Source organism: Chamaea fasciata, unplaced genomic scaffold (assembly GCF_029207755.1).
Source record: "Chamaea fasciata isolate MVZ Bird 193981 ecotype frontalis unplaced genomic scaffold, bChaFas1.0.hap1 SCAF_149, whole genome shotgun sequence".
NCBI classification, from domain to species: Eukaryota; Metazoa; Chordata; class Aves; order Passeriformes; family Sylviidae; genus Chamaea; species Chamaea fasciata.
This window is the reverse complement of record NW_027094234.1, coordinates 80,069-151,710: the sequence shown is the minus strand read 5'-3', so window position 1 is coordinate 151,710 and position 71,642 is coordinate 80,069. Positions and strand designations below refer to the sequence as shown.

The 71,642-nt window shown below is 65.0% G+C and overlaps 3 long non-coding RNA genes across 3 annotated transcripts; all 3 read right to left on the bottom strand.

Moving 5' to 3' along the window:
• Positions 1–38,725: 38,725 nt before the first annotated feature.
• Positions 38,726–40,125, bottom strand: LOC136304719 (uncharacterized). The gene is made up of 3 exons (XR_010724755.1): positions 39,998–40,125; positions 39,118–39,185; positions 38,726–38,841 (listed from the first exon to the last, which is right to left on the bottom strand). It is a non-coding gene; the product is annotated as an uncharacterized lncRNA (long non-coding RNA).
• A 7,697-nt stretch (positions 40,126–47,822) lies between these two features.
• LOC136304716 (uncharacterized) lies at positions 47,823–49,794 on the bottom strand. Its single transcript, XR_010724752.1, has 4 exons — positions 49,516–49,794; positions 49,256–49,425; positions 49,099–49,177; positions 47,823–49,021 (listed from the first exon to the last, which is right to left on the bottom strand). It is a non-coding gene; the product is annotated as an uncharacterized lncRNA (long non-coding RNA).
• A 560-nt stretch (positions 49,795–50,354) lies between these two features.
• On the bottom strand, positions 50,355–53,630 carry LOC136304714 (uncharacterized). Its single transcript, XR_010724750.1, has 3 exons — positions 53,410–53,630; positions 53,022–53,197; positions 50,355–52,183 (listed from the first exon to the last, which is right to left on the bottom strand). It is a non-coding gene; the product is annotated as an uncharacterized lncRNA (long non-coding RNA).
• Positions 53,631–71,642: the final 18,012 nt, after the last annotated feature.

Below are 71,642 nucleotides of genomic sequence, written 5' to 3'. Positions count from 1 at the left end.
GGCAGCCCTGGGACACCTACGGGACAGCCAGGGCACCCCCAGGGCACCCCAGGGACACCCAGGGCACCCCCAGGGACACCCAGGGCACCCCCAGGGACACCGAGGAGACAGCCAGGGCCCCCCAGGGACACCTAGAAGACAGCCAGGGCACCACAGGAACAGCCAGGGCACCCCCGGGGACACCCAGGGGACCCCAGGGACACCTAGGGGACAGCCAGGGCACCCAGAGGGACACCCAGGGCACCCCCAGGGACACCTAGGGGACAGCCAGGGCACTCCCAGGGACACCTAGGGGACAGGCAGGGCACCCTTGGGACAGCCAGGCCTCCCCCAGGGACAACTAGGGGACAGCCAGGGACCCCCAGGGACACCTAGGTGACAGCCAGGGCACTCCCAGGGACACCTAGGGGACAGGCAGGGCACCCTAGGGTCAGCCAGGGCTCCCCCAGGGACAACTAGGGGACAGCCAGGGAACCCCCAGGGACACCTAGGGGACAGTCAGGGCACTCCAGGGACACCTAGGGGACAGCCAGAGCACCCCAAGGACAGCCAGGGCACCCCCAGGGACACCTCGGGGACAGGCAGGGCACCCCCAGGGACACATAAGGGACAGCCAGGGTACCCCAGGGACACCAAGGGGACAGCCAGGACACCCCCAGGGACACCTAGGGGACAGCTAGGGCACCCCAGGGACAGCCAGGGCCCCCCCAGGGATAGCCCCGGCATCCCCGGGGACACCTAGGGGACAGCCAGGGCACCCAAGGGACACCCAGGGCACCCCCAGGGACACCAAGGGGACAGCCAGGGCACCTCCAGGGACACCTATGGGACAGCCAGGGCACCCCCAGGGACACCAAGGGGACAGCCAGGGCACTTCCAGGGACACCTAGGGGACAGGGAGGTCACCCCCAGGGACACCAAGGGGACAGCCACGGCACCCCAGGGACACCTAGGGGACAGCCAGGGCACCCCAGGGACAGCCAGGGTACCCCCAGGGACCCCTAGGGGACAGCCTGGGCACCCCCAGGGACACCTAGGGGACAGCCAGGGCACCCCAGGGACACCCAGGGCACCCCCAGGGACAGCTAGGGGACAGCCAGGGCATCCCCAGGGACACCACAGCACCCCCAGGGACACTTAGGGGACAGCCAGGGCCCTCCCAGGGACACCAGGGTACACCCAGGGCCCCCCCAGGGACAGACAAGGCACCCCTAGGGACACCTATGGGACAGCCAGGGACCCCCAGGGACAGCCAGGGCACCCCCAGGGACACCTAGGGGACAGCCAGGGCACCCCATGGACGCCTTGGGGACAGCAAGGCACCCCAAGGACACCTAGGGGACAGCCAGGGCACCACAGGGACACTCAGGGCACCCCTGGGACACCTAGGGGACATCAAGGGCACCCCAGAGGCAGCCACGGCACCCCACAGATAGCCAGGGAACCCCCAGGGACACCTAAGGGACAGCCAGGGCACCCCCAGGGACACCTAAGGAACAGCCAGGGCACCCCCAGGGACACCTATGGGACAGCCAGGGCAGCCCTGGGACACCTAGGGGACAGCCAGGGCACTCCCAGGGACACCTATAGGAAAGCCTGGGCACCCCAGGGACAGCCAGGGCAGCCCAGGGACACCTAGGGGACAGCCAGGGCCCCCCAGGGACACCTAGAAGACAGCCAGGGCACCACAGGAACAGCCAGGGCACCCCCGGGGACACCCAGGGGACCCCAGGGACACCTAGGGGACAGCCAGGGCACCCAGAGGGACACCCAGGGCACCCCCAGGGACACCTAGGGGACAGCCAGGGCACTCCCAGGGACACCTAGGGGACAGGCAGGGCACCCTTGGGACAGCCAGGGCTCCCCCAGGGACAACTAGGGGACAGCCAGGGACCCCCAGGGACACCTAGGTGACAGCCAGGGCACTCCCAGGGACACCTAGGGGACAGGCAGGGCACCCTAGGGTCAGCCAGGGTTCCCCCAGGGACAACTAGGGGACAGCCAGGGAACCCCCAGGGACACCTAGGGGACAGTCAGGGCACTCCAGGGACACCTAGGGGACAGCCAGAGCACCCCAAGGACAGCCAGGGCACCCCCAGGGACACCTCGGGGAAAGGCAGGGCATCCCCAGGGACACCTAGGGGACAGCAAGGCACCCTAGGGACACCCTGGGCACCCCCAGGGACACCAAGGGGACAGCCAGGGCACCCCCAGGGACACCTAGGGGACAGCTAGGGCACCCCAGGGACAGCCAGGGCCCCCCCAGGGATAGCCAGGGCATCACCGGGGACACCTAGGGGAAAGCCAGGGCACCCCAGGGACACCCAGGGCACCCCCAGGGACACCAAGGGGACAGCCAGGGCACCTCCAGGGACACCTAGGGGACAGGCAGGTCACCCCCAGGGACACCTAGGGGACAGCCAGGGCACCCCAGGGACAGCCAGGGTACCCCCAGGGACCCCTAGGGGACAGCCAGGGTACCCCCAGGGACACGTAGGGGACAGCTAGGGCACACCAGGGACAGCCAGGGCACCCCAGGGACACCTAGGGGACAGCCAGGGCACCCCAGGGACACCCAGGGCACCCCCAGGGACACGTAGGGGACAGCTAGGGCACACCAGGGACAGCCAGGTCACCCCCAGGGACACCTAGGGGACAGCCAGGGTACCCCCAGGGACACCTAGGGGACAGCTAGGGCACACCAGGGACAGCCAGGGCCCCCCCAAGGACACCTAGGGGACAGCCAGGGCACCCCAGGGACACCCAGGGCACCCCCAGGGACACGTAGGGGACAGCTAGGGCACACCAGGGACAGCCAGGGCACCCCCAGGGACACCTAGGGGACAGCCAGGGCACCCCAGGGACACCCAGGGCACCCCCAGGGACACGTAGGGGACAGCTAGGGCACACCAGGGACAGCCAGGGCACCCCCAGGGACACCTAGGGGACAGCCAGGGCACCCCAGGGACACCCAGGGCACCCCCAGGGACACGTAGGGGACAGCCAGGGCCCTCCCAGGGACACCAGGGTACACCCAGGGTCCCCCCTGGGACAGACAAGGCACCCCTAGGGACACCTATGGGACAGCCAGGGACCCCCAGGGACAGCCAGGGCACCCCCAGGGACACCTAGGGGACAGCCAGGGCACCCCAGGGACGCCTTGGGGACAGCAAGGCACCCCAAGGACACCTAGGGGACAGCCAGGGCACCCCAGGGAAAGCCAGGGCACCCCAGGGACACCTAGGGGACAGCCAGGGACCCCCAGGGACAGCCAGGGCACCCCCAGGGACTCCAGGGCATCCCCAGGGACACCTAGGGGACAGGCAGGGCACCCCCAGGTACAGCCAGGGGACAGCCAGGGCCCCCCCAGAGGTTGAAGGGGCCCCCCCGCTCCAAACCCAGCACGGATGCCTGCGTTGCGGCCCCCCAAAAACCCATGGCCGCCCCTCGAGCTGATATCGACCCCCCCACAGCATCATTGATCCCCACCCGAGTGTCACTGACCCCCCCAATGTCATTGATGCCCCCCCAATATTCCATTGATCCTTCCTCAGCGTCGCTGACCCCCCCCAAAATTCCATTGATCCCCTCCACTTGATCCCGCCCTTTTTCTCCCCTCACGTTTCCCGCCCTTTTTCTCCCCTCACGTTTCCCGCCCTTTTTCTCCCCTCACGTTTCCCGCACTTTTTCGTGGGGAACGACCCCTGAGGGGTCCTGTGGAAGGATTCTGGAGGTCCGAGGGGTGAATTTGGGGTTTGAAGGGAGGTTTTGGGGGGTCCCAGGGATGGATTTGGGGGTTTTTGGGGGTCCAAGGGATGGATTTGGGGGGTCCCGGGGTGGATCTGGGGTCCTGGGGAGGTTTTGGGGGGTCCCAGGGGTGGATTTGGGGTTCATGGGGAGGGGTTTTGGGGGTTTTTTGGGGTCCCAGGGGTGAATTTGGGGTCTGGGGAGGGGTTTTTGGGGGTCCCTCACCTGCAGGGCGTCGCGGGTGTGGCAGGGGGAGGGGGCAGCGGGGGGGGCCCAGCGCCCACCCCCCCTTGGGCTTCAGGAGGGCGTCGATGAGACCGAAACAGCTCGGGGGCGGGGGGGTCAAAAACGGGGGGGGGTCACGGGCTGGAACCCCCCAGTGCCCCCCAAACCACCCCCAGGGACCCCCCGACCTCCAGGAGCCCGCAAAACCCTCCTCAGGTTCCTTTGATGCCTCAAATGGGCCGCCCAAACCTCCCGAAGATCCCCGAAAAACACCCACAGCAGCCCCTTGAGACTCCCCGCAGACCCCCCAAACCCCTCCAGGACAACTCGGGACCCCCAGGACCCCCCAAAATCCGCCCCCCCCTCCCCCTGAGGCCTCATTTGACCCGCTCCACGTTGCGGACAGGCACCAGCTGATCAAGCCACAAGCACCAGCACCTGCGGGACTGGGATGGACTGGGAGCACTGGGAGGGTGATCAGAGAGAACTGGGATGGACGGGGAGTGGACTGGGACGAACTGGCAGGCGTGTGGGGGTCCATGGTGGGCACACGGTGCCTTACTGGTCTGTACTGGGATGGGTCTAATGGCCCCAGGGGAGGGGGTATGGCCACACCGGTCCAGACTGGGAGGGGTGTCACCATGGCGCCGGAGGCGGAGTCGAGGATACGAGCGAGGCAGGGACACCTAGGGGACAGCCAGGGCACACCCAGGGACACCTAAAGGACAGCCAGGGCACCCCAGGGACACCTAGGGGACAGCCAGGGCACCCACAGGGACACTCAGGGCACCCCAGGGACACCTAGGGGACATCAAGGGCACCCCAGAGGCAGCCACGGCACCCCACAGATAGCCAGGGAACCCCCAGGGACACCTAAGGGACAGCCAGGGCACCCCCAGGGACACCTAAGGAACAGCCAGGGCACCCCCAGGGACACCTATGGGACAGCCAGGGCAGCCCTGGGACACCTACGGGACAGCCAGGGCACCCCCAGGGCACCCCAGGGACACCCAGGGCACCCCCAGGGACACCCAGGGCACCCCCAGGGACACCGAGGAGACAGCCAGGGCCCCCCAGGGACACCTAGAAGACAGCCAGGGCACCACAGGAACAGCCAGGGCACCCCCGGGGACACCCAGGGGACCCCAGGGACACCTAGGGGACAGCCAGGGCACCCAGAGGGACACCCAGGGCACCCCCAGGGACACCTAGGGGACAGCCAGGGCACTCCCAGGGACACCTAGGGGACAGGCAGGGCACCCTTGGGACAGCCAGGCCTCCCCCAGGGACAACTAGGGGACAGCCAGGGACCCCCAGGGACACCTAGGTGACAGCCAGGGCACTCCCAGGGACACCTAGGGGACAGGCAGGGCACCCTAGGGTCAGCCAGGGCTCCCCCAGGGACAACTAGGGGACAGCCAGGGAACCCCCAGGGACACCTAGGGGACAGTCAGGGCACTCCAGGGACACCTAGGGGACAGCCAGAGCACCCCAAGGACAGCCAGGGCACCCCCAGGGACACCTCGGGGACAGGCAGGGCACCCCCAGGGACACATAAGGGACAGCCAGGGTACCCCAGGGACACCAAGGGGACAGCCAGGACACCCCCAGGGACACCTAGGGGACAGCTAGGGCACCCCAGGGACAGCCAGGGCCCCCCCAGGGATAGCCCCGGCATCCCCGGGGACACCTAGGGGACAGCCAGGGCACCCAAGGGACACCCAGGGCACCCCCAGGGACACCAAGGGGACAGCCAGGGCACCTCCAGGGACACCTATGGGACAGCCAGGGCACCCCCAGGGACACCAAGGGGACAGCCAGGGCACTTCCAGGGACACCTAGGGGACAGGGAGGTCACCCCCAGGGACACCAAGGGGACAGCCACGGCACCCCAGGGACACCTAGGGGACAGCCAGGGCACCCCAGGGACAGCCAGGGTACCCCCAGGGACCCCTAGGGGACAGCCTGGGCACCCCCAGGGACACCTAGGGGACAGCCAGGGCACCCCAGGGACACCCAGGGCACCCCCAGGGACAGCTAGGGGACAGCCAGGGCATCCCCAGGGACACCACAGCACCCCCAGGGACACTTAGGGGACAGCCAGGGCCCTCCCAGGGACACCAGGGTACACCCAGGGCCCCCCCAGGGACAGACAAGGCACCCCTAGGGACACCTATGGGACAGCCAGGGACCCCCAGGGACAGCCAGGGCACCCCCAGGGACACCTAGGGGACAGCCAGGGCACCCCATGGACGCCTTGGGGACAGCAAGGCACCCCAAGGACACCTAGGGGACAGCCAGGGCACCACAGGGACACTCAGGGCACCCCTGGGACACCTAGGGGACATCAAGGGCACCCCAGAGGCAGCCACGGCACCCCACAGATAGCCAGGGAACCCCCAGGGACACCTAAGGGACAGCCAGGGCACCCCCAGGGACACCTAAGGAACAGCCAGGGCACCCCCAGGGACACCTATGGGACAGCCAGGGCAGCCCTGGGACACCTAGGGGACAGCCAGGGCACTCCCAGGGACACCTATAGGAAAGCCTGGGCACCCCAGGGACAGCCAGGGCAGCCCAGGGACACCTAGGGGACAGCCAGGGCCCCCCAGGGACACCTAGAAGACAGCCAGGGCACCACAGGAACAGCCAGGGCACCCCCGGGGACACCCAGGGGACCCCAGGGACACCTAGGGGACAGCCAGGGCACCCAGAGGGACACCCAGGGCACCCCCAGGGACACCTAGGGGACAGCCAGGGCACTCCCAGGGACACCTAGGGGACAGGCAGGGCACCCTTGGGACAGCCAGGGCTCCCCCAGGGACAACTAGGGGACAGCCAGGGACCCCCAGGGACACCTAGGTGACAGCCAGGGCACTCCCAGGGACACCTAGGGGACAGGCAGGGCACCCTAGGGTCAGCCAGGGTTCCCCCAGGGACAACTAGGGGACAGCCAGGGAACCCCCAGGGACACCTAGGGGACAGTCAGGGCACTCCAGGGACACCTAGGGGACAGCCAGAGCACCCCAAGGACAGCCAGGGCACCCCCAGGGACACCTCGGGGAAAGGCAGGGCATCCCCAGGGACACCTAGGGGACAGCAAGGCACCCTAGGGACACCCTGGGCACCCCCAGGGACACCAAGGGGACAGCCAGGGCACCCCCAGGGACACCTAGGGGACAGCTAGGGCACCCCAGGGACAGCCAGGGCCCCCCCAGGGATAGCCAGGGCATCACCGGGGACACCTAGGGGAAAGCCAGGGCACCCCAGGGACACCCAGGGCACCCCCAGGGACACCAAGGGGACAGCCAGGGCACCTCCAGGGACACCTAGGGGACAGGCAGGTCACCCCCAGGGACACCTAGGGGACAGCCAGGGCACCCCAGGGACAGCCAGGGTACCCCCAGGGACCCCTAGGGGACAGCCAGGGTACCCCCAGGGACACGTAGGGGACAGCTAGGGCACACCAGGGACAGCCAGGGCACCCCAGGGACACCTAGGGGACAGCCAGGGCACCCCAGGGACACCCAGGGCACCCCCAGGGACACGTAGGGGACAGCTAGGGCACACCAGGGACAGCCAGGTCACCCCCAGGGACACCTAGGGGACAGCCAGGGTACCCCCAGGGACACCTAGGGGACAGCTAGGGCACACCAGGGACAGCCAGGGCCCCCCCAAGGACACCTAGGGGACAGCCAGGGCACCCCAGGGACACCCAGGGCACCCCCAGGGACACGTAGGGGACAGCTAGGGCACACCAGGGACAGCCAGGGCACCCCCAGGGACACCTAGGGGACAGCCAGGGCACCCCAGGGACACCCAGGGCACCCCCAGGGACACGTAGGGGACAGCTAGGGCACACCAGGGACAGCCAGGGCACCCCCAGGGACACCTAGGGGACAGCCAGGGCACCCCAGGGACACCCAGGGCACCCCCAGGGACACGTAGGGGACAGCCAGGGCCCTCCCAGGGACACCAGGGTACACCCAGGGTCCCCCCTGGGACAGACAAGGCACCCCTAGGGACACCTATGGGACAGCCAGGGACCCCCAGGGACAGCCAGGGCACCCCCAGGGACACCTAGGGGACAGCCAGGGCACCCCAGGGACGCCTTGGGGACAGCAAGGCACCCCAAGGACACCTAGGGGACAGCCAGGGCACCCCAGGGAAAGCCAGGGCACCCCAGGGACACCTAGGGGACAGCCAGGGACCCCCAGGGACAGCCAGGGCACCCCCAGGGACTCCAGGGCATCCCCAGGGACACCTAGGGGACAGGCAGGGCACCCCCAGGTACAGCCAGGGGACAGCCAGGGCCCCCCCAGAGGTTGAAGGGGCCCCCCCGCTCCAAACCCAGCACGGATGCCTGCGTTGCGGCCCCCCAAAAACCCATGGCCGCCCCTCGAGCTGATATCGACCCCCCCACAGCATCATTGATCCCCACCCGAGTGTCACTGACCCCCCCAATGTCATTGATGCCCCCCCAATATTCCATTGATCCTTCCTCAGCGTCGCTGACCCCCCCCAAAATTCCATTGATCCCCTCCACTTGATCCCGCCCTTTTTCTCCCCTCACGTTTCCCGCCCTTTTTCTCCCCTCACGTTTCCCGCCCTTTTTCTCCCCTCACGTTTCCCGCACTTTTTCGTGGGGAACGACCCCTGAGGGGTCCTGTGGAAGGATTCTGGAGGTCCGAGGGGTGAATTTGGGGTTTGAAGGGAGGTTTTGGGGGGTCCCAGGGATGGATTTGGGGGTTTTTGGGGGTCCAAGGGATGGATTTGGGGGTCCCGGGGTGGATCTGGGGTCCTGGGGAGGTTTTGGGGGGTCCCAGGGGTGGATTTGGGGTTCATGGGGAGGGGTTTGGGGGTTTTTTGGGGTCCCAGGGGTGAATTTGGGGTCTGGGGAGGGGTTTTTGGGGGTCCCTCACCTGCAGGGCGTCGCGGGTGTGGCAGGGGGAGGGGGCAGCGGGGGGGGCCCAGCGCCCACCCCCCCTTGGGCTTCAGGAGGGCGTCGATGAGACCGAAACAGCTCGGGGGCGGGGGGGTCAAAAACGGGGGGGGGTCACGGGCTGGAACCCCCCAGTGCCCCCCAAACCACCCCCAGGGACCCCCCGACCTCCAGGAGCCCGCAAAACCCTCCTCAGGTTCCTTTGATGCCTCAAATGGGCCGCCCAAACCTCCCGAAGATCCCCGAAAAACACCCACAGCAGCCCCTTGAGACTCCCCGCAGACCCCCCAAACCCCTCCAGGACAACTCGGGACCCCCAGGACCCCCCAAAATCCGCCCCCCCCTCCCCCTGAGGCCTCATTTGACCCGCTCCACGTTGCGGACAGGCACCAGCTGATCAAGCCACAAGCACCAGCACCTGCGGGACTGGGATGGACTGGGAGCACTGGGAGGGTGATCAGAGAGAACTGGGATGGACGGGGAGTGGACTGGGACGAACTGGCAGGCGTGTGGGGGTCCATGGTGGGCACACGGTGCCTTACTGGTCTGTACTGGGATGGGTCTAATGGCCCCAGGGGAGGGGGTCTGGCCACACTGGTCCAGACTGGGAGGGGTGTCACCATGGCGCCGGAGGCGGAGTCGAGGATACGAGCGAGGCAGGGACACCTAGGGGACAGCCAGGGCACCCCCAGGGACACCTAAAGGACAGCCAGGGCACCCCAGGGACACCTAGGGGACAGCCAGGGCACCCACAGGGACACTCAGGGCACCCCAGGGACACCTAGGGGACATCAAGGGCACCCCAGAGGCAGCCACGGCACCCCACAGATAGCCAGGGAACCCCCAGGGACACCTAAGGGATAGCCAGGGCACCCCCAGGGACACCTAAGGAACAGCCAGGGCACCCCCAGGGACACCTATGGGACAGCCAGGGCAGCCCTGGGACACCTACGGGACAGCCAGGGCACCCCCGGGGCACCCCAGGGACACCCAGGGCACCCCCAGGGACACCCAGGGCACCCCCAGGGACACCGAGGAGACAGCCAGGGCCCCCCAGGGACACCTAGAAGACAGCCAGGGCACCACAGGAACAGCCAGGGCACCCCCGGGGACACCCAGGGGACCCCAGGGACACCTAGGGGACAGCCAGGGCACCCAGAGGGACACCCAGGGCACCCCCAGGGACACCTAGGGGACAGCCAGGGCACTCCCAGGGACACCTAGGGGACAGGCAGGGCACCCTTGGGACAGCCAGGCCTCCCCCAGGGACAACTAGGGGACAGCCAGGGACCCCCAGGGACACCTAGGTGACAGCCAGGGCACTCCCAGGGACACCTAGGGGACAGGCAGGGCACCCTAGGGTCAGCCAGGGCTCCCCCAGGGACACCTAGGGGACAGTCAGGGCACTCCAGGGACACCTAGGGGACAGCCAGAGCACCCCAAGGACAGCCAGGGCACCCCCAGGGACACCTCGGGGACAGGCAGGGCACCCCCAGGGACACCTAGGGGACAGGCAGGGCACCCCCAGGGACATCTAGGGGACAGCAAGGCACCCCAGGGACACCCTGGGCACCCCCAGGGACACATAAGGGACAGCCAGGGTACCCCAGGGACACCAAGGGGACAGCTAGGGCACCCCCAGGGACACCTAGGGGACAGCTAGGGCACCCCAGGGACAGCCAGGGCCCCCCCAGGGATAGCCCGGGCACCTCCAGGGACACCTATGGGACAGCCAGGGCACCCCCAGGGACACCAAGGGGACAGCCAGGGCACTTCCAGGGACACCTAGGGGACAGGGAGGTCACCCCCAGGGACACCAAGGGGACAGCCACGGCACCCCAGGGACACCTAGGGGACAGCCAGGGCACCCCAGGGACAGCCAGGGTACCCCCAGGGACCCCTAGGGGACAGCCTGGGCACCCCCAGGGACACCTAGGGGACAGCCAGGGCACCCCAGGGACACCCAGGGCACCCCCAGGGACAGCTAGGGGACAGCCAGGGCATCCCCAGGGACACCAGAGCACCCCCAGGGACACTTAGGGGACAGCCAGGGTCCTCCCAGGGACACCAGGGTACACCCAGGGCCCCCCCAGGGACAGACAAGGCACCCCTAGGGACACCTATGGGACAGCCAGGGACCCCCAGGGACAGCCAGGGCACCCCCAGGGACACCTAGGGGACAGCCAGGGCACCCCAGGGACGCCTTGGGGACAGCAAGGCACCCCAAGGACACCTAGGGGACAGCCAGGGCACCCCAGGGACACTCAGGGCACCCCAGGGACACCTAGGGGACATCAAGGGCACCCCAGAGGCAGCCACGGCACCCCACAGATAGCCAGGGAACCCCCAGGAACACCTAAGGGACAGCCAGGGCACCCCAGGGACACCTAGGGGACAGGCAGGGCACCCTAGGGTCAGCCAGGGCTCCCCCAGAGACAACTAGGGGACAGCCAGGGAACCCCCAGGGACACCTAGGGGACAGCCAGGGCACCCCAGGGACAGCCAGGGTACCCCCAGGGACCCCTAGGGGACAGCCTGGGCACCCCCAGGGACACCTAGGGGACAGCCAGGGCACCCCAGGGACACCCAGGGCACCCCCAGGGACAGCTAGGGGACAGCCAGGGCATCCCCAGGGACACCAGAGCACCCCCAGGGACACTTAGGGGACAGCCAGGGTCCTCCCAGGGACACCAGGGTACACCCAGGGCCCCCCCAGGGACAGACAAGGCACCCCTAGGGACACCTATGGGACAGCCAGGGACCCCCAGGGACAGCCAGGGCACCCCCAGGGACACCTAGGGGACAGCCAGGGCACCCCAGGGACGCCTTGGGGACAGCAAGGCACCCCAAGGACACCTAGGGGACAGCCAGGGCACCCCAGGGACACTCAGGGCACCCCAGGGACACCTAGGGGACATCAAGGGCACCCCAGAGGCAGCCACGGCACCCCACAGATAGCCAGGGAACCCCCAGGAACACCTAAGGGACAGCCAGGGCACCCCCAGGGACACCTAAGGAACAGCCAGGGCACCCCCAGGGACACCTATGGGACAGCCAGGGCAGCCCTGGGACACCTAGGGGACAGCCAGGGCACCCCCAGGGACACCTATAGGAAAGCCTGGGCACCCCAGGGACAGCCAGGGCACCCCAGGGACACCTAGGGGACAGCCAGGGCCCCCCAGGGACACCTAGAAGACAGCCAGGGCACCACAGGAACAGCCAGGGCACCCCCGGGGACACCCAGGGGACCCCAGGGACACCTAGGGGACAGCCAGGGCACCCAGAGGGACACCCAGGGCACCCCCAGGGACACCTAGGGGACAGCCAGGGCACTCCCAGGGACACCTAGGGGACAGGCAGGGCACCCTTGGGACAGCCAGGGCTCCCCCAGGGACAACTAGGGGACAGCCAGGGACCCCCAGGGACACCTAGGTGACAGCCAGGGCACTCCCAGGGACACCTAGGGGACAGGCAGGGCACCCTAGGGTCAGCCAGGGCTCCCCCAGGGACAACTAGGGGACAGCCAGGGAACCCCCAGGGACACCTAGGGGACAGTCAGGGCACTCCAGGGACACCTAGGGGACAGCCAGAGCACCCCAAGGACAGCCAGGGCACCCCCAGGGACACCTAGGGGACAGGCAGGGCACCCCCAGGGACACCTAGGGGACAGCAAGGCACCCCAGGGACACCCTGGGCACCCCCAGGGACACATAAGGGACAGCCAGGGTACCCCAGGGACACCAAGGGGACAGCCAGGGCACCCCCAGGGACATCTAGGGGACAGCTAGGGCACCCCAGGGACAGCCAGGGCCCCCCCAGGGATAGCCAGGGCATCCCCGGGGACACCTAGGGGACAGCCAGGGCCCCCCAGGGACACCTAGAAGACAGCCAGGGCACCACAGGAACAGCCAGGGCACCCCCGGGGACACCCAGGGGACCCCAGGGACACCTAGGGGACAGCCAGGGCACCCAGAGGGACACCCAGGGCACCCCCAGGGACACCTAGGGGACAGCCAGGGCACTCCCAGGGACACCTAGGGGACAGGCAGGGCACCCTTGGGACAGCCAGGCCTCCCCCAGGGACAACTAGGGGACAGCCAGGGACCCCCAGGGACACCTAGGTGACAGCCAGGGCACTCCCAGGGACACCTAGGGGACAGGCAGGGCACCCTAGGGTCAGCCAGGGCTCCCCCAGGGACAACTAGGGGACAGCCAGGGAACCCCCAGGGACACCTAGGGGACAGTCAGGGCACTCCAGGGACACCTAGGGGACAGCCAGAGCACCCCAAGGACAGCCAGGGCACCCCCAGGGACACCTCGGGGACAGGCAGGGCACCCCCAGGGACACATAAGGGACAGCCAGGGTACCCCAGGGACACCAAGGGGACAGCCAGGACACCCCCAGGGACACCTAGGGGACAGCTAGGGCACCCCAGGGACAGCCAGGGCCCCCCCAGGGATAGCCCCGGCATCCCCGGGGACACCTAGGGGACAGCCAGGGCACCCAAGGGACACCCAGGGCACCCCCAGGGACACCAAGGGGACAGCCAGGGCACCTCCAGGGACACCTATGGGACAGCCAGGGCACCCCCAGGGACACCAAGGGGACAGCCAGGGCACTTCCAGGGACACCTAGGGGACAGGGAGGTCACCCCCAGGGACACCAAGGGGACAGCCACGGCACCCCAGGGACACCTAGGGGACAGCCAGGGCACCCCAGGGACAGCCAGGGTACCCCCAGGGACCCCTAGGGGACAGCCTGGGCACCCCCAGGGACACCTAGGGGACAGCCAGGGCACCCCAGGGACACCCAGGGCACCCCCAGGGACAGCTAGGGGACAGCCAGGGCATCCCCAGGGACACCACAGCACCCCCAGGGACACTTAGGGGACAGCCAGGGCCCTCCCAGGGACACCAGGGTACACCCAGGGCCCCCCCAGGGACAGACAAGGCACCCCTAGGGACACCTATGGGACAGCCAGGGACCCCCAGGGACAGCCAGGGCACCCCCAGGGACACCTAGGGGACAGCCAGGGCACCCCATGGACGCCTTGGGGACAGCAAGGCACCCCAAGGACACCTAGGGGACAGCCAGGGCACCACAGGGACACTCAGGGCACCCCTGGGACACCTAGGGGACATCAAGGGCACCCCAGAGGCAGCCACGGCACCCCACAGATAGCCAGGGAACCCCCAGGGACACCTAAGGGACAGCCAGGGCACCCCCAGGGACACCTAAGGAACAGCCAGGGCACCCCCAGGGACACCTATGGGACAGCCAGGGCAGCCCTGGGACACCTAGGGGACAGCCAGGGCACTCCCAGGGACACCTATAGGAAAGCCTGGGCACCCCAGGGACAGCCAGGGCAGCCCAGGGACACCTAGGGGACAGCCAGGGCCCCCCAGGGACACCTAGAAGACAGCCAGGGCACCACAGGAACAGCCAGGGCACCCCCGGGGACACCCAGGGGACCCCAGGGACACCTAGGGGACAGCCAGGGCACCCAGAGGGACACCCAGGGCACCCCCAGGGACACCTAGGGGACAGCCAGGGCACTCCCAGGGACACCTAGGGGACAGGCAGGGCACCCTTGGGACAGCCAGGGCTCCCCCAGGGACAACTAGGGGACAGCCAGGGACCCCCAGGGACACCTAGGTGACAGCCAGGGCACTCCCAGGGACACCTAGGGGACAGGCAGGGCACCCTAGGGTCAGCCAGGGTTCCCCCAGGGACAACTAGGGGACAGCCAGGGAACCCCCAGGGACACCTAGGGGACAGTCAGGGCACTCCAGGGACACCTAGGGGACAGCCAGAGCACCCCAAGGACAGCCAGGGCACCCCCAGGGACACCTCGGGGAAAGGCAGGGCATCCCCAGGGACACCTAGGGGACAGCAAGGCACCCTAGGGACACCCTGGGCACCCCCAGGGACACCAAGGGGACAGCCAGGGCACCCCCAGGGACACCTAGGGGACAGCTAGGGCACCCCAGGGACAGCCAGGGCCCCCCCAGGGATAGCCAGGGCATCACCGGGGACACCTAGGGGACAGCCAGGTCACCCCCAGGGACACCTAGGGGACAGCCAGGGTACCCCCAGGGACACCTAGGGGACAGCTAGGGCACACTAGGGACAGCCAGGGCCCCCCCAAGGACACCTAGGGGACAGCCAGGGCACCCCAGGGACACCCAGGGCACCCCCAGGGACACGTAGGGGACAGCTAGGGCACACCAGGGACAGCCAGGGCAGCCCCAGGGACACCTAGGGGACAGCCAGGGCACCCCAGGGACACCCAGGGCACCCCCAGGGACACGTAGGGGACAGCTAGGGCACACCAGGGACAGCCAGGGCACCCCCAGGGACACCTAGGGGACAGCCAGGGCACCCCAGGGACACCCAGGGCACCCCCAGGGACACGTAGGGGACAGCCAGGGCCCTCCCAGGGACACCAGGGTACACCCAGGGCCCCCCCAGGGACAGACAAGGCACCCCTAGGGACACCTATGGGACAGCCAGGGACCCCCAGGGACAGCCAGGGCACCCCCAGGGACACCTAGGGGACAGCCAGGGCACCCCAGGGACGCCTTGGGGACAGCAAGGCACCCCAAGGACACCTAGGGGACAGCCAGGGCACCCCAGGGAAAGCCAGGGCACCCCAGGGACACCTAGGGGACAGCCAGGGACCCCCAGGGACAGCCAGGGCACCCCCAGGGACTCCAGGGCATCCCCAGGGACACCTAGGGGACAGGCAGGGCACCCCCAGGTACAGCCAGGGGACAGCCAGGGCCCCCCCAGAGGTTGAAGGGGCCCCCCCGCTCCAAACCCAGCACGGATGCCTGCGTTGCGGCCCCCCAAAAACCCATGGCCGCCCCTCGAGCTGATATCGACCCCCCCACAGCATCATTGATCCCCACCCGAGTGTCACTGACCCCCCCAATGTCATTGATGCCCCCCCAATATTCCATTGATCCTTCCTCAGCGTCGCTGACCCCCCCCAAAATTCCATTGATCCCCTCCACTTGATCCCGCCCTTTTTCTCCCCTCACGTTTCCCGCCCTTTTTCTCCCCTCACGTTTCCCGCCCTTTTTCTCCCCTCACGTTTCCCGCACTTTTTCGTGGGGAACGACCCCTGAGGGGTCCTGTGGAAGGATTCTGGAGGTCCGAGGGGTGAATTTGGGGTTTGAAGGGAGGTTTTGGGGGGTCCCAGGGATGGATTTGGGGGTTTTTGGGGGTCCAAGGGATGGATTTGGGGGTCCCGGGGTGGATCTGGGGTCCTGGGGAGGTTTTGGGGGGTCCCAGGGGTGGATTTGGGGTTCATGGGGAGGGGTTTGGGGGTTTTTTGGGGTCCCAGGGGTGAATTTGGGGTCTGGGGAGGGGTTTTTGGGGGTCCCTCACCTGCAGGGCGTCGCGGGTGTGGCAGGGGGAGGGGGCAGCGGGGGGGGCCCAGCGCCCACCCCCCCTTGGGCTTCAGGAGGGCGTCGATGAGACCGAAACAGCTCGGGGGCGGGGGGGTCAAAAACGGGGGGGGGTCACGGGCTGGAACCCCCCAGTGCCCCCCAAACCACCCCCAGGGACCCCCCGACCTCCAGGAGCCCGCAAAACCCTCCTCAGGTTCCTTTGATGCCTCAAATGGGCCGCCCAAACCTCCCGAAGATCCCCGAAAAACACCCACAGCAGCCCCTTGAGACTCCCCGCAGACCCCCCAAACCCCTCCAGGACAACTCGGGACCCCCAGGACCCCCCAAAATCCGCCCCCCCCCTCCCCCTGAGGCCTCATTTGACCCGCTCCACGTTGCGGACAGGCACCAGCTGATCAAGCCACAAGCACCAGCACCTGCGGGACTGGGATGGACTGGGAGCACTGGGAGGGTGATCAGAGAGAACTGGGATGGACGGGGAGTGGACTGGGACGAACTGGCAGGCGTGTGGGGGTCCATGGTGGGCACACGGTGCCTTACTGGTCTGTACTGGGATGGGTCTAATGGCCCCAGGGGAGGGGGTCTGGCCACACTGGTCCAGACTGGGAGGGGTGTCACCATGGCGCCGGAGGCGGAGTCGAGGATACGAGCGAGGCAGGGACACCTAGGGGACAGCCAGGGCACCCCCAGGGACACCTAAAGGACAGCCAGGGCACCCCAGGGACACCTAGGGGACAGCCAGGGCACCCACAGGGACACTCAGGGCACCCCAGGGACACCTAGGGGACATCAAGGGCACCCCAGAGGCAGCCACGGCACCCCACAGATAGCCAGGGAACCCCCAGGGACACCTAAGGGATAGCCAGGGCACCCCCAGGGACACCTAAGGAACAGCCAGGGCACCCCCAGGGACACCTATGGGACAGCCAGGGCAGCCCTGGGACACCTACGGGACAGCCAGGGCACCCCCGGGGCACCCCAGGGACACCCAGGGCACCCCCAGGGACACCCAGGGCACCCCCAGGGACACCGAGGAGACAGCCAGGGCCCCCCAGGGACACCTAGAAGACAGCCAGGGCACCACAGGAACAGCCAGGGCACCCCCGGGGACACCCAGGGGACCCCAGGGACACCTAGGGGACAGCCAGGGCACCCAGAGGGACACCCAGGGCACCCCCAGGGACACCTAGGGGACAGCCAGGGCACTCCCAGGGACACCTAGGGGACAGGCAGGGCACCCTTGGGACAGCCAGGGCTCCCCCAGGGACAACTAGGGGACAGCCAGGGACCCCCAGGGACACCTAGGTGACAGCCAGGGCACTCCCAGGGACACCTAGGGGACAGGCAGGGCACCCTAGGGTCAGCCAGGGCTCCCCCAGGGACAACTAGGGGACAGCCAGGGAACCCCCAGGGACACCTAGGGGACAGTCAGGGCACTCCAGGGACACCTAGGGGACAGCCAGAGCACCCCAAGGACAGCCAGGGCACCCCCAGGGACACCTCGGGGACAGGCAGGGCACCCCCAGGGACACCTAGGGGACAGGCAGGGCACCCCCAGGGACATCTAGGGGACAGCAAGGCACCCCAGGGACACCCTGGGAACCCCCAGGGACACATAAGGGACAGCCAGGGTACCCCAGGGACACCAAGGGGACAGCCAGGGCACCCCCAGGGACACCTAGGGGACAGCTAGGGCACCCCAGGGACAGCCAGGGCCCCCCCAGGGATAGCCCGGGCATCCCCGGGGACACCTAGGGGACAGCCAGGGCACCCAAGGGACACCCAGGGCACCCCCAGGGACACCAAGCGGACAGCCAGGGCACCTCCAGGGACACCTATGGGACAGCCAGGGCACCCCCAGGGACACCAAGGGGACAGCCAGGGCACTTCCAGGGACACCTAGGGGACAGGGAGGTCACCCCCAGGGACACCAAGGGGACAGCCACGGCACCCCAGGGACACCTAGGGGACAGCCAGGGCACCCCAGGGACAGCCAGGGTACCCCCAGGGACCCCTAGGGGACAGCCTGGGCACCCCCAGGGACACCTAGGGGACAGCCAGGGCACCCCAGGGACACCCAGGGCACCCCCAGGGACAGCTAGGGGACAGCCAGGGCATCCCCAGGGACACCAGAGCACCCCCAGGGACACTTAGGGGACAGCCAGGGTCCTCCCAGGGACACCAGGGTACACCCAGGGCCCCCCCAGGGACAGACAAGGCACCCCTAGGGACACCTTTGGGACAGCCAGGGACCCCCAGGGACAGCCAGGGCACCCCCAGGGACACCTAGGGGACAGCCAGGGCACCCCAGGGACGCCTTGGGGACAGCAAGGCACCCCAAGGACACCTAGGGGACAGCCAGGGCACCCCAGGGACACTCAGGGCACCCCAGGGACACCTAGGGGACATCAAGGGCACCCCAGAGGCAGCCACGGCACCCCACAGATAGCCAGGGAACCCCCAGGAACACCTAAGGGACAGCCAGGGCACCCCAGGGACACCTAGGGGACAGGCAGGGCACCCTAGGGTCAGCCAGGGCTCCCCCAGGGACAACTAGGGGACAGCCAGGGAACCCCCAGGGACACCTAGGGGACAGCCAGGGCACCCCAGGGACAGCCAGGGTACCCCCAGGGACCCCTAGGGGACAGCCTGGGCACCCCCAGGGACACCTAGGGGACAGCCAGGGCACCCCAGGGACACCCAGGGCACCCCCAGGGACAGCTAGGGGACAGCCAGGGCATCCCCAGGGACACCAGAGCACCCCCAGGGACACTTAGGGGACAGCCAGGGTCCTCCCAGGGACACCAGGGTACACCCAGGGCCCCCCCAGGGACAGACAAGGCACCCCTAGGGACACCTATGGGACAGCCAGGGACCCCCAGGGACAGCCAGGGCACCCCCAGGGACACCTAGGGGACAGCCAGGGCACCCCAGGGACGCCTTGGGGACAGCAAGGCACCCCAAGGACACCTAGGGGACAGCCAGGGCACCCCAGGGACACTCAGGGCACCCCAGGGACACCTAGGGGACATCAAGGGCACCCCAGAGGCAGCCACGGCACCCCACAGATAGCCAGGGAACCCCCAGGAACACCTAAGGGACAGCCAGGGCACCCCCAGGGACACCTAAGGAACAGCCAGGGCACCCCCAGGGACACCTATGGGACAGCCAGGGCAGCCCTGGGACACCTAGGGGACAGCCAGGGCACCCCCAGGGACACCTATAGGAAAGCCTGGGCACCCCAGGGACAGCCAGGGCACCCCAGGGACACCTAGGGGACAGCCAGGGCCCCCCAGGGACACCTAGAAGACAGCCAGGGCACCACAGGAACAGCCAGGGCACCCCCGGGGACACCCAGGGGACCCCAGGGACACCTAGGGGACAGCCAGGGCACCCAGAGGGACACCCAGGGCACCCCCAGGGACACCTAGGGGACAGCCAGGGCACTCCCAGGGACACCTAGGGGACAGGCAGGGCACCCTTGGGACAGCCAGGGCTCCCCCAGGGACAACTAGGGGACAGCCAGGGACCCCCAGGGACACCTAGGTGACAGCCAGGGCACTCCCAGGGACACCTAGGGGACAGGCAGGGCACCCTAGGGTCAGCCAGGGCTCCCCCAGGGACAACTAGGGGACAGCCAGGGAACCCCCAGGGACACCTAGGGGACAGTCAGGGCACTCCAGGGACACCTAGGGGACAGCCAGAGCACCCCAAGGACAGCCAGGGCACCCCCAGGGACACCTAGGGGACAGGCAGGGCACCCCCAGGGACACCTAGGGGACAGCAAGGCACCCCAGGGACACCCTGGGCACCCCCAGGGACACATAAGGGACAGCCAGGGTACCCCAGGGACACCAAGGGGACAGCCAGGGCACCCCCAGGGACATCTAGGGGACAGCTAGGGCACCCCAGGGACAGCCAGGGCCCCCCCAGGGATAGCCAGGGCATCCCCGGGGACACCTAGGGGACAGCCAGGGCACCCCAGGGACACCCAGGGCACCCCCAGGGACACCAAGGGGACAGCCAGGGCACCTCCAGGGACACCTATGGGACAGCCAGGGCACCCCCAGGGACACCAAGGGGACAGCCAGGGCACCTCCAGGGACACCTAGGGGACAGGCAGGTCACCCCCAGGGACACCTAGGGGACAGCCAGGGCACCCCAGGGACAGCCAGGGCACCCCCAGGGACGCCTAGGGGACAGCCAGGGCACCCCAGGGACGCCTTGGGGACAGCAAGGCACCCCAAGGACACCTAGGGGACAGCCAGGGCACCCCAGGGAAAGCCAGGGCACCCCAGGGACACCTAGGACACCCCCAGGGACACCTAGGGCACAGGCAGGGCACCCCCAGGGACCCCTAGGGGACAGCCAGGGTACCCCCCAGGGACAGCCGGGGCACCCCTAGAGCACCTCAGGGACACCCAGGGCACCCCCAGGGACACGTAGGGGACAGCTAGGGCACACCAGGGACAGCCAGGGCACCCCCAGGGACACTTAGGGGACAGCCAGGGCACCCCAGGGACGCCTTGGGGACAGCAAGGCACCCCAAGGACACCTAGGGGACAGCCAGGGCACCCCAGGGAAAGCCAGGGCACCCCAGGGACACCTAGGGGACAGCCAGGGACCCCCAGGGACAGCCAGGGCACCCCCAGGGACTCCAGGGCATCCCCAGGGACACCTAGGGGACAGGCAGGGCACCCCCAGGTACAGCCAGGGGACAGCCAGGGCCCCCCCAGAGGTTGAAGGGGCCCCCCCGCTCCAAACCCAGCACGGATGCCTGCGTTGCGGCCCCCCAAAAACCCATGGCCGCCCCTCGAGCTGATATCGACCCCCCCACAGCATCATTGATCCCCACCCGAGTGTCACTGACCCCCCCAATGTCATTGATGCCCCCCCAATATTCCATTGATCCTTCCTCAGCGTCGCTGACCCCCCCCAAAATTCCATTGATCCCCTCCACTTGATCCCGCCCTTTTTCTCCCCTCACGTTTCCCGCCCTTTTTCTCCCCTCACGTTTCCCGCCCTTTTTCTCCCCTCACGTTTCCCGCACTTTTTCGTGGGGAACGACCCCTGAGGGGTCCTGTGGAAGGATTCTGGAGGTCCGAGGGGTGAATTTGGGGTTTGAAGGGAGGTTTTAGGGGGTCCCAGGGATGGATTTGGGGGTTTTTGGGGGTCCAAGGGATGGATTTGGGGGTCCCGGGGTGGATCTGGGGTCCTGGGGAGGTTTTGGGGGGTCCCAGGGGTGGATTTGGGGTTCATGGGGAGGGGTTTGGGGGTTTTTTGGGGCCTCAGGGGTGAATTTGGGGTCCGGGGAGAGGTTTTGGGGGTTTTTTGGGGTCCCAGGGGTGAATTTGGGGTCTGGGGAGGGGTTTTTGGGGGTCCCCCACCTGCAGGGCGTCGCGGGGGTGGCAGGGGGAGGGGGCAGCGGGGGGGGGCCCAGCGCCCACCCCCCCTTGGGCTTCAGGAGGGCGTCGATGAGACCGAAACAGCTCGGGGGGGGGGGGGGGGGGTCAAAAACGGGGGGGGGGTCACGGGCTGGAACCCCCCAGTGCCCCCCAAACCACCCCCAGGGCCCCCCCGACCTCCAGGAGCCCGCAAAACCCTCCTCAGGTTCCTTTGATGCCTCAAATGGGCCGCCCAAACCTCCCGAAGATCCCCGAAAAACACCCACAGCAGCCCCTTGAGACTCCCCGCAGACCCCCCAAACCCCTCCAGGACAACTCGGGACCCCCAGGACCCCCCAAAATCCGCCCCCCCCTCCCCCTGAGGCCTCATTTGACCCGCTCCACGTTGCGGACAGGCACCAGCTGATCAAGCCACAAGCACCAGCACCTGCGGGACTGGGATGGACTGGGAGCACTGGGAGGGTGATCAGAGAGAACTGGGATGGACGGGGAGTGGACTGGGACGAACTGGCAGGCGTGTGGGGGTCCATGGTGGGCACACGGTGCCTTACTGGTCTGTACTGGGATGGGTCTAATGGCCCCAGGGGAGGGGGTATGGCCACACCGGTCCAGACTGGGAGGGGTGTCACCATGGCGCCGGAGGCGGAGTCGAGGATACGAGCGAGGCAGGGACACCTAGGGGACAGCCAGGGCACCCACAGGGACACTCAGGGCACCCCAGGGACACCTAGGGGACATCAAGGGCACCCCAGAGGCAGCCACGGCACCCCACAGATAGCCAGGGAACCCCCAGGGACACCTAAGGGACAGCCAGGGCACCCCCAGGGACACCTAAGGAACAGCCAGGGCACCTCCAGGGACACCTATGGGACAGCCAGGGCACCCCCAGGGACACCAAGGGGACAGCCAGGGCACCTCCAGGGACACCTAGGGGACAGGGAGGTCACCCCCAGGGACACCAAGGGGACAGCCACGGCACCCCAGGGACACCTAGGGGACAGCCAGGGCACCCCAGGGCCAGCCGGGGCACCCCTAGAGCACCTCAGGGACACCCAGGGCACCCCCAGGGACACGTAGGGGACAGCTAGGGCACACCAGGGACAGCCAGGGCACCACCAGGGACACCTAGGGGACAGCCAGGGCACCCCAGGGACACCCAGGGCACCCCCAGGGACAGCTAGGGGACAGCCAGGGCATCCCCAGGGACACCAGAGCACCCCCAGGGACACTTAGGGGACAGCCAGGGCCCTCCCAGGGACACCAGGGTACACCCAGGGCCCCCCCAGGGACAGACAAGGCACCCCTAGGGACACCTATGGGACAGCCAGGGACCCCCAGGGACAGCCAGGGCACCCCCAGGGACACCTATGGGACAGCCAGGGCAGCCCTGGGACACCTAAGGGACAGCCAGGGCACCCCCAGGGCACCCCAGGGACACCCAGGGCACCCCCAGGGACACCTAGGGGACACCCAGGGCACCCCCAGGGACACCGAGGGGACAGCCAGGGCACCCCAGGGACTTCTTGGGGACAGCAAGGCACCCCAAGGACACCTAGGGGACAGCCAGGGCACCCCAGGGACACTCAGGGCACCCCAGGGACACCTAGGGGACATCAAGGGCACCCCAGAGGCAGCCACGGCACCCCACAGATAGCCAGGGAACCCCCAGGGACACCTAAGGGACAGCCAGGGCACCCCCAGGGACACCTAAGGAACAGCCAGGGCACCCCCAGGGACACCTATGGGACAGCCAGGGCAGCCCTGGGACACCTAAGGGACAGCCAGGGCACCCCCAGGGACACCTATAGGAAAGCCTGGGCACCCCAGGGACAGCCAGGGCACCCCAGGGACACCTAGGGGACAGCCAGGGCCCCCCAGGGACACCTAGAAGACAGTCAGGGCACCACAGGAACAGCCAGGGCACCCCCGGGGACACCCAGGGGACCCCAGGGACACCTAGGGGACAGCCAGGGCACCCAGAGGGACACCCAGGGCACCCCCAGGGACACCTAGGGGACAGCCAGGGCACTCCCAGGGACACCTAGGGGACAGGCAGGGCACCCTTGGGACAGCCAGGGCTCCCCCAGGGACAACTAGGGGACAGCCAGGGACCCCCAGGGACACCTAGGTGACAGCCAGGGCACTCCCAGGGACACCTAGGGGACAGGCAGGGCACCCTAGGGTCAGCCAGGGCTCCCCCAGGGACAACTAGGGGACAGCCAGGGAACCCCCAGGGACACCTAGGGGACAGTCAGGGCACTCCAGGGACACCTAGGGGACAGCCAGAGCACCCCAAGGACAGCCAGGGCACCCCCAGGGACACCTCGGGGAAAGGCAGGGCACCCCCAGGGACACCTAGGGGACAGCAAGGCACCCCAGGGACACCCTGGGCACCCCCAGGGACACATAAGGGACAGCCAGGGTACCCCAGAGACACCAAGGGGACAGCCAGGGCACCCCCAGGGACACCTAGGGGACAGCTAGGGCACCCCAGGGACAGCCAGGGCCCCCCCAGGGATAGCCAGGGCATCCCCGGGGACACCTAGGGGACAGCCAGGGCACCCCAGGGACACCCAGGGCACCCCCAGGGACACCAAGGGGACAGCCAGGGCACCTCCAGGGACACCTATGGGACAGCCAGGGCACCCCCAGGGACACCAAGGGGACAGCCAGGGCACCTCCAGGGACACCTAGGGGACAGGCAGGTCACCCCCAGGGACACCTAGGGGACAGCCAGGGCACCCCAGGGACAGCCAGGGTACCCCCAGGGACCCCTAGGGGACAGCCAGGGTACCCCCCAGGGACAGCCGGGGCACCCCTAGAGCACCTCAGGGACACCCAGGGCACCCCCAGGGACATGTAGGGGATAGCTAGGGCACACCAGGGACAGCCAGGGCACCCCCAGGGACACTTAGGGGACAGCCAGGGCCCTCCCAGGGACACCAGGGTACACCCAGGGCCCCCCCAGGGATAGACAAGGCACCCCTAGGGACACCTATGGGACAGCCAGGGACCCCCAGGGACAGCCAGGGCACCCCCAGGGACAGCTAGGGGACAGCCAGGGCACCCCAAAGACGCCTTGGGGACAGCAAGGCACCCCAATAACACCTAGGGGACAGCCAGGGCACCCCAGGGAAAGCCAGGGCACCCCAGGGACACCTAGGGGACAGCCAGGGACCCCCAGGGACAGCCACGGCACCCCACAGATAGCCAGGGAACCCCCAGGGACACCTAAGGGACAGCCAGGGCACCCCCAGGGACACCTAAGGAACAGCCAGGGCACCCCCAGGGACACCTATGGGACAGCCAGGGCAGCCCTGGGACACCTAAGGGACAGCCAGGGCACCCCCAGGGCACCCCAGGGACACCCAGGGCACCCCCAGGGACACCTAGGGGACACCCAGGGCACCCCCAGGGACACCGAGGGGACAGCCAGGGCACCCCAGGGACGCCTTGGGGACAGCAAGGCACCCCAAGGACACCTAGGGGACAGCCAGGGCACCCCAGGGACACTCAGGGCACCCCAGGGACACCTAGGGGACATCAAGGGCACCCCAGAGGCAGCCACGGCACCCCACAGAGAGCCAGGGAACTCCCAGGGACACCTAAGGGACAGCCAGGGCACCCCCAGGGACACCTAAGGAACAGCCAGGGCACCCCCAGGGACACCTATGGGACAGCCAGGGCAGCCCTGGGACACCTAAGGGACAGCCAGGGCACCCCCAGGGACACCTATAGGAAAGCCTGGGCACCCCAGGGACAGCCAGAGCACCCCAGGGACACCTAGGGGACAGCCAGGGCCCCCCAGGGACACCTAGAAGACAGCCAGGGCACCACAGGAACAGCCAGGGCACCCCCGGGGACACCCAGGGGACCCCAGGGACACCTAGGGGACAGCCAGGGCACCCAGAGGGACACCCAGGGCACCCCCAGGGACACCTAGGGGACAGCCAGGGCACTCCCAGGGACACCTAGGGGACAGGCAGGGCACCCTTGGGACAGCCAGGGCTCCCCCAGGGACAACTAGGGGACAGCCAGGGACCCCCAGGGACACCTAAGTGACAGCCAGGGCACTCCCAGGGACACCTAGGGGACAGGCAGGGCACCCTAGGGTCAGCCAGGGCTCCCCCAGGGACAACTAGGGGACAGCCAGGGAACCCCCAGGGACACCTAGGGGACAGTCAGGGCACTCCAGGGACACCTAGGGGACAGCCAGAGCACCCCAAGGACAGCCAGGGCACCCCCAGGGACACCTCGGGGAAAGGCAGGGCACCCCCAGGGACACCTAGGGGACAGCAAGGCACCCCAGGGACACCCTGGGCACCCCCAGGGACACATAAGGGACAGCCAGGGTACCCCAGAGACACCAAGGGGACAGCCAGGGCATCCCCGGGGACACCTAGGGGACAGCCAGGGCACCCCAGGGACACCCAGGGCACCCCCAGGGACACCAAGGGGACAGCCAGGGCACCTCCAGGGACACCTATGGGACAGCCAGGGCACCCCCAGGGACACCAAGGGGACAGCCAGGGCACCTCCAGGGACACCTATGGGACAGCCAGGGCACCCCCAGGGACACCAAGGGGACAGCCAGGGCACCTCCAGGGACACCTAGGGGACAGGCAGGTCACCCCCAGGGACACCTAGGGGACAGCCAGGGCACCCCAGGGACAGCCAGGGTACCCCCATGGACCCCTCGGGGACAGCCAGGGTACCCCCCAGGGACAGCCGGGGCACCCCTAGAGCACCTCAGGGACACCCAGGGCACCCCCAGGGACACGTAGGGGATAGCTAGGGCACACCAGGGACAGCCAGGGCACCCCCAGGGACACTTAGGGGACAGCCAGGGCCCTCCCAGGGACACCAGGGTACACCCAGGGCCCCCCCAGGGACAGACAAGGCACCCCTAGGGACACCTATGGGACAGCCAGGGACCCCCAGGGACAGCCAGGGCACCCCCAGGGACACCTAGGGGACAGCCAGGGCACCCCAGGGACGCCTTGGGGACAGCAAGGCACCCCAAGGACACCTAGGGGACAGCCAGGGCACCCCAGGGAAAGCCAGGGCACCCCAGGGACACCTAGGGGACAGCCAGGGACCCCCAGGGACAGCCAGGGCACCCCCAGGGACTCCAGGGCATCCCCAGGGACACCTAGGGGACAGGCAGGGCACCCCCAGGTACAGCCAGGGGACAGCCAGGGCCCCCCCAGAGGTTGAAGGGGCCCCCCCGCTCCAAACCCAGCACGGATGCCTGCGTTGCGGCCCCCCAAAAACCCATGGCCGCCCCTCGAGCTGATATCGACCCCCCCACAGCATCATTGATCCCCACCCGAGTGTCACTGACCCCCCCAATGTCATTGATGCCCCCCCAATATTCCATTGATCCTTCCTCAGCGTCGCTGACCCCCCCCAAAATTCCATTGATCCCCTCCACTTGATCCCGCCCTTTTTCTCCCCTCACGTTTCCCGCCCTTTTTCTCCCCTCACGTTTCCCGCCCTTTTTCTCCCCTCACGTTTCCCGCACTTTTTCGTGGGGAACGACCCCTGAGGGGTCCTGTGGAAGGATTCTGGAGGTCCGAGGGGTGAATTTGGGGTTTGAAGGGAGGTTTTGGGGGGTCCCAGGGATGGATTTGGGGGTTTTTGGGGGTCCAAGGGATGGATTTGGGGGTCCCGGGGTGGATCTGGGGTCCTGGGGAGGTTTTGGGGGGTCCCAGGGGTGGATTTGGGGTTCATGGGGAGGGGTTTGGGGGTTTTTTTGGGGCCTCAGGGGTGAATTTGGGGTCTGGGGAGGGGTTTTTGGGGGTCCCTCACCTGCAGGGCGTCGCGGGGGTGGCAGGGGAGGGGGCAGCAGGGGGGGGCCCAGCGCCCACCCCCCCTTGGGCTTCAGGAGGGCGTCGATGAGACCGAAACAGCTCGGGGGCGGGGGGGTCAAAAACGGGGGTGGGTCACGGGCTGGAACCCCCCAGTGCCCCCCAAACCACCCCCAGGGACCCCCCGACCTCCAGGAGTCCGCAAAACCCTCCTCAGGTTCCTTTGATGCCTCAAATGGGCCGCCCAAACCTCCCGAAGATCCCCGAAAAACACCCACAGCAGCCCCTTGAGACTCCCCGCAGACCCCCCAAACCCCTCCAGGACAACTCGGGACCCCCAGGACCCCCCAAAATCCGCCCCCCCCTCCCCCTGAGGCCTCATTTGACCCGCTCCACGTTGCGGACAGGCACCAGCTGATCAAGCCACAAGCACCAGCACCTGCGGGACTGGGATGGACTGGGAGCACTGGGAGGGTGATCAGAGAGAACTGGGATGGACGGGGAGTGGACTGGGACGAACTGGCAGGCGTGTGGGGGTCCATGGTGGGCACACGGTGCCTTACTGGTCTGTACTGGGATGGGTCTAATGGCCCCAGGGGAGGGGGTGTGGCCACACCGGTCCAGACTGGGAGGGGTGTCACCATGGCGCCGGAGGCGGAGTCGAGGATACGAGCGAGGCAGGGACACCTAGGGGACAGCCAGGGCACCCCCAGGGACACCTAAAGGACAGCCAGGGCACCCCAGGGACACCTAGGGGACAGCCAGGGCACCCACAGGGACACTCAGGGCACCCCAGGGACACCTAGGGGACATCAAGGGCACCCCAGAGGCAGCCACGGCACCCCACAGATAGCCAGGGAACCCCCAGGGACACCTAAGGGACAGCCAGGGCACCCCCAGGGACACCTAAGGAACAGCCAGGGCACCCCCAGGGACACCTATGGGACAGCCAGGGCAGCCCTGGGACACCTACGGGACAGCCAGGGCACCCCCAGGGCACCCCAGGGACACCCAGGGCACCCCCAGGGACACCTAGGGGACACCCAGGGCACCCCCAGGGACACCGAGGGGACAGCCAGGGCACCCCAGGGACTTCTTGGGGACAGCAAGGCACCCCAAGGACACCTAGGGGACAGCCAGGGCACCCCAGGGACACTCAGGGCACCCCAGGGACACCTAGGGGACATCAAGGGCACCCCAGAGGCAGCCACGGCACCCCACAGATAGCCAGGGAACCCCCAGGGACACCTAAGGGACAGCCAGGGCACCCCCAGGGACACCTAAGGAACAGCCAGGGCACCCCCAGGGACACCTATGGGACAGCCAGGGCAGCCCTGGGACACCTAAGGGACAGCCAGGGCACCCCCAGGGACACCTATAGGAAAGCCTGGGCACCCCAGGGACAGCCAGGGCACCCCAGGGACACCTAGGGGACAGCCAGGGCCCCCCAGGGACACCTAGAAGACAGTCAGGGCACCACAGGAACAGCCAGGGCACCCCCGGGGACACCCAGGGGACCCCAGGGACACCTAGGGGACAGCCAGGGCACCCAGAGGGACACCCAGGGCACCCCCAGGGACACCTAGGGGACAGCCAGGGCACTCCCAGGGACACCTAGGGGACAGGCAGGGCACCCTTGGGACAGCCAGGGCTCCCCCAGGGACAACTAGGGGACAGCCAGGGACCCCCAGGGACACCTAAGTGACAGCCAGGGCACTCCCAGGGACACCTAGGGGACAGGCAGGGCACCCTAGGGTCAGCCAGGGCTCCCCCAGGGACAACTAGGGGACAGCCAGGGAACCCCCAGGGACACCTAGGGGACAGTCAGGGCACTCCAGGGACACCTAGGGGACAGCCAGAGCACCCCAAGGACACCCTGGGCACCCCCAGGGACACATAAGGGACAGCCAGGGTACCCCAGAGACACCAAGGGGACAGCCAGGGCACCCCCAGGGACACCTAGGGGACAGCTAGGGCACCCCAGGGACAGCCAGGGCCCCCCCAGGGATAGCCAGGGCATCCCCGGGGACACCTAGGGGACAGCCAGGGCACCCCAGGGACACCCAGGGCACCCCCAGGGACACCAAGGGGACAGCCAGGGCACCTCCAGGGACACCTATGGGACAGCCAGGGCACCCCCAGGGACACCAAGGGGACAGCCAGGGCACCTCCAGGGACACCTAGGGGACAGGCAGGTCACCCCCAGGGACACCTAGGGGACAGCCAGGGCACCCCAGGGACAGCCAGGGTACCCCCAGGGACCCCTAGGGGACAGCCAGGGTACCCCCCAGGGACAGCCGGGGCACCCCTAGAGCACCTCAGGGACACCCAGGGCACCCCCAGGGACACGTAGGGGATAGCTAGGGCACACCAGGGACAGCCAGGGCACCCCCAGGGACACTTAGGGGACAGCCAGGGCCCTCCCAGGGACACCAGGGTACACCCAGGGCCCCCCCAGGGATAGACAAGGCACCCCTAGGGACACCTATGGGACAGCCAGGGACCCCCAGGGACAGCCAGGGCACCCCCAGGGACACCTAGGGGACAGCCAGGGCACCCCAGGGACGCCTTGGGGACAGCAAGGCACCCCAAGGACACCTAGGGGACAGCCAGGGCACCCCAGGGAAAGCCAGGGCACCCCAGGGACACCTAGGGGACAGCCAGGGACCCCCAGGGACAGCCAGGGCACCCCCAGGGACTCCAGGGCATCCCCAGGTACACCTAGGGGACAGGCAGGGCACCCCCAGGTACAGCCAGGGGACAGCCAGGGCCCCCCCAGAGGTTGAAGGGGCCCCCCCCGCTCCAAACCCAGCACGGATGCCTGCGTTGCGGCCCCCCAAAAACCCATGGCCGCCCCTCGAGCTGATATCGACCCCCCCACAGCATCATTGATCCCCACCCGAGTGTCACTGACCCCCCCAATATCATTGATGCCCCCCCAATATTCCATTGATCCTTCCTCAGCGTCGCTGACCCCCCCCAAAATTCCATTGATCCCCTCCACTTGATCCCGCCCTTTTTCTCCCCTCACGTTTCCCGCCCTTTTTCTCCCCTCACGTTTCCCGCACTTTTTCGTGGGGAACGACCCCTGAGGGGTCCTGTGGAAGGATTCTGGAGGTCCGAGGGGTGAATTTGGGGTTTGAAGGGAGGTTTTGGGGGGTCCCAGGGATGGATTTGGGGGTTTTTGGGGGTCCAAGGGATGGATTTGGGGGTCCCGGGGTGGATCTGGGGTCCTGGGGAGGTTTTGGGGGGTCCCAGGGGTGGATTTGGGGTTCATGGGGAGGGGTTTGGGGGTTTTTTGGGGCCTCAGGGGTGAATTTGGGGTCCGGGGAGAGGTTTTGGGGGTTTTTTGGGGTCCCAGGGGTGAATTTGGGGTCTGGGGAGGGGTTTTTGGGGGTCCCCCACCTGCAGGGCGTCGCGGGGGTGGCAGGGGGAGGGGGCAGCGGGGGGGGCCCAGCGCCCACCCCCCCTTGGGCTTCAGGAGGGCGTCGATGAGACCGAAACAGCTCGGGGGGGGGGGGGGGGGGGTCAAAAACGGGGGGGGGTCACGGGCTGGAACCCCCCAGTGCCCCCCAAACCACCCCCAGGGCCCCCCCGACCTCCAGGAGCCCGCAAAACCCTCCTCAGGTTCCTTTGATGCCTCAAATGGGCCGCCCAAACCTCCCGAAGATCCCCGAAAAACACCCACAGCAGCCCCTTGAGACTCCCCGCAGACCCCCCAAACCCCTCCAGGACAACTCGGGACCCCCAGGACCCCCCAAAATCCGCCCCCCCCTCCCCCTGAGGCCTCATTTGACCCGCTCCACGTTGCGGACAGGCACCAGCTGATCAAGCCACAAGCACCAGCACCTGCGGGACTGGGATGGACTGGGAGCACTGGGAGGGTGATCAGAGAGAACTGGGATGGACGGGGAGTGGACTGGGACGAACTGGCAGGCGTGTGGGGGTCCATGGTGGGCACACGGTGCCTTACTGGTCTGTACTGGGATGGGTCTAATGGCCCCAGGGGAGGGGGTATGGCCACACCGGTCCAGACTGGGAGGGGTGTCACCATGGCGCCGGAGGCGGAGTCGAGGATACGAGCGAGGCAGGGACACCTAGGGGACAGCCAGGGCACACCCAGGGACACCTAAAGGACAGCCAGGGCACCCCAGGGACACCTAGGGGACAGCCAGGGCACCCACAGGGACACTCAGGGCACCCCAGGGACACCTAGGGGACATCAAGGGCACCCCAGAGGCAGCCACGGCACCCCACAGATAGCCAGGGAACCCCCAGGGACACCTAAGGGACAGCCAGGGCACCCCCAGGGACACCTAAGGAACAGCCAGGGCACCTCCAGGGACACCTATGGGACAGCCAGGGCACCCCCAGGGACACCAAGGGGACAGCCAGGGCACCTCCAGGGACACCTAGGGGACAGGGAGGTCACCCCCAGGGACACCAAGGGGACAGCCACGGCACCCCAGGGACACCTAGGGGACAGCCAGGGCACCCCAGGGCCAGCCGGGGCACCCCTAGAGCACCTCAGGGACACCCAGGGCACCCCCAGGGACACGTAGGGGACAGCTAGGGCACACCAGGGACAGCCAGGGCACCACCAGGGACACCTAGGGGACAGCCAGGGCACCCCAGGGACACCCAGGGCACCCCCAGGGACAGCTAGGGGACAGCCAGGGCATCCCCAGGGACACCAGAGCACCCCCAGGGACACTTAGGGGACAGCCAGGGCCCTCCCAGGGACACCAGGGTACACCCAGGGCCCCCCCAGGGACAGACAAGGCACCCCTAGGGACACCTATGGGACAGCCAGGGACCCCCAGGGACAGCCAGGGCACCCCCAGGGACACCTATGGGACAGCCAGGGCAGCCCTGGGACACCTAAGGGACAGCCAGGGCACCCCCAGGGCACCCCAGGGACACCCAGGGCACCCCCAGGGACACCTAGGGGACACCCAGGGCACCCCCAGGGACACCGAGGGGACAGCCAGGGCACCCCAGGGACTTCTTGGGGACAGCAAGGCACCCCAAGGACACCTAGGGGACAGCCAGGGCACCCCAGGGACACTCAGGGCACCCCAGGGACACCTAGGGGACATCAAGGGCACCCCAGAGGCAGCCACGGCACCCCACAGATAGCCAGGGAACCCCCAGGGACACCTAAGGGACAGCCAGGGCACCCCCAGGGACACCTAAGGAACAGCCAGGGCACCCCCAGGGACACCTATGGGACAGCCAGGGCAGCCCTGGGACACCTAAGGGACAGCCAGGGCACCCCCAGGGACACCTATAGGAAAGCCTGGGCACCCCAGGGACAGCCAGGGCACCCCAGGGACACCTAGGGGACAGCCAGGGCCCCCCAGGGACACCTAGAAGACAGTCAGGGCACCACAGGAACAGCCAGGGCACCCCCGGGGACACCCAGGGGACCCCAGGGACACCTAGGGGACAGCCAGGGCACCCAGAGGGACACCCAGGGCACCCCCAGGGACACCTAGGGGACAGCCAGGGCACTCCCAGGGACACCTAGGGGACAGGCAGGGCACCCTTGGGACAGCCAGGGCTCCCCCAGGGACAACTAGGGGACAGCCAGGGACCCCCAGGGACACCTAGGTGACAGCCAGGGCACTCCCAGGGACACCTAGGGGACAGGCAGGGCACCCTAGGGTCAGCCAGGGCTCCCCCAGGGACAACTAGGGGACAGCCAGGGAACCCCCAGGGACACCTAGGGGACAGTCAGGGCACTCCAGGGACACCTAGGGGACAGCCAGAGCACCCCAAGGACAGCCAGGGCACCCCCAGGGACACCTCGGGGAAAGGCAGGGCACCCCCAGGGACACCTAGGGGACAGCAAGGCACCCCAGGGACACCCTGGGCACCCCCAGGGACACATAAGGGACAGCCAGGGTACCCCAGAGACACCAAGGGGACAGCCAGGGCACCCCCAGGGACACCTAGGGGACAGCTAGGGCACCCCAGGGACAGCCAGGGCCCCCCCAGGGATAGCCAGGGCATCCCCGGGGACACCTAGGGGACAGCCAGGGCACCCCAGGGACACCCAGGGCACCCCCAGGGACACCAAGGGGACAGCCAGGGCACCTCCAGGGACACCTATGGGACAGCCAGGGCACCCCCAGGGACACCAAGGGGACAGCCAGGGCACCTCCAGGGACACCTAGGGGACAGGCAGGTCACCCCCAGGGACACCTAGGGGACAGCCAGGGCACCCCAGGGACAGCCAGGGTACCCCCAGGGACCCCTAGGGGACAGCCAGGGTACCCCCCAGGGACAGCCGGGGCACCCCTAGAGCACCTCAGGGACACCCAGGGCACCCCCAGGGACATGTAGGGGATAGCTAGGGCACACCAGGGACAGCCAGGGCACCCCCAGGGACACTTAGGGGACAGCCAGGGCCCTCCCAGGGACACCAGGGTACACCCAGGGCCCCCCCAGGGATAGACAAGGCACCCCTAGGGACACCTATGGGACAGCCAGGGACCCCCAGGGACAGCCAGGGCACCCCCAGGGACACCTAGGGGACAGCCAGGGCACCCCAAAGACGCCTTGGGGACAGCAAGGCACCCCAATAACACCTAGGGGACAGCCAGGGCACCCCAGGGAAAGCCAGGGCACCCCAGGGACACCTAGGGGACAGCCAGGGACCCCCAGGGACAGCCACGGCACCCCACAGATAGCCAGGGAACCCCCAGGGACACCTAAGGGACAGCCAGGGCACCCCCAGGGACACCTAAGGAACAGCCAGGGCACCCCCAGGGACACCTATGGGACAGCCAGGGCAGCCCTGGGACACCTAAGGGACAGCCAGGGCACCCCCAGGGCACCCCAGGGACACCCAGGGCACCCCCAGGGACACCTAGGGGACACCCAGGGCACCCCCAGGGACACCGAGGGGACAGCCAGGGCACCCCAGGGACGCCTTGGGGACAGCAAGGCACCCCAAGGACACCTAGGGGACAGCCAGGGCACCCCAGGGACACTCAGGGCACCCCAGGGACACCTAGGGGACATCAAGGGCACCCCAGAGGCAGCCACGGCACCCCACAGAGAGCCAGGGAACTCCCAGGGACACCTAAGGGACAGCCAGGGCACCCCCAGGGACACCTAAGGAACAGCCAGGGCACCCCCAGGGACACCTATGGGACAGCCAGGGCAGCCCTGGGACACCTAAGGGACAGCCAGGGCACCCCCAGGGACACCTATAGGAAAGCCTGGGCACCCCAGGGACAGCCAGAGCACCCCAGGGACACCTAGGGGACAGCCAGGGCCCCCCAGGGACACCTAGAAGACAGCCAGGGCACCACAGGAACAGCCAGGGCACCCCCGGGGACACCCAGGGGACCCCAGGGACACCTAGGGGACAGCCAGGGCACCCAGAGGGACACCCAGGGCACCCCCAGGGACACCTAGGGGACAGCCAGGGCACTCCCAGGGACACCTAGGGGACAGGCAGGGCACCCTTGGGACAGCCAGGGCTCCCCCAGGGACAACTAGGGGACAGCCAGGGACCCCCAGGGACACCTAAGTGACAGCCAGGGCACTCCCAGGGACACCTAGGGGACAGGCAGGGCACCCTAGGGTCAGCCAGGGCTCCCCCAGGGACAACTAGGGGACAGCCAGGGAACCCCCAGGGACACCTAGGGGACAGTCAGGGCACTCCAGGGACACCTAGGGGACAGCCAGAGCACCCCAAGGACAGCCAGGGCACCCCCAGGGACACCTCGGGGAAAGGCAGGGCACCCCCAGGGACACCTAGGGGACAGCAAGGCACCCCAGGGACACCCTGGGCACCCCCAGGGACACATAAGGGACAGCCAGGGTACCCCAGAGACACCAAGGGGACAGCCAGGGCATCCCCGGGGACACCTAGGGGAAAACCAGGGCACCCCAGGGACACCCAGGGCACCCCCAGGGACACCAAGGGGACAGCCAGGGCACCTCCAGGGACACCTATGGGACAGCCAGGGCACCCCCAGGGACACCAAGGGGACAGCCAGGGCACCTCCAGGGACACCTATGGGACAGCCAGGGCACCCCCAGGGACACCAAGGGGACAGCCAGGGCACCTCCAGGGACACCTAGGGGACAGGCAGGTCACCCCCAGGGACACCTAGGGGACAGCCAGGGCACCCCAGGGACAGCCAGGGTACCCCCATGGACCCCTCGGGGACAGCCAGGGTACCCCCCAGGGACAGCCGGGGCACCCCTAGAGCACCTCAGGGACACCCAGGGCACCCCCAGGGACACGTAGGGGATAGCTAGGGCACACCAGGGACAGCCAGGGCACCCCCAGGGACACTTAGGGGACAGCCAGGGCCCTCCCAGGGACACCAGGGTACACCCAGGGCCCCCCCAGGGACAGACAAGGCACCCCTAGGGACACCTATGGGACAGCCAGGGACCCCCAGGGACAGCCAGGGCACCCCCAGGGACACCTAGGGGACAGCCAGGGCACCCCAGGGACGCCTTGGGGACAGCAAGGCACCCCAAGGACACCTAGGGGACAGCCAGGGCACCCCAGGGAAAGCCAGGGCACCCCAGGGACACCTAGGGGACAGCCAGGGACCCCCAGGGACAGCCAGGGCACCCCCAGGGACTCCAGGGCATCCCCAGGGACACCTAGGGGACAGGCAGGGCACCCCCAGGTACAGCCAGGGGACAGCCAGGGCCCCCCCAGAGGTTGAAGGGGCCCCCCCGCTCCAAACCCAGCACGGATGCCTGCGTTGCGGCCCCCCAAAAACCCATGGCCGCCCCTCGAGCTGATATCGACCCCCCCACAGCATCATTGATCCCCACCCGAGTGTCACTGACCCCCCCAATGTCATTGATGCCCCCCCAATATTCCATTGATCCTTCCTCAGCGTCGCTGACCCCCCCCAAAATTCCATTGATCCCCTCCACTTGATCCCGCCCTTTTTCTCCCCTCACGTTTCCCGCCCTTTTTCTCCCCTCACGTTTCCCGCCCTTTTTCTCCCCTCACGTTTCCCGCACTTTTTCGTGGGGAACGACCCCTGAGGGGTCCTGTGGAAGGATTCTGGAGGTCCGAGGGGTGAATTTGGGGTTTGAAGGGAGGTTTTGGGGGGTCCCAGGGATGGATTTGGGGGTTTTTGGGGGTCCAAGGGATGGATTTGGGGGTCCCGGGGTGGATCTGGGGTCCTGGGGAGGTTTTGGGGGGTCCCAGGGGTGGATTTGGGGTTCATGGGGAGGGGTTTGGGGGTTTTTTGGGGCCTCAGGGGTGAATTTGGGGTCTGGGGAGGGGTTTTTGGGGGTCCCTCACCTGCAGGGCGTCGCGGGGGTGGCAGGGGAGGGGGCAGCAGGGGGGGGCCCAGCGCCCACCCCCCCTTGGGCTTCAGGAGGGCGTCGATGAGACCGAAACAGCTCGGGGGGGGGGGGGTCAAAAACGGGGGGGGGTCACGGGCTGGAACCCCCCAGTGCCCCCCAAACCACCCCCAGGGACCCCCCGACCTCCAGGAGTCCGCAAAACCCTCCTCAGGTTCCTTTGATGCCTCAAATGGGCCGCCCAAACCTCCCGAAGATCCCCGAAAAACACCCACAGCAGCCCCTTGAGACTCCCCGCAGACCCCCCAAACCCCTCCAGGACAACTCGGGACCCCCAGGACCCCCCAAAATCCGCCCCCCCCTCCCCCTGAGGCCTCATTTGACCCGCTCCACGTTGCGGACAGGCACCAGCTGATCAAGCCACAAGCACCAGCACCTGCGGGACTGGGATGGACTGGGAGCACTGGGAGGGTGATCAGAGAGAACTGGGATGGACGGGGAGTGGACTGGGACGAACTGGCAGGCGTGTGGGGGTCCATGGTGGGCACACGGTGCCTTACTGGTCTGTACTGGGATGGGTCTAATGGCCCCAGGGGAGGGGGTGTGGCCACACCGGTCCAGACTGGGAGGGGTGTCACCATGGCGCCGGAGGCGGAGTCGAGGATACGAGCGAGGCAGGGACACCTAGGGGACAGCCAGGGCACCCCCAGGGACACCTAAAGGACAGCCAGGGCACCCCAGGGACACCTAGGGGACAGCCAGGGCACCCACAGGGACACTCAGGGCACCCCAGGGACACCTAGGGGACATCAAGGGCACCCCAGAGGCAGCCACGGCACCCCACAGATAGCCAGGGAACCCCCAGGGACACCTAAGGGACAGCCAGGGCACCCCCAGGGACACCTAAGGAACAGCCAGGGCACCCCCAGGGACACCTATGGGACAGCCAGGGCAGCCCTGGGACACCTACGGGACAGCCAGGGCACCCCCAGGGCACCCCAGGGACACCCAGGGCACCCCCAGGGACACCTAGGGGACACCCAGGGCACCCCCAGGGACACCGAGGGGACAGCCAGGGCACCCCAGGGACACCTAGGGGACAGGGAAGGCAACCCCAGGGACCCCCAGGGACAGCCAGGGCACCCCAGGGACGCCTTGGGGACAGCAAGGCACCCCAAGGACACCTAGGGGACAGCCAGGGCCCCCCAGGGACACCTAGGAAGACAGCCAGGGCCCCCCCAGGGACAGACAAGGTACCCCTAGGGGACAGTCAGGGCACCCCCAGGGACACCTAAAAGACAGCCAGGGCAGCCCTGGGACACCCAGGGGACAGCCAGGGCACCCCCAGGGACACCTAAGAGACAGCCAGGGCACCCCAGGGACAACTAGGGGACAGCCAGGGCACCCCCAGGGACACCTAGGGGACAGCCAGGGCATCCCAGGGACAGTCAGGTCCCCCCAAGGGACACCTAGTGGACAGCCCGTGGACCCCAAGGGACACCTAGGGGACAGCCAGGGCATCCCAGGGACAGTCAGGTCCCCCCAAGGGACACCTAGTGGACAGCCCGTGGACCCCAAGGGACACCTAGGGGACAGCCAGGGCACTCCAGGGACACCTAGGGGACAGCCAGGGCAACCCCAGGGACAGCCAGAGCACCCCAGGGACACCTAGGGGACAGCCGGGGCGCCCCCAGGGCCACCTAGGGGAAAGCCAGGCCACCCAGAGCTCCAAGTGCTCTCCAAGGCAGGCTCAAAACCCTTACCAACGATTGGCTTTAATAAAGCAACTCACACAAAGTCACCAGCACCACACGGTTGGTCTGTAACGGCTGCAACAAAATATGCCCTCCTGGAAGCAGTTCAGCACTTACTGATCACTTCTTTGTTTTGGCACTTCCCAGCCAGGGCCTGCGGGGCCTCCTGCAGATGCAGGTCTTCGCTGACAAGGCTCCACTTGTGCAGCAGCAGCAGGATTAGGGGCAGGAGCAGGAGCAGCTCCCTGAAATTTTAGAAAATATTAGAAAAATACAGGCAAAAATCTCACCTCTGTCCTCCCCTAAGAACATCCCTAGGACATCATCCCAGTTTTTCCCAGCTAGGAGCTGCAAGGAATTCAGGCAGGGGAATTGACATCAGGGAACAGCTTTGTAAAGTCAAAGGCAGAAAGAGAAGATCCACCAGCAAAGGGCAGGAAAGGGGAAAGGTTTCTGAAAACATTTCTGCAGTCTAATTAATAATTATTTCTGCTTCCCCAGCGAGAAGAACACAAACTCACAGCCATTCAGGCCTGACAGTCCCCTGCAGCCAGAGCTCAGCACACATCCACAGAAGCAAGTCCAGCACCTGAAAGAAAAAAAAAAAAAAAAACAACAAAAAAACACAATCAAACCAGAAGGAAAAGGTGATTTCTTTGGCTTCAAAGTTATTTCAAGTTCTTAAAGCCCAACACAGCTGATAGGAGAAACAGAGTCAGGGCTCCTGGCAGACAGAGGGTGTTTTCCCCCCCAGGGGACTGCAGAGGAATTGTCTGGGACTTGGACTGTCCCTCGGGGTGACACCAGTTGCTGTGACTTTTATCATTCCATATGTTTGACTCCCAAAACTTCCCAGCCCAGGGGCTTGAGCTGACAGGGCAGCACAAAGATTGTTCTCTGTGTGGTGCCCAGATTTGGGGTTCACTGTCACCTTTGCTAGTTTAGATGAATTATACCCACGGCCCCGAATTCCCTGCTCAGTTCCTGCTGCAATAACCTCACAGTGCCTCACAGAGCATGGATATTCCCACGCAGAGCTGCTGCTTGAATGCCAGATGTGTCAGGAACTAGCAGAGCTTCCAAGGAAGCTCAGCAGGATAGGGACAGGATAGGTTTCTATTCCATAGATTTGGTTAATTCTAACCCTCATCCCCTGGGGGTCACCTGTCAGATTTCCCTGGAATTCAGCCACCCCCCTGAGCTCGGGCTCCAGGTGATGTTTCAGAGCAGGAGAAGGCACTGGCCGGCCTGTGCTGAGGCAGCCCCTGTGCCCTCGGGAGGACACAGCTCCCTGCAGGAGCTCAGCTCCTTTCCGAGCCCCAGCAGTGGCCTCTGCAAGTGCCTTTCCCTCAGGCAAGGGATGCCCATCCCTGCCTTCAGCACACCTCCAGTGGGACCCACCTGCAAAAGCTTTCCATCACTTCTGCACTCCGGCTGGCTCCCTGGAAAAGTCCAGACTTCATCCAAACGAAACTCCATCCCACTCAAACCTTTGATTTTGAGGCATCTCCGAGGGCCGTTGCTCTGGATTTAATTTCTGTGTGGGAGGAGCACCTTGGCTTTAATGCTGCCGATGGGTGATGTCCTCAGGCTGAAAGGGAGGGGATTTGGGGTGGCCAGGACATCCCTGGCAACTGTGTGGGAGCTCCGGGAGGTGGGAATTGCTGTCTGAGCCCCTCTGCAGACAGCCCGAGCCGCCGTTCCCGGGCAATGCCAGCTGTTCCCTGGGGAGCTCTTGGGCTGTGGGTGCCTCTGTCCGGGCTGCAGCATCTCCCCGTGCCCGGTGGGAGCAGCCCCTGGCCGAGGAGCCGCGGCAGCCCCGGGGCCGTGTCCGTGCCAGCCCCGAGCCCGGCCCCGGGCCCTGCGTTTGGCCGCCGCTGCCACGGGCGGGGCCCCGCAGGCACAGCTCCTCCCCTGCACATCATCCCAGGGCTGCTGGCCCCGCTGGGGCTGCCGGCCTCCTTCCTCCCTGCGCCTCCGGGCACCCGGGACACCTGCAGGAAACACCGAGGGACACTGCAGGCGGCACGGGGGGGCACTGAGGCCTCCGGCCAGAAAAGCAGCCCCGGCCTCAGCAGCTGCCATCAGTTTGGCCCGGCAACACTCACCTGCAGGAAACGCCCCTGTGCGGGTGGGACCGGCCCTGCCTCTCTGCAGAGCTTTGGCCGTGGAAGAAGGGAAGCCTCAGGACTTGTCCTGCTCTTTTCCGCCCAGAAAGAGACTTTGTGTAAGTACTTTTACGGCAGCTGTTGAGTAAATCCTGGAAAGGACAGGAAATCAGCATCACTGGAAGAGCTTTGTGCTGTCGTGAGCTGCCAGCCAGTTCTGCCCTCGAGCCATTCCAGGGGCTGCTGTGTGAAGCAGCTTTGGCAGAGAAGGCGGCACTGCACTTACCTTAGTGGGGCCAAGCGTTGCCATCCTATGGAGGTCCATCCCCATAATGCAGAGATTGGTTCAGCTGCTTGGAGCAGAGTCCGGGTAATGCCAAGGTGCTGAGTTCGATTCTCAAACGGTCCGTCTGCTTGAGAGTCAGATTTTAGGATCCCTCTCAGGCTCAGTATATCCTGTGACCTGGAAATAAGAGGAAAATTCTCGGCTGAGTTTTAATAAAACAGCTTTTGCCATTGCAGGGTGTGAGCTGCACTCGGTGATTTTCGGCCGCGATGAGCCCCACGAGCATTCCGCCCTTCCTTGCCGCCATCTTGGTTGCGTCTGAGGCCACTTCCGGTCCCGCCGGCATCTTTTTTGCGGCACCGCTAAGGCCCCCGGCAGGTGTTTACACAGACGCCTGACTAAATCCACGAATCCGAACCCGGAGGCGGCGCGGATGAGCACATGGCCGGTGTCTGCACACCTGGAAACGCCGCGGAAAATTGCGCCCGGGCGGCGCTGTAGTCGGGGTTTTTGTGCAGGCATCTGCGTAAACGCCTACAGGGTCCTTATTTTTTCCCGCCCTTTTGGCCGCCCTTTTTGGAAGGTCGGGCGCCTCGCGCCTCGGCGCCATTTTGTGAGGGGCGACGCGTGACTTCCGCTTTTCCTTGCCGCCATCTTGGTTGCTCCTGAGGCCACTTCCGTCCCGGCCGCCATGTTCTTTGTGGCTCGGCATAGGCCTCCGCCAGGTGTTTACACAGACGCCTGACTAAATCCACGAATCCGAACGCAAGCGCGTCGCGACTGAGCACACGGCCCGTGTCGGCACACCTGGAAACGCCGCGGAAAATTGCGCCCGGGCAGCGCCGTAGTCGGGGTTTTTGTGCAGGCGTCTGGCTAAATGCCTATAGGGTCCTTATTTTTTCCCGCCCTTTTGGCCGCCTTTTTTGGAAGGTCGGGCGCCTCGCGCTTCGGCGCCATTTTGTGAGGGGCGACGTGTGACTTCCGCTTTCCCTTGCCGCCATCTTGGTTGCTCCTGAGGCCACTTCCGTCCCGGCCGCCATGTTCTTTGTGGCTCGGCATAGGCCTCCGCCAGGTGTTTACGCAGACGCCTGACTAAATCAACGAATCTGAACGCGGACGCGGCGCGACTGAGCACACGGCCCGTGTCCCCACACCTGGAAACGCCGCGGAAAATTGCCCCCGGGCGGCGCCGTAGTCGGGGTTTTGTGCAGGCAGCTGCATAAACACCTATAGGGTCCTTATTTTTCCCGCCCTTTTGGCCGCCCTTTTTAGAAGGTCAGGCGCCTCGCGTCTCGCCGCCATCTTGGTAGTGGAACCCACTAAAATGCCCCCTCGGCCGCTCACACAAGCGCCTGACTCAATGGACTGCCGCCCGCGGCGCCGCTGCGCCCCCATCCCGTGTCCGCACACCCGCAGACGCCGCGGAAAAGCGCGCCCGGACGGCTCCGGGGTCCGGGTGGCGCGCGCAGGCAGCCGGCTGCCACGCGCCCGGGCTCCTTGCCTTTTTCCCTCCCTTTCGGCCCCGAGCTGCGGGCGGGCGGGCGGCAGCGCCGCCCCCGAGCTCACAATGCGGGGCTGCCACGCGCGTCGGGGACGGGCGGGGGGGGACAGCTGCACTACCGCTCTTTGCCCACAGGGTGGCAGCACTGCCGCACGGCTCCGGCGGGACGGTCATGGGGGACAGCTGCACTACCGCTCTTTGCCCACAGGGTGGCAGCATTGCCGCACAGATCAGGCGGGACGGGCGGGAGGGACAGCTGCACTACCGCTCTTTGCCCACACGATGGCAGCATTGCCGCACAGATCAGGCGGGACGGGCGGGAGGGACAGCTGCACTACCGCTGTTTGCCCACACGGTGGCAGCATTGCCGCACAGATCGGGCGGGCCGGGCGGGGGGGAAGCTGCACTACCGCTCTCTGCCCACAGGGTGGCAGCACTGCCGCGCGGCGGCGCGGAGCGGAGCCATAAACGAACGTGCCCAGAAATGCCCTTCCGAACAGCCTCCGGAATAAATGGCCCAAAAGACCCCCGAGCACACCTGCGAGAGCCCTGCCAGCAACCAGACCGAACCAAAAAAGCCTTTCGTTCAGGCTCTATTTCAATATTTTTTATCTTTGTGATTCTGATATTTACATTAATCATTACAATTCAGCTTTTATATTATGTACATTATACATCATGTATTATGTTTATTATACTATTATATTTATTATATATATTAAGTATAGAAAGTTATATATAAAATAATTTATTATTTATTATGTAATGTTATAAATAATAATACATTTCATTGAAATATCATGATTATGTACATTATAGATGTTTATATTATGTATATTATATATATTTATAAAACGTGTAGTATGTAATAATATATTGTGTATTTATTATTTATATTATTTTTCATATCCTATACTTTTTGTTATTTTTCTTTTTCATTATTTTTTAATTCGTTTGTTTATATTTTAAACGATATTTTACACTAGATGAATTCATTAACCTAACACATCAGAAACACAATTAATTTGAATTAAATGAGCCTGGTTTTCTAAGGGGTAAAGTTTTAATCTTTATTCAAATAATATGGGCATGTTTTCTCTTTCTCTATGGTTTTTTTTTGGTGGGTTGCGGGGGAGTTTAGTTTGTGGGTTTTCTTTTTTTGTTCGCTTTGTTTTGGAGTTCTTTGCTAATAAACAAGCAGGGTCGGAGAGTTCAAAATAAAACGTCTACTTTGTTTTTATTGCCCCCTCTGAAATACGCCTCGACAGCCTGGACAGCAGGCTGCTGCTGGTAACACTGTGCACGGGTAGGAGGAGACCTGGTCGGGGCTGGGAAGGAAAAAACGGCACCACGGTGGTCACAGCTTTCTCCCTTCAGGAGTTTTATGGAGCAGAAAATACAGAGCTTTTGCCAACTGCGCTCTCTATGACATCCCGACGTCCAGCGGGCACGGAGGTCATTTCTCATCTTTCTTGCCAACAGCCAAACCCCCAGGCGCCCGGGGGAAGAAAGAGTATGGGGGAAAAAAAAAAGGAACAAAGAAAACATGAAAAAATAAACCAAAACTATAGAAAATAATAAATAAAATTAAAATACCAAAAGAAAAAAATTTCAAAGTAACAAAAAAGTGGAAAAAAAATTTAAACAAAAAATTAAAATAAAAAACTAAAAGTAGTTTTAACAAGTAAATAAATAGCTAAAGAAAAAAATATAAAAATTAAAAAACGGAAGAAAAAGTCTTTGAAAAACCACAAAACGCAACATGAGAAACCACAACAAAAGAGCATAAAAATACAAAAATAACAAGAAATAAAATACAAAATTAAATAAATGCAGCTTTCACCTCCTGCCACTGCCTAAAAAAGCACCATGGCTTTCCTCAATTATGCAGCAATAAGGGAAACAAACCCAGTGCCCCCCAGAACAGAAGGTTTTCTAGACAATTCCCACTTTTGCTTGGAAACAAATTCTATTTTAGTGGGAAGCTCATTTTGGACAAACACCCAAATGTGCCAAGGTAGGAAAGAACCAGCCCCCTGTGTCCAAGGAACAGCAGCTAGGCCTGGATTCAGGTTTTAATGGCATTTATGTAATTAAAAATGCAGTAAATTGAACTTTACAAAGAGATGAATCATGGCAAATAAATACTTCAACGTTTTCTTGGGAATTCACAGAATTTTGTGGAGATGGTGCTGGACAATTCCTGATTTACCAACATTAATTGGGTAAATTTCCTTGGAAATGTGCTCTACAAGGTGCAAAAATTCCAATTAGGATGGAAAATTGGAATAAATAAATATTCCCTTACTAAAATCAGAGAGAAAATCAGAGTTATTCCTTCAAATAAAAGGAAGGAATAACATCTAAATCCAAGCTTGCCTGGAAAACAAGCTCAGGAATTTCTAACATTGAAAACTTTTGCAAGAGTCATGAAGCTGGTGAAAGTTCATGGAATGATGATTTAAAATCTGCTTCCTCTGCTCTAATTTAAAGGGAAGTGGGAATTCAACAGGTCCAGTTACTCCTATCCAACCTTGGACTGGGATAAGGCCTTCCAGTGGCTTCACTTCCTACTGGCTCTCTCCTTTTTGCCCACAACCTGGAAGAGGAAAAGCAACAGGAATAAAGTCTCAAACAGGATGGCCTTGGTCCAGGCAGACTGAAATGCAGCTCCCAGGGAGGGAGGCCAGGCTGTGCCTCGGGGAGCTCCGGGAATCTGGGATTGCCCGTGGGATTAAAGGGCTGGAAAAGCACACCCACCTGCCAGGTTCAGTGCTGGGACCGAGCAAGGCCGGGGCTCGGGGGCAGCAGTCAGAGCTGGGACTGCAGGAGAACACCCCAAACCCGGGTTAAACATCCGGCACGACACGCAGCACGCTCCGGGAGAAACTCGGGTGGGAGAAGCCCCGGGATGCTCCACGTTCCTTGCCCTTGGCAGCTGTGCCAGGGCCTCCATCAGAATGCTGACCTCACCGTGCAGCTCCTACAAAATAGGAGAACTTATGGGAATCGCCCAGCAATCCATGGACTTCCAGTTATTAAGAACCACAGCTGCAGCGAAAGGTGCCCAAACTCTACTGCAAACCAGCAGGTCTGAGGAGACGCAGGGATTTATTCCTGAGGGGACACAAGGATCCCTCAGCCAGCCAGGATTTCTCCCAGGCTCTTCCCACTGCTCTCTGAGGACACAAACAGCAGTTTTTCCCTGGAGTTCCCCTTTCCAACAATGCCAAGACTCATGTTCTCCTCCAACCCCAGGTTCAGGAAGGAAAGTAGGAATATTATCACTGCACAGACTGTCCAGGAGGGTGTGACTGAGGCAGCAGCACCAGCTCCCACTCCACTGCTGCTCTGGATTCCTGAGCAGCTCCTTTCCATCCTGCCCTTCCCAGCACCATTCCCTGGGTGCCATGTCCACAGACACCTTCTCCATGCAGCTTAAAACCCACAGACACCAACAGAAAGGAGATCAAAAATCAATTCACATGCTGCTAGCCAGAGAGAATGGGAGAGGCCTAAAAATCTGCATTTATTTTAGAACACTAGAGCAATTTCTTCATGACCCTGACTATCAGTGATGGGCAGATAAACACCTTCTTTAACTTACTACCTGCAAAAACATCAAGTTTCAAGTTTAGTAAAGATAAAATTTTGCTGCAAAAATAAAAGAGGTGGGATGTTGGTGTTAGTGCTTTAACCTTCGGACATTAGCGGGTATTTGTAAAACAAATTCATTATTGAAGCAGCTAACTTGAAAATAAGGGGGTTTTACAATAAAGTTGACCAAAAAAGAGTCTCAAAATTAAGATATAGGTTGCACAAATATTTAAGAAAAAAAAAGTTGTCTTTCGTGCATATAACCTGCCAGCCTCTCATGTTTTCAGTCCTTACCATTTATTTTTACCAAGGTGATGACTAAAACCTTGTCAAAAGCTCAAAAAAAAAAACAATCCAGGACAAGGCAGGTGTTTTCCCAAGTACCCCCAGTGTGGAGCTGTGTCAGCCACAAGTGTTTGCTCCCTCAGCCCAGCCCGGAGCAGGCTCCAGCTGCTGCCCAGGGGTTACCAAGGGACTCACCTGTTTCAAGCTGTAAATGCAGGTGGCCTGCACTGGAGTGCCAAAAAATGTGAAATATGTGACTCTCACCTTGAATAGCGATCGATCTTCTCAGGGGAGCCCCTCACCCAGGATGGGGGGCTCTGCCACGGATTTCATCCCTCTGCATCTGAAAGAAAGTTGGGACAAAAGTCAGAGTGCTGCAGGATACCTTGACAGCTCCACACATCTTGTGGCAATCTAGGAATACCCTCTACAGTCTAACTACACCCCACATCACAAATTTCAAGCCCCCAGCACTATTATCCTATTACCCCCACACCCAGACTGAGCATCAAGGCAGAGCAGCTCCAGGCCAAACACACACCAACACCCGTGACACAGCACAGGACAAACGAGGGGACACAACAGGGATAGAAAACTCTGGCAAGAAGAATGACCCTGAGGGTCCAGAGAACTCGGAATGAGATGACCGAGGTAAGATGGAAGGTGAGCTGGCCAGGCTCAGAGAACCCTGCAGGAACAAGATGCCATCGGGATGACTTATCCCAAGAAATGCAGAGATGGATGCCCGAGAACCCTACGGTCAGAATCCTCGACCTGTCTTTGCATTCTCACAAGACCTAACCCGCCGGAATGGATCAGGGCGGTGCACGGCTGTCAGTACAGCTCAGAACAAGACCTGAAAAGGCATCGGACTGGATGCTTGTGAAGAGAGATGGATTCTGATGAGTGTCCGAGCAGCTGAGACAAAGGCACCTGGCTGAGGAGCACAGAGATCAGAAATGCTAAGACTGATGCCAGAGGTTTTGACAGGCCCCTGAAGGGCTAAGGGAAAAGACAGCACACACAAGACACCCAAGACACAGAGTGCACAACAGACACAACACACACCAGGACTGCTCTGCCCTGCACACCTCGGCACTGTGATCCAGAATGAGACTCTCCCTGGATGAAACCTAAGGGGTCACAGCTTAGACATCCCTGTCTTCAAACCTGACTCAAAAAACCTTGCTAGTGACCCCACACTCTTCTTTCATGCCCTCTACGGCTCTGAGCTCTCCACTTATCTCTCAGATGTCTGGGGAGGTGCATCCACGCCGGGTCCCAAAGAAGGCTGCCTCTCCCTCGGGGAAATTCCTGCTGTGACCAGGCTGGTGTCTCCTCGTCAGCTACAATAAAGAGAACTAAACGTGACCCTGTGCTCTTAGCAGCACATCAGCCAGAAACCAGCAATTCTGCTACTCACAGTCTCCTAAGCTTGCCTGTGTCCTCGGCCCTGTGCTTCAGCTGCGCTCAGAGGCCAACGCCGGCGTCGCAGGGTCTGGTCTAAAAATAAAGACAAAGAACAGAGCTGTAACACGGCCACCATTTACACCTCCCCTGCAAATCAAAACAGTGACCGACCTTCTCAGGGGAGCCCCCTCACCCAGGATGGGGGGCTCTGCCACAGATTTCATCCACCTGCATCTGAAAGAAAGTCAGAACAACAGTCAGAGTGCGGCAGGATACCTTGACAGCTCCACATATCTTGTGGAAATCTAGGAATACCCTCGACAGCCCTGCTACACTCCACATCACAAATTTCAAGCCCCCAGCACTATTATCCTATTACCCCTACACCCAGACTGAGCATCAAGGCAGAGCAGCTCCCGGCCAAACACACACCAACACCCGTGACACAGCACAGGACAAACGAGGGGACACAACAGGGATAGAAAACTCTGGCAAGAAGAATGACCCTGAGGGTCCAGAGAACTCGGAATGAGATGACCGAGGTGAGACTGAAGGTGAGCTGGCCAGGCTCAGAGAACCCTGCAGGAACAAGATGCCATCGGGATGACTTATCCCAAGAAATGCAGAGATGGATGCCCGAGAATCCTACGGTCAGAATCCTCTACCTGCCTTTGCATTCTCACAAGACCTAACCCGCCGGAATGGATCAGGGCGGTGCACGGCTGTCAGTACAGCTCAGAACAAGACCTGAAAAGGCATCGGACTGGATGCTTGTGAAGAGAGATGGATTCTGATGAGTGTCCGAGCACCAAAGTCAAAAGCACCTGGCTGAGGAGCACAGAGATCAGAAATGCTAAGACTGATGCCAGGGGTTTTGATAGGCCCCTCAAAGGACAAAAGGAAAAGACAAGACACCAAACAGACAGAGTGCACAACAGACAAGTGACACAACACACACCAGGACTGCTCTGCCCGGCACACCTCGGCACTCTGATCCAGAATGAGACTTTCTGTAGCCTAAGCGGTCACTTCTTGGACATCCCTGTCACCAAAAATGACTCAAAAAATCCCTCCCGGTGGCCCCTGATCCCACACCCCGCTTTCAAGCCCTCCCTGGCTCCGAGCCCTCCACTTATCTCTTGGACGTCTAGGGAGGTGAATCCACGCTGGGTGGCAAAGAAGGCCGCCTCTCCCTCAGGGAAATTCCTGCTGTTGCTGGGCTGTTGTCTCCTACACAGCTACAATAAAGAAAACCAAACATCAAAGCATAATCTTGGCAGCCCATCACCCAAAACCCGACAATTCTGCTACTCACTGTCTCCTAAGCTTGCCCGTGTCCTCGGCCCCGTGCTTCAGCTGCGCTCAGAGGCCAACGCCGGCGTCGCAGGGTCTGCCTGGGTAAAGAGCAGACAAGGTGACATGGCAGCGCTGGAACTTGAGGGGACCATCCCTCCTTCTCCTCCCTGACTCACCTCAACTCCTCGGCCGTTATCCAAGACTACCTGGATGGGGCCTTCACAAGGAGAAGATCAAGGCTCCATCACAGACTCCTGGAATGCTCCCGGAGGGCTCACGGGTGAGGTGACCCGGGTCTGTCGTCCGGTTGGTGAGAGGGGAGCTCGGCCTCCTGCGAGTGGACTCCCTAAAACACACAATAACGGAGGCTTAGAGTTGCACCAGCGAGTGAGGCTTGAACAATAGCAACGGCTTCTGTCCACCCGTCACTGCTCACCTCGCCCACGTCAGCTTGACTGCTGAGATCCGGCTTCACCACCTAAAAATAAAGACAAAGAACAGAGCTGTAACACAGCCATCATTTACACCTCCCCTGCAAATCAAAACAGTGACTGACCTTCTCAGGGGAGCCCCTCACCCAGACTGGGGGGCTCTGCCACAGATTTCATCCCTCTGCATCTGAAAGAAAGTTCGGACAAAAGTCAGAGTGCTGCAGGATACCTTGACAGCTCCACACATCTTGTGGCAATCTAGGAATACCCTCTACAGTCTAACTACACCCCACATCACAAATTTCAAGCCCCCGGCACTATTACCCTCGTACCCCTACACCCAGACTGAGCATCAAGGCAGAGCAGCTCCCGGCCAAACACACACCAACACCCGTGACACAGCACAGGACAAACGAGGGGACGCAACAGGGACAGAAAACTCTGGGCAAGAAGAATGACCCTGAGGGTCCAGAGAACTCGGAATGAGATGACCGAGGTGAGAAGGAAGGTGAGCTGGCCAGGCTCAGAGAACCCTGCAGGAACAAGATGCCATCGGGATGACTTATCCCAAGAAATGCAGAGATGGATGCCCGAGAACCCTACGGTCAGAATCCTCGACCTGTCTTTGCATTCTCACAAGACCTAACCCGCCGGAATGGATCAGGGCGGTGCACGGCTGTCAGTACAGCTCAGAACAAGACCTGAAAAGGCATCGGACTGGATGCTTGTGAAGAGAGATGGATTCTGATGAGTGTCCGAGCAGCTGAGACAAAGGCACCTGGCTGAGGAGCACAGAGATCAGAAATGCTAAGACTGATGCCAGAGGTTTTGACAGGCCCCTGAAAAGACTAAAGGAAAAGACAAGACACCCAAAAGACACAAAGTGCACAACAGACACAACACACCCTGGGACTGCTCTGCCCTGCACACCTCAGCACTGTGATCCAGAATGAGACTTTCCCTTATTGTAGCCTAAGGGGTCACATCTGGGACATCCCCATCTCCAAACCCGACTCAAAAAATCCCTCCCGCTGACCCCTGCCCTGGCACCCCGCTTTCATCCTCTCCCTAGTTCCGAGCCCTCCACTTATCTCTCAGATGTCTGGGGAGGTGAATCCACGCTGGGTCCCAAAGAAGGCCGCCTATGCCTCTGGGAAATTCCTCCTGTCACTTGCCTGCTGTCTCCTAGTCAGCTACAATAAAGAAAACCAAACATCAAAGCATAATCTTAGCTGCACATCAGCCAAAAACCAGCAGCTCTGCTACTCACCGTCTCTTAAGCAGGACCGGGTCCTCGGGCCCCGTGTGTGCTTCAGCTGAGCTCGGAGGCTGACGCTCGCAGCGCCAAAGCCTTAGAGGCATTACTGGCACCGAGCCCACCCACCGTGGCCTCCATTAGGGCTGTGAGCATCCCCGGTTAGAGCAGGACAGGAACGCAGGGTGGACATCCCCGGTGAACCTCAACCCTGTGGACTCGGCCCCACCACTGTCACTTCCTGCCTGGCCCTAGCTTAGGGTTACTGCCTGCACCTCTCAGGACTTCTGGCATTGCCTTGCCATTAGGATTGCTGCCTGCACCTGCTCTCAGGGAAACAGTGTTGGAAGCAGCACTGTGAGGACCGGGATACCTGTACTCTGACTTGTATCCTAGCCTGTACCCCTGATTTTCACTGTGTGTTCTCTAGTCCTTCAGTCCTTTACCTCAGCCTCTGTGTGCATCACTGTAACCTCCCCCCTTCTGAACCCTGCTTCTTCAGAGCCCTAGACCTTGCAGCCGGGGACGCTCTGCACCGTTAGGGTCCCAAGAGCTGTCCCGCACGCAGGACAGGTACATCCACAGTTGTTCCCTGCCTACCCTAAACGTGGCCCTGAGACAGGGCAGAGGCTGACAGAGCCGAACTCTTTGCGGTGGCAAAAGGCACGAAGCCTTACCAACCGCCGCCTCGAGAGGGAAATCAGGAGCACTTCCACCGGCTGCGGAGAGACAGGGAATCCCAGGGTGGGTGGGGCGGGAAACCCCCGTTATCCCCAGCCCTGCTGGATCCTGCTCCCCACTATCGCTTCCTGCCTGGCCCTAGCCTGACAGTGTCTGCACAGGTCAGAGCTTCTGGTGTGTTCCTGCACTAGGGCTGCTGCCTGCACCTGCTCTCAGGGGAAGTGTGCTGGTAGCAGTGCTGTGAGGGCCGCTACACCTGTACTCTGACTTGTATCCTAGCCTGTTCCCCTGGTTTTCACCGTGTGTCCTCTAGTCCTTGAGTCCTTTACCTCAGCCTCTGTGTGTGTGGCTACACCTCCCCCCTTCTAAACCCAACTTCTTTAGAGCCCTACACCTCGCAGCCAGGCCTTCTAGCATTGTCCTGCATAAGGGCTCCTGCCTGTACCCGCACTCAGGGAAACGGGCATGTCTTTAGGGCTACTCCTTCGGGTTTGGGTCGGGCTGGTACACCTGTACTCTCAATTGGCACATCTTGGACATCCCTATCTCCAAACCTGACTCAAAAACCCCTCCTGACAAGTCCTGACCCAGCACTCCACTTTCATCCCCTCTGTGGCTCTGAACCCTCCACTTATCTCTTGGACGTCTGGGGATGAGAATCCATGTCGGGTGCCACAGAAGGCCGCCTCGCCCTCTGGGAATTTCCTGCTGTCACCGGGCTGCTGTCTCTTATTCGGCTACAAGAAATAAAACAAACATCGATGTATGATCTCAGCAGATCTGTTGGCCAATCGGTCAGGGCGTAAGACAAGTGGACCACCTCAAACACACAAACAATAACATAAGCTGAAGAGTTACACCGGAAACACCACTACACTTAACTGCATAAATACATAAATTTTCAAACAGACAACCCCAAAAAAATTCCAGCAAAAAAAGCCAACTCTTATCACCCCCAGTCAAACTACTGAATATAATAAAAACAACCCCACGTCCAATCCCCTCAATAATACTCCAGAACATATACCCAGAGCGCCCCCAAAGTTAAAGACCTCCTGCTAGCCAAATAAAAAGGAAAAAGCCCATGTCTTGCAACCTATATTAATTCATTAACTTAAAGCTTTAAAAATAAACATTAAAGTTTAAACCTTTAGATAACACTAGCACACCATAGACGCCAATCCCATCACTACATGCCAAACCAAAACTTATTTCAACCTTTTGTGCTGCTGCTGCTCGGCACAAAGGTTTGTCCCTCAGCACCTCCTGAAGTAATGTTCCACGCCCAAGGCCTCCCCCAGCCCCTGTGAGATGAACTCACCATCCTTCCATGAGCCTCACCTGGGAGCCCAGCATAAACCCCTCTCCTCCCGCAGCTCCGTGCCAAACTGAGCTCGGGCTCCCCTCTTAAAGCAGTGCTGGCAGGACCCGCCCCCCTCGTTATCCTTTACAGCTTCCACCTGTCCCCTCATCAGTGTGACAGCTCTCACCTGGGGCTGCTCTGTCCCCTCATCAGTGTGACAGCTCTCACCTGGGGCTGCTCTGTCCCCTCAATCAGCCTGTGACAGCTCTCACCTGCAGCTGCTGCCAGTCCCTGCCGCTCATTTCCTGGACATTGCACTGTGTGCACTGACACGCTGGGGCACCGGGCTTTCCTTGCTGTGAATAAGGATCCCTCTTCTCCTGCACGTGCCCAAGGCTGAAACTGGGATTCCACCTCCTAAATTCCGTTTGTGTGAGGTTCACAATTCCTAAGGAAATTTCCCAGCAATCGTTACCCTTCATTTACATTTTCTCCTTTGGAATCATTACTACCTTGTCTTTCTGTGCAAGGGTTTCCAAACGTTCATTGGGAGTTCAGTAGCCGGGTTGGCTTGTTTATAACATAGCTGACAATCCCAGGCTCAATCCAAACACCCAGAGATACAGGGAAATATGGAGACAGTTTATAAATACTGCCCACCTCTGACCCTGAATTCTTCATCGCACATCCTTGGAGCAGATTTACTCCATCCTTTCTTCCCAGCAGCACCTCTCCAGCACAAATCTCACTTCTCACACCTGTTTCTTCCCACAAACCAAACAGAAATCTACTACAGGGCGAGGCGGGGAGGGGCAAGGCCGGTCTCGGCGCAGAGCCCCCGGGCCCTCAGGGCGGGCCGGGGGGACCGGAGCAGAGCCCGGGCCGGGTTGGAGCCGGAGCCGGTCTGAGGGCGGAGGCCCCGGGCCCTCAGCGCGGGCCGGGGGGCGGGGGCGGTTCCCGGGGCCCGCTGTCCAATCAGCACTGCCGATGCCTCAGCGAGCCCGCCAATCGCGGGGATTCAAAAGGGTGGCGGAAGTAGCTGCTGCTCTATGGGCTCGGTGAGGAACGCCCCGGTGGGGTCCCGGCGCCGTGCACTTGGGACCCGCCCCGCGCCCCTGAAGCCGCGCCCCCGGTACTGCCCGGCCCCGGCTGCCTCCGGCCCCGCCTCACAGAGCCCCGGCTCCGCCCCGGCCCCGCCCCGAGCCCGCCCCGGCTCTGCCCCTGCTCCGCCCCGAGCCCACCCCGAGCCCGCCCCGGCTCCGCCCCGAGCCCGCCCCGGCTCCGCCCAGAGCCCGCCCCGGCTCCGCCCCGAGCCCGCCTCGGCTCCGCCCCGAGCCCGCCCCGGATCCGCCCCGGATCCGCCCCGAGCCCGCCCCGGATCCGCCCCGAGCCCGCCCCGGCTCCGCTCCGAGCCCGCCCCGGCTCCGCCCCGAGCACGCCCCGGCTTGGGGGCGGGACCATCGCCCGCGACCCCGCCCCGCCCCTCGCAGCTGAGCCGAGCCGAGCCGAGCCGAGCCGAGGTTGCTCGCGGCCCTGCGCGGAGCCAGGCGGGGCCGGGAATGGGAGCGGGCGTTCTGGTTCGGGTCCTGTCAGTGTCGGCTGCGGCTCCCGAGAGGTGCGGCCCCCCCCGGCGGGCGGGTTGAGGGTCTCGGGGCCTGAGGCCCAAGCTGGCGTTGCGGTCGGGATCGGGACCGGGATCGCTGCGGGCGGCAGGAGCCGCTCCTGCTCCGCCTGCAGCCGGAGCTGCGCTGGGGTCCTGCCGGGGCTCTGGGCACGGGAGGACGGCGGCGGCGATTTCCTCTGATAACCTCTGATATCGACCCCCCCACAGCATCATTGATCCCCACCCGAGTGTCACTGACCCCCCCAATGTCATAGATGCCCCCCCAATATTCCATTGATCTTCCCTCAGCGTCACTGACCCCCCCCCAATATTCCACTGATCTCCCCACTTGATCCCGCCCTTATTCTCCCCTCACGTTTCCCGCCCTTTTTCTCCCCTCACGTTTCCCGCCCTTTTTCTCCCCTCACGTTTGCCGCACTTTTTCGTGGGGAACGACCCCTGAGGGGTCCTGTGGAAGGATTCTGGAGGTCCGAGGGGTGAATTTGGGGTTTGGAGGGAGGTTTTGGGGGGTCCCAGGGATGGATTTGGGGGTTTTTGGGGGTCCAAGGGATGGATTTGGGGGTCCCGGGGTGGATCTGGGGTCCTGGGGAGGTTTTGGGGGGTCCCAGGGGTGGATTTGGGTTTCATGGGGAGGGGATCGGGGGTTTTTTGGGGCCTCAGGGGTGAATTTGGGGTCCGGGGAGAGGTTTTGGGGGTTTTTTCGGGGTCCCAGGGGTGAATTTGGGGTCTGGGGAGGGGTTTTTGGGGGTCCCTCACCTGCAGGGCGTCGCGGGGGTGGCAGGGGGAGGGGGCAGCGGGGGGGGCCCAGCGCCCACCCCCCCTTGGGCTTCAGGAGGGCGTCGATGAGACCGAAACAGCTCGGGGGGGGGGGGGTCAAAAACGGGGAGGGGTCACGGGCTGGAACCCCCCAGTGCCCCCCAAACCACCCCCAGGGCCCCCCCGACCTCCAGGAGCCCGCAAAACCCTCCTCAGGTTCCTTTGATGCCTCAAATGGGCTGCCCAAACCTCCCGAAGATCCCCCAAAAACACCCAAAGCAGCCCCCAGGACTCCCCCCAGACCCCCCAAAACCCCCCAAACCCCTCCAGGACAACTCGGGACCCCCAGGACCCCCCAAAATCGGCCCCCCCCCCTCCCCCTGAGGCCTCGTTTGACCGCTCCACGTTGCGGACAGGCACCAGCTGATCAAGCCACAAGCACCAGCACCTGCGGGACTGGGATGGACTGGGAGCACTGGGAGGGTGATCAGAGAGAACTGGGATGGACGGGGAGTGGACTGGGATGAACGGGCAGGCGTGTGGGGGTCGATGGTGGGCACACGGTGCCTTACTGGTCTATACTGGGATGGGTCTAATGGCCCCAGGGGAGGGGGTGTGGCCACACTGGTCCAGACTGGGAGGGGTGTCACCATGGCGCCGGACGCGGAGTCGAGGATACGAGCGAGACAGGGACACCTAGGGGACAGCCAGGGCACCCCCAGGGACAGCCAGGGCACCCCCAGGGACACCTAGGGGACCTCCAGGGCACCCCCAGGGACACCTAGGGGACAGCCAGGGCACCCCCAGGGACACCTAGGGGACAGCCAGGGCACCCCAGGGACACCCAGGGCACCCCCAGGGACAGCTAGGGGACAGCCTGGGCACCCCCAGGGAAACCAAGGGGATAGCCAGGGCACATCGAGGGACACCTAGGGCACAGCCAGGGCACCCCCAGGGACACCTAGGGGACAGCCAGGGCACCCCAGGGACAGCCAGGGCACCCCCAGGGACACCTAGGGGACAGCCAGGGCACCCCAGGGAATGCCAGGGCACCCCCAGGGACACCAAGGGGACACCCAGGGCACCTCCAGGGACACCTAGGGGACAGCCAGGGCACCACCAGGGACACATAGGGGACAGCCAGGGCACCCCAGGGACAGCCACAGCACCCCAGGGACACATAGGGGACAGCCAGGGTACCCCCAGGGACACCTAGGGGACAACCACGGCACCCCAGGGACACCTAGGGGACAGCCAGGGCACCCCAGGGACAGCCAGTGCACCCCAGGGACACATAGGGGACAGCCAGGGTACCCCCAGGGGCACTTAGGGGACAGCCCGGGCACCCCCAGGGACAGCCGGGGCACCCCTAGGGCACCCCAGGGACACCCAGGGCACCCCCAGGGACACGTAGGGGACAGCCAGGGCACACCAGGGACAGCCAGGGCACCCCCAGGGACACCTAGGGGACAGCCAGGGCACCCCAGGGACACCCAGGGCACCCCCAGGGACAGCTAGGGGACAGCCTGGGCACCCTAGAGACACCTAGGGGAAAGCCAGGGCACCCCCAGGGACACCAAGCGGATAGCTAGGGCACATCCAGGGACACATAGGGGACAGCCAGGGCACCCCAGGGACACCTAGGGGACAGCCAGGGCACCCCGGGAAACCCAGGGCGCCCCCAGGGACACGTAGGGGACAGCCAGGGCACACCAGGGACAGCCAGGGCACCCCCAGGGACACCTAGGGGACGGCCAGGGCACCCAAGGGACACCCAGGGCACCCACAGGGACAGCTAGGGGACAGCCTGGGCACCCTAGGGACACCTAGGGGAAAGCCAGGGCACCCCTAGAGACACCAAGGGGATAGCCAGGGGACATCCAGGGACACCTATGGGACACCAAGGGGACAGCCAGGGCACCTCCAGGGACACCTAGGGGACAGGCAGGTCACCCCCAGGGACACCAAGGGGACAGCCACGGCACCCCAGGGACACCTAGGGGACAGCCAGGGCACCCCAGGGACAGCCAGGGTACCCCCAGGGACCCCTAGGGGACAGCCTGGGCACCCCCAGGGACAGCCGGGGCACCCCTAGAGCACCTCAGGGACACCCAGGGGACCCCAGGGACACCTAGGGGACAGCCAGGGCACCCAGAGGGACACCCAGGGAACCCCCAGGGACACCTAGGGGACAGCCAGGGCACTCCCAGGGACACCTAGGGGACAGGCAGGGCACCCTTGGGACAGCCAGGGCTCCCCCAGGGACAACTAGGGGACAGCCAGGGACCCCCAGGGACACCTAGGTGACAGCCAGGGCACTCCCAGGGACACCTAGGGGACAGGCAGGGCACCCTAGGGTCAGCCAGGGCTCCCCCAGAGACAACTAGGGGACAGCCAGGGAACCCCCAGGGACACCTAGGGGACAGTCAGGGCACTCCAGGGACACCAAGGGGACAGCCAGAGCACCCCAAGGACAGCCAGGGCACCCCCAGGGACACCTCGGGAAAAGGCAGGGCACCCCCAGGGACACCTAGGGGACAGCAAGGCACCCCAGGGACACCCAGGGCACCCCCAGGGACACCAAGGGGACAGCCAGGGCACCTCCAGGGACACCTATGGGACAGCCAGGGCACCCCCAGGGACACCAAGGGGACAGCCAGGGCACCTCCAGGGACACCTAGGGGACAGGCAGGTCACCCCCAGGGACACCTAGGGGACAGCCAGGGCACCCCAGGGACAGCCAGGGTACCCCCAGGGACCCCTAGGGGACAGCCAGGGTACCCCCCAGGGACAGCCGGGGCACCCCTAGAGCACCTCAGGGACACCCAGGGCACCCCCAGGGACACGTAGGGGACAGCTAGGGCACACCAGGGACAGCCAGGGCACCCCCAGGGACACTTAGGGGACAGCCAGGGCCCTCCCAGGGACACCAGGGTACACCCAGGGCCCCCCCAGGGACAGACAAGGCACCCCTAGGGACACCTATGGGACAGCCAGGGACCTCCAGGGACAGCCAGGGCACCCCCAGGGACACCTAGGGGACAGCCAGGGCACCCCAGGGACGCCTTGGGGACAGCAAGGCACCCCAAGGACACCTAGGGGACAGCCAGGGACCCCCAGGGACAGCCAGGGCACCCCCAGGGACTCCAGGGCATCCCCAGGGACACCTAGGGGACAGCCAGGGCACCCCCAGGTACAGCCAGGGGACAGCCAGGGCCCCCCCAGAGGTTGAAGGGGCCCCCCCGCTCCAAACCCAGCACGGATGCCTGCGTTGCGGCCCCCCAAAAACCCATGGCCGCCCCTCGAGCTGATATCGACCCCCCCACAGCATCATTGATCCCCACCCGAGTGTCACTGACCCCCCCAATGTCATTGATGCCCCCCCAATATTCCATTGATCCTTCCTCAGCGTCGCTGACCCCCCCCAAAATTCCATTGATCCCCTCCACTTGATCCCGCCCTTTTTCTCCCCTCACGTTTCCCGCCCTTTTTCTCCCCTCACGTTTCCCGCACTTTTTCGTGGGGAACGACCCCTGAGGGGTCCTGTGGAAGGATTCTGGAGGTCCGAGGGGTGAATTTGGGGTTTGAAGGGAGGTTTTGGGGGGTCCCAGGGATGGATTTGGGGGTTTTTGGGGGTCCAAGGGATGGATTTGGGGGTCCCGGGGTGGATCTGGGGTCCTGGGGAGGTTTTGGGGGGTCCCAGGGGTGGATTTGGGGTTCATGGGGAGGGGTTTGGGGGTTTTTTGGGGCCTCAGGGGTGAATTTGGGGTCCGGGGAGAGGTTTTGGGGGTTTTTTGGGGTCCCAGGGGTGAATTTGGGGTCTGGGGAGGGGTTTTTGGGGGTCCCCCACCTGCAGGGCGTCGCGGGGGTGCAGGGGGAGGGGGCAGCGGGGGGGGCCCAGCGCCCACCCCCCCTTGGGCTTCAGGAGGGCGTCGATGAGACCGAAACAGCTCGGGGGGGGGGGGGGGTCAAAAACGGGGGGGGGGCACGGGCTGGAACCCCCCAGTGCCCCCCAAACCACCCCCAGGGCCCCCCCGACCTCCAGGAGCCCGCAAAACCCTCCTCAGGTTCCTTTGATGCCTCAAATGGGCCGCCCAAACCTCCCGAAGATCCCCGAAAAACACCCACAGCAGCCCCTTGAGACTCCCCGCATACCCCCCAAACCCCTCCAGGACAACTCGGGACCCCCAGGACCCCCCAAAATCCGCCCCCCCCTCCCCCTGAGGCCTCATTTGACCCGCTCCACGTTGCGGACAGGCACCAGCTGATCAAGCCACAAGCACCAGCACCTGCGGGACTGGGATGGACTGGGAGCACTGGGAGGGTGATCAGAGAGAACTGGGATGGACGGGGAGTGGACTGGGACGAACTGGCAGGCGTGTGGGGGTCCATGGTGGGCACACGGTGCCTTACTGGTCTGTACTGGGATGGGTCTAATGGCCCCAGGGGAGGGGGTGTGGCCACACCGGTCCAGACTGGGAGGGGTGTCACCATGGCGCCGGAGGCGGAGTCGAGGATACGAGCGAGGCAGGGACACCTAGGGGACAGCCAGGGCACCCCCAGGGACACCTAAAGGACAGCCAGGGCACCCCAGGGACACCTAGGGGACAGCCAGGGCACCCACAGGGACACTCAGGGCACCCCAGGGACACCTAGGGGACATCAAGGGCACCCCAGAGGCAGCCACGGCACCCCACAGATAGCCAGGGAACCCCCAGGGACACCTAAGGGACAGCCAGGGCACCCCCAGGGACACCTAAGGAACAGCCAGGGCACCCCCAGGGACACCTATGGGACAGCCAGGGCAGCCCTGGGACACCTACGGGACAGCCAGGGCACCCCCAGGGCACCCCAGGGACACCCAGGGCACCCCCAGGGACACCCAGGGCACCCCCAGGGACACCGAGGAGACAGCCAGGGCCCCCCAGGGACACCTAGAAGACAGCCAGGGCACCACAGGAACAGCCAGGGCACCCCCGGGGACACCCAGGGGACCCCAGGGACACCTAGGGGACAGCCAGGGCACCCAGAGGGACACCCAGGGCACCCCCAGGGACACCTAGGGGACAGCCAGGGCACTCCCAGGGACACCTAGGGGACAGGCAGGGCACCCTTGGGACAGCCAGGCCTCCCCCAGGGACAACTAGGGGACAGCCAGGGACCCCCAGGGACACCTAGGTGACAGCCAGGGCACTCCCAGGGACACCTAGGGGACAGGCAGGGCACCCTAGGGTCAGCCAGGGCTCCCCCAGGGACAACTAGGGGACAGCCAGGGAACCCCCAGGGACACCTAGGGGACAGTCAGGGCACTCCAGGGACACCTAGGGGACAGCCAGAGCACCCCAAGGACAGCCAGGGCACCCCCAGGGACACCTCGGGGACAGGCAGGGCACCCCCAGGGACACATAAGGGACAGCCAGGGTACCCCAGGGACACCAAGGGGACAGCCAGGACACCCCCAGGGACACCTAGGGGACAGCTAGGGCACCCCAGGGACAGCCAGGGCCCCCCCAGGGATAGCCCCGGCATCCCCGGGGACACCTAGGGGACAGCCAGGGCACCCAAGGGACACCCAGGGCACCCCCAGGGACACCAAGGGGACAGCCAGGGCACCTCCAGGGACACCTATGGGACAGCCAGGGCACCCCCAGGGACACCAAGGGGACAGCCAGGGCACTTCCAGGGACACCTAGGGGACAGGGAGGTCACCCCCAGGGACACCAAGGGGACAGCCACGGCACCCCAGGGACACCTAGGGGACAGCCAGGGCACCCCAGGGACAGCCAGGGTACCCCCAGGGACCCCTAGGGGACAGCCTGGGCACCCCCAGGGACACCTAGGGGACAGCCAGGGCACCCCAGGGACACCCAGGGCACCCCCAGGGACAGCTAGGGGACAGCCAGGGCATCCCCAGGGACACCACAGCACCCCCAGGGACACTTAGGGGACAGCCAGGGCCCTCCCAGGGACACCAGGGTACACCCAGGGCCCCCCCAGGGACAGACAAGGCACCCCTAGGGACACCTATGGGACAGCCAGGGACCCCCAGGGACAGCCAGGGCACCCCCAGGGACACCTAGGGGACAGCCAGGGCACCCCATGGACGCCTTGGGGACAGCAAGGCACCCCAAGGACACCTAGGGGACAGCCAGGGCACCACAGGGACACTCAGGGCACCCCTGGGACACCTAGGGGACATCAAGGGCACCCCAGAGGCAGCCACGGCACCCCACAGATAGCCAGGGAACCCCCAGGGACACCTAAGGGACAGCCAGGGCACCCCCAGGGACACCTAAGGAACAGCCAGGGCACCCCCAGGGACACCTATGGGACAGCCAGGGCAGCCCTGGGACACCTAGGGGACAGCCAGGGCACTCCCAGGGACACCTATAGGAAAGCCTGGGCACCCCAGGGACAGCCAGGGCAGCCCAGGGACACCTAGGGGACAGCCAGGGCCCCCCAGGGACACCTAGAAGACAGCCAGGGCACCACAGGAACAGCCAGGGCACCCCCGGGGACACCCAGGGGACCCCAGGGACACCTAGGGGACAGCCAGGGCACCCAGAGGGACACCCAGGGCACCCCCAGGGACACCTAGGGGACAGCCAGGGCACTCCCAGGGACACCTAGGGGACAGGCAGGGCACCCTTGGGACAGCCAGGGCTCCCCCAGGGACAACTAGGGGACAGCCAGGGACCCCCAGGGACACCTAGGTGACAGCCAGGGCACTCCCAGGGACACCTAGGGGACAGGCAGGGCACCCTAGGGTCAGCCAGGGTTCCCCCAGGGACAACTAGGGGACAGCCAGGGAACCCCCAGGGACACCTAGGGGACAGTCAGGGCACTCCAGGGACACCTAGGGGACAGCCAGAGCACCCCAAGGACAGCCAGGGCACCCCCAGGGACACCTCGGGGAAAGGCAGGGCATCCCCAGGGACACCTAGGGGACAGCAAGGCACCCTAGGGACACCCTGGGCACCCCCAGGGACACCAAGGGGACAGCCAGGGCACCCCCAGGGACACCTAGGGGACAGCTAGGGCACCCCAGGGACAGCCAGGGCCCCCCCAGGGATAGCCAGGGCATCACCGGGGACACCTAGGGGAAAGCCAGGGCACCCCAGGGACACCCAGGGCACCCCCAGGGACACCAAGGGGACAGCCAGGGCACCTCCAGGGACACCTAGGGGACAGGCAGGTCACCCCCAGGGACACCTAGGGGACAGCCAGGGCACCCCAGGGACAGCCAGGGTACCCCCAGGGACCCCTAGGGGACAGCCAGGGTACCCCCAGGGACACGTAGGGGACAGCTAGGGCACACCAGGGACAGCCAGGGCACCCCAGGGACACCTAGGGGACAGCCAGGGCACCCCAGGGACACCCAGGGCACCCCCAGGGACACGTAGGGGACAGCTAGGGCACACCAGGGACAGCCAGGTCACCCCCAGGGACACCTAGGGGACAGCCAGGGTACCCCCAGGGACACCTAGGGGACAGCTAGGGCACACCAGGGACAGCCAGGGCCCCCCCAAGGACACCTAGGGGACAGCCAGGGCACCCCAGGGACACCCAGGGCACCCCCAGGGACACGTAGGGGACAGCTAGGGCACACCAGGGACAGCCAGGGCACCCCCAGGGACACCTAGGGGACAGCCAGGGCACCCCAGGGACACCCAGGGCACCCCCAGGGACACGTAGGGGACAGCTAGGGCACACCAGGGACAGCCAGGGCACCCCCAGGGACACCTAGGGGACAGCCAGGGCACCCCAGGGACACCCAGGGCACCCCCAGGGACACGTAGGGGACAGCCAGGGCCCTCCCAGGGACACCAGGGTACACCCAGGGTCCCCCCTGGGACAGACAAGGCACCCCTAGGGACACCTATGGGACAGCCAGGGACCCCCAGGGACAGCCAGGGCACCCCCAGGGACACCTAGGGGACAGCCAGGGCACCCCAGGGACGCCTTGGGGACAGCAAGGCACCCCAAGGACACCTAGGGGACAGCCAGGGCACCCCAGGGAAAGCCAGGGCACCCCAGGGACACCTAGGGGACAGCCAGGGACCCCCAGGGACAGCCAGGGCACCCCCAGGGACTCCAGGGCATCCCCAGGGACACCTAGGGGACAGGCAGGGCACCCCCAGGTACAGCCAGGGGACAGCCAGGGCCCCCCCAGAGGTTGAAGGGGCCCCCCCGCTCCAAACCCAGCACGGATGCCTGCGTTGCGGCCCCCCAAAAACCCATGGCCGCCCCTCGAGCTGATATCGACCCCCCCACAGCATCATTGATCCCCACCCGAGTGTCACTGACCCCCCCAATGTCATTGATGCCCCCCCAATATTCCATTGATCCTTCCTCAGCGTCGCTGACCCCCCCCAAAATTCCATTGATCCCCTCCACTTGATCCCGCCCTTTTTCTCCCCTCACGTTTCCCGCCCTTTTTCTCCCCTCACGTTTCCCGCCCTTTTTCTCCCCTCACGTTTCCCGCACTTTTTCGTGGGGAACGACCCCTGAGGGGTCCTGTGGAAGGATTCTGGAGGTCCGAGGGGTGAATTTGGGGTTTGAAGGGAGGTTTTGGGGGGTCCCAGGGATGGATTTGGGGGTTTTTGGGGGTCCAAGGGATGGATTTGGGGGTCCCGGGGTGGATCTGGGGTCCTGGGGAGGTTTTGGGGGGTCCCAGGGGTGGATTTGGGGTTCATGGGGAGGGGTTTGGGGGTTTTTTGGGGTCCCAGGGGTGAATTTGGGGTCTGGGGAGGGGTTTTTGGGGGTCCCTCACCTGCAGGGCGTCGCGGGTGTGGCAGGGGGAGGGGGCAGCGGGGGGGGCCCAGCGCCCACCCCCCCTTGGGCTTCAGGAGGGCGTCGATGAGACCGAAACAGCTCGGGGGCGGGGGGGTCAAAAACGGGGGGGGGTCACGGGCTGGAACCCCCCAGTGCCCCCCAAACCACCCCCAGGGACCCCCCGACCTCCAGGAGCCCGCAAAACCCTCCTCAGGTTCCTTTGATGCCTCAAATGGGCCGCCCAAACCTCCCGAAGATCCCCGAAAAACACCCACAGCAGCCCCTTGAGACTCCCCGCAGACCCCCCAAACCCCTCCAGGACAACTCGGGACCCCCAGGACCCCCCAAAATCCGCCCCCCCCTCCCCCTGAGGCCTCATTTGACCCGCTCCACGTTGCGGACAGGCACCAGCTGATCAAGCCACAAGCACCAGCACCTGCGGGACTGGGATGGACTGGGAGCACTGGGAGGGTGATCAGAGAGAACTGGGATGGACGGGGAGTGGACTGGGACGAACTGGCAGGCGTGTGGGGGTCCATGGTGGGCACACGGTGCCTTACTGGTCTGTACTGGGATGGGTCTAATGGCCCCAGGGGAGGGGGTCTGGCCACACTGGTCCAGACTGGGAGGGGTGTCACCATGGCGCCGGAGGCGGAGTCGAGGATACGAGCGAGGCAGGGACACCTAGGGGACAGCCAGGGCACCCCCAGGGACACCTAAAGGACAGCCAGGGCACCCCAGGGACACCTAGGGGACAGCCAGGGCACCCACAGGGACACTCAGGGCACCCCAGGGACACCTAGGGGACATCAAGGGCACCCCAGAGGCAGCCACGGCACCCCACAGATAGCCAGGGAACCCCCAGGGACACCTAAGGGATAGCCAGGGCACCCCCAGGGACACCTAAGGAACAGCCAGGGCACCCCCAGGGACACCTATGGGACAGCCAGGGCAGCCCTGGGACACCTACGGGACAGCCAGGGCACCCCCGGGGCACCCCAGGGACACCCAGGGCACCCCCAGGGACACCCAGGGCACCCCCAGGGACACCGAGGAGACAGCCAGGGCCCCCCAGGGACACCTAGAAGACAGCCAGGGCACCACAGGAACAGCCAGGGCACCCCCGGGGACACCCAGGGGACCCCAGGGACACCTAGGGGACAGCCAGGGCACCCAGAGGGACACCCAGGGCACCCCCAGGGACACCTAGGGGACAGCCAGGGCACTCCCAGGGACACCTAGGGGACAGGCAGGGCACCCTTGGGACAGCCAGGCCTCCCCCAGGGACAACTAGGGGACAGCCAGGGACCCCCAGGGACACCTAGGTGACAGCCAGGGCACTCCCAGGGACACCTAGGGGACAGGCAGGGCACCCTAGGGTCAGCCAGGGCTCCCCCAGGGACACCTAGGGGACAGTCAGGGCACTCCAGGGACACCTAGGGGACAGCCAGAGCACCCCAAGGACAGCCAGGGCACCCCCAGGGACACCTCGGGGACAGGCAGGGCACCCCCAGGGACACCTAGGGGACAGGCAGGGCACCCCCAGGGACATCTAGGGGACAGCAAGGCACCCCAGGGACACCCTGGGCACCCCCAGGGACACATAAGGGACAGCCAGGGTACCCCAGGGACACCAAGGGGACAGCTAGGGCACCCCCAGGGACACCTAGGGGACAGCTAGGGCACCCCAGGGACAGCCAGGGCCCCCCCAGGGATAGCCCGGGCACCTCCAGGGACACCTATGGGACAGCCAGGGCACCCCCAGGGACACCAAGGGGACAGCCAGGGCACTTCCAGGGACACCTAGGGGACAGGGAGGTCACCCCCAGGGACACCAAGGGGACAGCCACGGCACCCCAGGGACACCTAGGGGACAGCCAGGGCACCCCAGGGACAGCCAGGGTACCCCCAGGGACCCCTAGGGGACAGCCTGGGCACCCCCAGGGACACCTAGGGGACAGCCAGGGCACCCCAGGGACACCCAGGGCACCCCCAGGGACAGCTAGGGGACAGCCAGGGCATCCCCAGGGACACCAGAGCACCCCCAGGGACACTTAGGGGACAGCCAGGGTCCTCCCAGGGACACCAGGGTACACCCAGGGCCCCCCCAGGGACAGACAAGGCACCCCTAGGGACACCTATGGGACAGCCAGGGACCCCCAGGGACAGCCAGGGCACCCCCAGGGACACCTAGGGGACAGCCAGGGCACCCCAGGGACGCCTTGGGGACAGCAAGGCACCCCAAGGACACCTAGGGGACAGCCAGGGCACCCCAGGGACACTCAGGGCACCCCAGGGACACCTAGGGGACATCAAGGGCACCCCAGAGGCAGCCACGGCACCCCACAGATAGCCAGGGAACCCCCAGGAACACCTAAGGGACAGCCAGGGCACCCCAGGGACACCTAGGGGACAGGCAGGGCACCCTAGGGTCAGCCAGGGCTCCCCCAGAGACAACTAGGGGACAGCCAGGGAACCCCCAGGGACACCTAGGGGACAGCCAGGGCACCCCAGGGACAGCCAGGGTACCCCCAGGGACCCCTAGGGGACAGCCTGGGCACCCCCAGGGACACCTAGGGGACAGCCAGGGCACCCCAGGGACACCCAGGGCACCCCCAGGGACAGCTAGGGGACAGCCAGGGCATCCCCAGGGACACCAGAGCACCCCCAGGGACACTTAGGGGACAGCCAGGGTCCTCCCAGGGACACCAGGGTACACCCAGGGCCCCCCCAGGGACAGACAAGGCACCCCTAGGGACACCTATGGGACAGCCAGGGACCCCCAGGGACAGCCAGGGCACCCCCAGGGACACCTAGGGGACAGCCAGGGCACCCCAGGGACGCCTTGGGGACAGCAAGGCACCCCAAGGACACCTAGGGGACAGCCAGGGCACCCCAGGGACACTCAGGGCACCCCAGGGACACCTAGGGGACATCAAGGGCACCCCAGAGGCAGCCACGGCACCCCACAGATAGCCAGGGAACCCCCAGGAACACCTAAGGGACAGCCAGGGCACCCCCAGGGACACCTAAGGAACAGCCAGGGCACCCCCAGGGACACCTATGGGACAGCCAGGGCAGCCCTGGGACACCTAGGGGACAGCCAGGGCACCCCCAGGGACACCTATAGGAAAGCCTGGGCACCCCAGGGACAGCCAGGGCACCCCAGGGACACCTAGGGGACAGCCAGGGCCCCCCAGGGACACCTAGAAGACAGCCAGGGCACCACAGGAACAGCCAGGGCACCCCCGGGGACACCCAGGGGACCCCAGGGACACCTAGGGGACAGCCAGGGCACCCAGAGGGACACCCAGGGCACCCCCAGGGACACCTAGGGGACAGCCAGGGCACTCCCAGGGACACCTAGGGGACAGGCAGGGCACCCTTGGGACAGCCAGGGCTCCCCCAGGGACAACTAGGGGACAGCCAGGGACCCCCAGGGACACCTAGGTGACAGCCAGGGCACTCCCAGGGACACCTAGGGGACAGGCAGGGCACCCTAGGGTCAGCCAGGGCTCCCCCAGGGACAACTAGGGGACAGCCAGGGAACCCCCAGGGACACCTAGGGGACAGTCAGGGCACTCCAGGGACACCTAGGGGACAGCCAGAGCACCCCAAGGACAGCCAGGGCACCCCCAGGGACACCTAGGGGACAGGCAGGGCACCCCCAGGGACACCTAGGGGACAGCAAGGCACCCCAGGGACACCCTGGGCACCCCCAGGGACACATAAGGGACAGCCAGGGTACCCCAGGGACACCAAGGGGACAGCCAGGGCACCCCCAGGGACATCTAGGGGACAGCTAGGGCACCCCAGGGACAGCCAGGGCCCCCCCAGGGATAGCCAGGGCATCCCCGGGGACACCTAGGGGACAGCCAGGGCCCCCCAGGGACACCTAGAAGACAGCCAGGGCACCACAGGAACAGCCAGGGCACCCCCGGGGACACCCAGGGGACCCCAGGGACACCTAGGGGACAGCCAGGGCACCCAGAGGGACACCCAGGGCACCCCCAGGGACACCTAGGGGACAGCCAGGGCACTCCCAGGGACACCTAGGGGACAGGCAGGGCACCCTTGGGACAGCCAGGCCTCCCCCAGGGACAACTAGGGGACAGCCAGGGACCCCCAGGGACACCTAGGTGACAGCCAGGGCACTCCCAGGGACACCTAGGGGACAGGCAGGGCACCCTAGGGTCAGCCAGGGCTCCCCCAGGGACAACTAGGGGACAGCCAGGGAACCCCCAGGGACACCTAGGGGACAGTCAGGGCACTCCAGGGACACCTAGGGGACAGCCAGAGCACCCCAAGGACAGCCAGGGCACCCCCAGGGACACCTCGGGGACAGGCAGGGCACCCCCAGGGACACATAAGGGACAGCCAGGGTACCCCAGGGACACCAAGGGGACAGCCAGGACACCCCCAGGGACACCTAGGGGACAGCTAGGGCACCCCAGGGACAGCCAGGGCCCCCCCAGGGATAGCCCCGGCATCCCCGGGGACACCTAGGGGACAGCCAGGGCACCCAAGGGACACCCAGGGCACCCCCAGGGACACCAAGGGGACAGCCAGGGCACCTCCAGGGACACCTATGGGACAGCCAGGGCACCCCCAGGGACACCAAGGGGACAGCCAGGGCACTTCCAGGGACACCTAGGGGACAGGGAGGTCACCCCCAGGGACACCAAGGGGACAGCCACGGCACCCCAGGGACACCTAGGGGACAGCCAGGGCACCCCAGGGACAGCCAGGGTACCCCCAGGGACCCCTAGGGGACAGCCTGGGCACCCCCAGGGACACCTAGGGGACAGCCAGGGCACCCCAGGGACACCCAGGGCACCCCCAGGGACAGCTAGGGGACAGCCAGGGCATCCCCAGGGACACCACAGCACCCCCAGGGACACTTAGGGGACAGCCAGGGCCCTCCCAGGGACACCAGGGTACACCCAGGGCCCCCCCAGGGACAGACAAGGCACCCCTAGGGACACCTATGGGACAGCCAGGGACCCCCAGGGACAGCCAGGGCACCCCCAGGGACACCTAGGGGACAGCCAGGGCACCCCATGGACGCCTTGGGGACAGCAAGGCACCCCAAGGACACCTAGGGGACAGCCAGGGCACCACAGGGACACTCAGGGCACCCCTGGGACACCTAGGGGACATCAAGGGCACCCCAGAGGCAGCCACGGCACCCCACAGATAGCCAGGGAACCCCCAGGGACACCTAAGGGACAGCCAGGGCACCCCCAGGGACACCTAAGGAACAGCCAGGGCACCCCCAGGGACACCTATGGGACAGCCAGGGCAGCCCTGGGACACCTAGGGGACAGCCAGGGCACTCCCAGGGACACCTATAGGAAAGCCTGGGCACCCCAGGGACAGCCAGGGCAGCCCAGGGACACCTAGGGGACAGCCAGGGCCCCCCAGGGACACCTAGAAGACAGCCAGGGCACCACAGGAACAGCCAGGGCACCCCCGGGGACACCCAGGGGACCCCAGGGACACCTAGGGGACAGCCAGGGCACCCAGAGGGACACCCAGGGCACCCCCAGGGACACCTAGGGGACAGCCAGGGCACTCCCAGGGACACCTAGGGGACAGGCAGGGCACCCTTGGGACAGCCAGGGCTCCCCCAGGGACAACTAGGGGACAGCCAGGGACCCCCAGGGACACCTAGGTGACAGCCAGGGCACTCCCAGGGACACCTAGGGGACAGGCAGGGCACCCTAGGGTCAGCCAGGGTTCCCCCAGGGACAACTAGGGGACAGCCAGGGAACCCCCAGGGACACCTAGGGGACAGTCAGGGCACTCCAGGGACACCTAGGGGACAGCCAGAGCACCCCAAGGACAGCCAGGGCACCCCCAGGGACACCTCGGGGAAAGGCAGGGCATCCCCAGGGACACCTAGGGGACAGCAAGGCACCCTAGGGACACCCTGGGCACCCCCAGGGACACCAAGGGGACAGCCAGGGCACCCCCAGGGACACCTAGGGGACAGCTAGGGCACCCCAGGGACAGCCAGGGCCCCCCCAGGGATAGCCAGGGCATCACCGGGGACACCTAGGGGACAGCCAGGTCACCCCCAGGGACACCTAGGGGACAGCCAGGGTACCCCCAGGGACACCTAGGGGACAGCTAGGGCACACTAGGGACAGCCAGGGCCCCCCCAAGGACACCTAGGGGACAGCCAGGGCACCCCAGGGACACCCAGGGCACCCCCAGGGACACGTAGGGGACAGCTAGGGCACACCAGGGACAGCCAGGGCAGCCCCAGGGACACCTAGGGGACAGCCAGGGCACCCCAGGGACACCCAGGGCACCCCCAGGGACACGTAGGGGACAGCTAGGGCACACCAGGGACAGCCAGGGCACCCCCAGGGACACCTAGGGGACAGCCAGGGCACCCCAGGGACACCCAGGGCACCCCCAGGGACACGTAGGGGACAGCCAGGGCCCTCCCAGGGACACCAGGGTACACCCAGGGCCCCCCCAGGGACAGACAAGGCACCCCTAGGGACACCTATGGGACAGCCAGGGACCCCCAGGGACAGCCAGGGCACCCCCAGGGACACCTAGGGGACAGCCAGGGCACCCCAGGGACGCCTTGGGGACAGCAAGGCACCCCAAGGACACCTAGGGGACAGCCAGGGCACCCCAGGGAAAGCCAGGGCACCCCAGGGACACCTAGGGGACAGCCAGGGACCCCCAGGGACAGCCAGGGCACCCCCAGGGACTCCAGGGCATCCCCAGGGACACCTAGGGGACAGGCAGGGCACCCCCAGGTACAGCCAGGGGACAGCCAGGGCCCCCCCAGAGGTTGAAGGGGCCCCCCCGCTCCAAACCCAGCACGGATGCCTGCGTTGCGGCCCCCCAAAAACCCATGGCCGCCCCTCGAGCTGATATCGACCCCCCCACAGCATCATTGATCCCCACCCGAGTGTCACTGACCCCCCCAATGTCATTGATGCCCCCCCAATATTCCATTGATCCTTCCTCAGCGTCGCTGACCCCCCCCAAAATTCCATTGATCCCCTCCACTTGATCCCGCCCTTTTTCTCCCCTCACGTTTCCCGCCCTTTTTCTCCCCTCACGTTTCCCGCCCTTTTTCTCCCCTCACGTTTCCCGCACTTTTTCGTGGGGAACGACCCCTGAGGGGTCCTGTGGAAGGATTCTGGAGGTCCGAGGGGTGAATTTGGGGTTTGAAGGGAGGTTTTGGGGGGTCCCAGGGATGGATTTGGGGGTTTTTGGGGGTCCAAGGGATGGATTTGGGGGTCCCGGGGTGGATCTGGGGTCCTGGGGAGGTTTTGGGGGGTCCCAGGGGTGGATTTGGGGTTCATGGGGAGGGGTTTGGGGGTTTTTTGGGGTCCCAGGGGTGAATTTGGGGTCTGGGGAGGGGTTTTTGGGGGTCCCTCACCTGCAGGGCGTCGCGGGTGTGGCAGGGGGAGGGGGCAGCGGGGGGGGCCCAGCGCCCACCCCCCCTTGGGCTTCAGGAGGGCGTCGATGAGACCGAAACAGCTCGGGGGCGGGGGGGTCAAAAACGGGGGGGGGTCACGGGCTGGAACCCCCCAGTGCCCCCCAAACCACCCCCAGGGACCCCCCGACCTCCAGGAGCCCGCAAAACCCTCCTCAGGTTCCTTTGATGCCTCAAATGGGCCGCCCAAACCTCCCGAAGATCCCCGAAAAACACCCACAGCAGCCCCTTGAGACTCCCCGCAGACCCCCCAAACCCCTCCAGGACAAC